Below are 70,445 nucleotides of genomic sequence, written 5' to 3' on the forward strand. Positions count from 1 at the left end.
CTGGCATAGTGGAAGTGATCAGCAACTGGCCAGAGGGTGCTGACTTGGGAATGCCACCAGAGCAGACAGTGAGCCATGCTGAGGAGGCTCCCCCATACAATGATCTCCCTAACAATGAGAAGGGCTATGCTCTATTTACAGATGGGTCCTGCCGGCTTGTAGGCAGCAAGCGGAGATGGAAGGCAGCTGTCTGGAGCCCAACAAGGCAAGTGGCAGAAGCAAGGGATGGAGAAGGCGAATCCAGTCAGTACACAGAGGGAAAAGCTGTCCAGCTGGCCCTGGATGTGGCAGAAGGAGAGAACTGGCCAGTGCTGTACCTCTACACTGACTCCTGGATAGTAGCCAATGTCTTGTGGGGTGGCTGAAGGAATGGAGGAGGAATAGGTGGCAGAGAAAAGGGAAACCTGTTTGGGCTGCTCAGCTGTGGCAAGACATCGCTGCCCGCCTGGACAGGCTGCCAATAAAGGTACGGCACATGGCTACACACATCCCCAAGAGCAGAGCCACAGAGGAGCACAAGCACAACCACCAAGCAGATCTGGCTGCTAAAATCTCCCAAACAGACTTGGCCTGGGAACACAAGGGTGAGCTGTTAGCTTGCTGGGCCCAGGACACTTCTGGCCACCAAGGGAGAGATGCCACATACTGGTGGGCTGGGGACAGATCCATGCACATCTCTCTGGAGGCCATCTCACAGGTTATCCATGAGTGTGACATCTGTGCTGCCATCAAGCAGGCCAAGCGCATGAAGCCTCTGTGGTATGGGGGAAGATGTTGGAAATAGAAGTACAGAGAGGCCTGGCAGATCGACTCCATCACCCTTCCTGGGTCTCACAGCAGCAAACAGCACCTACTGACCATGGTGGAGGCAAGTCCAGGGTGGCCGGAGACTTACCCAGCACCTCATGCCACTGCTCGCAACACCATCCTGGGCCTGGAGAGACATGTCCTGTGGAGACACAGCACCCCCGGGAGGATTGAACGGGACAATGGAACCCCCTTGAAGAACCATCTGCTAAGGGACTGGGCAAAGGAACATGGGATTGAGTGGATTTACCACATCCCATACCATGCACCAGCTGCGGGGAAGGTCAAGCGCTACACTGGCTTGCTCAAGACCACCCTAAAAGCCATGGGGGGGTGGAACCTTAAGGAACTGAGAAAGACACCTAGCTCAAGCCACTTGCTTAGTGATCAGCAGAGGAGCTGTGAACCCAGCTGGTCCTTCCCAGTCCAACCCGCTGCAAACAGTGGATAGAGATGGAGCACCTGTGATTGCTGAGAAGAACCTGCTGGGGAATTCTACCACGATTGAGAGATGGAGACAAAGCTTGATGCAAGCAAAGTGTCTACTTTATTGTACAAAGTCATTTCTTTATATAGGCTAACATGTTCAGAAGGCTACTTGTGATTGGTAATTAGATGTGTCCGTGCGACAGTTACAGATTCGTGATTGGCTGCCGAGGAAATACCAGGGAACACACATCACAGGGCAAGGCTCAGACAGGTGTTAGACAAAAGGCAAACAGTCAAGCATCTCTTATCTAAGTTCAGAGAGAAGACAAAAGACTTTCTTGCAGTGTTTACCAGCTCTCATTCTCAGGTCGCTGTGTGCCTTCCTGAGTCACAATGGTCGTTGGTAATTAGCTAAATGCTGCAGTTTGTTCCCAAGGTTTGTGACCCACAAGAGCTAAAACATTTCCTTCTATCAGCTGAGCATTGCTTCAGATTCTATTCCTTAAATTCAGTGAGTCAGAAGTCAGTGTGGCTTTCCCCTGCTGCTGGTGGGGGCAAACCAAGCCGAGGGGTGGTCTCTGCTGAGGGGCCTGGTCACACCTCCTGGGTCATGGTAGAAACAGGGAACATTCAGTGCATCCCACAGCGAAACGTGACTCTGGCTGAGAGGGGATGGACTCAGAGGGGGCAGCACACATCAATGTAATATAGTCACTGTGTGAATAGTTGTAAGTTGTTCTATGTTTTTTCTCTCTAGTTCAATACCAGCCTAGCATCCAGGACTCAACATGAACACACTGCACACCAATCCAGAGAGCTCCTGCATCACCTCACTTGCACCTGTTCCTGATGCCCCACAGCAAAAGACTGTTCCTGCTTCCCTACAGCAAGGGACTGTTCCAAATTTTTCCTTTCCCTGCCTCCTTCCCTCTCTTTTTTTCCTCTTGATCTGTAAAGAGGAGGTGGGGGAGACAGGGAGGGAGCCTTTGCCCCCATCTGAGCTCTTAAATCCCAGTTAAGGCTCAAACCACCACAGATGCCTCTGTGCACAGCCCAGGAAGGGTGATGTGAGCAGACAGCAACATTTGCAATGAACCTGTGCAGGACACCTGAGAGGAATCTCCCTGGGGCAGGGAGGTTTGTGCTGCAGTCACACACAGAAATGTCAGACCTCTGCCAGGTGTCCACACCTGAGCTGGCCTCATAAACTGCTTCTGCACCTCAGGATGTTCAGGCAGAGTCTTTCCCCATCACTCCCACAGGCTCTGCACTGCAGCAGGCAGAGTGTCCCTGGCCTCCTGCTGCCCCTGCCAGAGGCTGGGAGGCTCCTCACACCTCCAGTGCCTTGGTACTCCAGCCACAGCTGATGGTGTTTGTACTCACTCAGGTTCCTCTCACCCCACACACCATGGCCATGCCTGCATCTCATCTGTGCAATGCCAGCAGCCACTGCTGACCTCCTGATCCTGTGACCTGCAACTGGGGGACAAAGAAACTTTGCAAGTTGTGGTGAGAGGCCAGTGGTGGAAATGGTGGTGGTGAGTGGCTAGAGAAGGATGATTACCCTGGGACAGCTTCCCCAGGCTGTGCAGTGAACAGAGACACAGATCAGAGCCTGCTCTGCTACTCCTTCAGGCCTCTTGCAGGAGGCCTGTCTGTGTCAGGACACTGCTGTGTGCCCCAGCCCTGCACACTCACACTTGAGCTGTTCCCTGCTGTTTGCATCCCTGGGACACTTTCTGGTGTCTGCTCTGGAAGGAAACTTTGGATGAAACCCTAAGCCTTCAGACTCTGCCCTGAGCAGAACATCTGTCTTTGTGGAACTGCTCTTGGGGGCCAGCTCAGTCAGAGAAGTTCCCATGGCCTGTCCCTGCCTATGCTCACAGGACTGGCATGCAGCAGAACAATGACCAAGCTGCCACAACACTCAGGCCTTGTACTGACATAGGAGAGGCTGAAAGTGGAAAGACAATAGCCCTGGAAGTCCAGGTGCTCCCTGGCAGTGCTGCTGGGCTGGAACACTTTTCTACGCCAAATCGGCACAGGACCGGGCCTAAAAGCACTGGAGAAGTCCTGGAGGAAGGATCTCAGGAGGGAAAATGTTAATGAAAGATTCTTTATTTTTTTAACCAAAGAAAGAGCAGAGGTCCTACAGCACAAACTGTTGGTCAGCAAAGCAGAGAATGTGTTACAAAAGGGATGACCGTTTGATAAAGAGTAAAACACCAACACCACAAAGTGCAGAAGCCAGGCTGGGCCTGCACTGAGTGACATCAGAACTGTTCTGCAGAAGAGGTTATTGCTTCTGAAAGCATCCAGTGATCAGTTGGCTCAAGGCAGCCTTGAGCTCCTGGTTCCTCAGGCTGTAGATGAGAGGGTTCACTGTTGGAGGCACCACTGAGTACAGAACTGACACCACCAGATCCAGGGATGGGGAAGAGATGGAGGAGGGCTTCAGGTAGGCAATGGAGCCAGTGCTGAGAAAAAGGGAGACGACAGCCAGGTGAGGGAGGCAGGTGGCAAAGGCTTTGTGGCGTCCCTGCTGAGAGGGGATCCTCAGCACTGCTCTGAAGATCTGCACATAGGACACCACAATCAACACAAAACAACCAAATGAGAAAGAAACACTGATCAGAAGGAGCCAAACCTCCCTGAGGTAGGATGTGGAGCAGGAGAGCTTGAGGATCTGGGGGATTTCACAGAAGAACTGGCCCACAGCAATGCCCTGGCAAAAGGGCAGGGAAAACGTATTTGCTGTGTGCAGCAGAGCAATGAGAAAGCCACAGGCCCAGGCAGCTGCTGCCAGGTGGAGACAAACTCTGCTGCCCAGGAGGGTCTCATAGTGCAGGGGTCTGCAGATGGCAATGTAGCGATCGTAGGACATGGTGGTGAGGAGATAAAGCTCTGCTGCAAACAAACAGAACACAAAGAAGACCTGAGCAGCACATCCTGTGTAAGAGATCGCCCTAGTGTCCCACAGTGAATTTACCATGGATTTGGGGACAGTGGTGGAGATGGCACCCAGGTCAAGGAGGGCAAGGTTGAAGAGGAAGAAGTACATGGGGGTGTGGAGGTGGTGGTCCCAGGCTATGGTGGTGATGATGAGGCCATTGCCCAGCAGGGCAGCCAGGTAGATGGCCAGGAAGAGGCAGAAGTGCAGGAGCTGCAGCTGCCTTGTGCCTGGGAATGGCAGGAGGAGGAAGTGGGTGATGGAGCTGCTGTTGGACATCTGCTGCTTCTGGCCATGGAGACCTGTCCAAGGACAAAAAAGGCAGTGACAAGTTAGGGCACACTTCTCTCAGCCTCATTGTAACCCCTGTCCCTGAGCTGCATGAGGAGTGAATCAGCTCAGTCCCATCACTACCAACCCATGGCAGAGTTCATCACAGCTTCAAATGCAGCAGGGACCCAGAATTGCCATGAAGATTCCTCTGGTGTCAGAACAGAAAGTGACCAACAGCCCAATCCCAGGGAACAAGAGTCCCATTGTGGTAGATTGAAATTTCCCCCAGCATTAGCTTTGCCAGAGCAGCTCAGTTAGAAGCAAATGAAGCTGTATTGACAAGCAAGAGCTACACTCTACAATGGAATGCAATGAACAGGTACAAAACATACAGGAGTGACAACATTAGACAGGTATTTAAAATTAGCAAATGACATGAAGGAAAGCCGTTCCTCTTCCCCTATCTCCTACCTCCCTCTTCCAAGAGAGAAAGGAGAAGTGGAGAGAGAAAAAAAGCAGTTGGTTAGACTTAGCCAAGGGCAGCCAAAGCAGGTGATCTCTCCCAAGCAAATCAAAACAGCTGAGATCTTTTCCTTTGCACACCCAATAAGTAACTATTTAATTTTTTCCCTACTTTTCTGCTTAAAATCTGTAACTAAATTTTAAAGGCATTACCTAAAAGCGCCACACCAATGGACCAGGCCTGCAGTGCTGCAGAGAGAGTGAAAGGAAGAGAGAAAAGCAGAGGGAATGGGGGTAAAGACTTCTCCTTCCCCAGCTCTGTTCACTGCTGCTAACAGGATGGAACTGAAGGGCTTTGGTCCTCCTTCTGTGTGCACACTCCAGGAGTCTTCAGCTGAGCATCAGCTGCCGAGATGGAGATGCCTGCAGGAGCTACAGCTGCAGTGTTCTGAACCCACAGCCTCACTGTGTCCGTGACTGCAGTGACTTCTCCTCCAGTGAACTCTCAGTCACCCTCCCAGTCCTGGCCTTCCTCATCTCCCTGAGATCCTCTGGCAGTGTCCTCAGCCCTGCTGTGCTGTGCAGAGGAGCTGCTCCTGGCCAAAGCTGACTCCTGCAGCGCTGCCTGCTTGCCAGCAGCTCCTTCCAGCCCAGGAGCCTGGCCCAATAGGGCAGCAGAGGACCAGCCCAAGGCATTTTATTGACTCTGCTGTTGGCTTTTGGTGCCCTGTAAACCTCAGGGAATGAGAGGAAGCTGATGAAACCTCTCCAGAAGTTTAAGTCACTTTCAAACTCTGAAGTTTCTTCTACTCTTAATGGGTCCCAGTGAAGCATACTGGGAAAGGGTCCCCAGGGTCTGGTTAGAGCAGAAGGAGACAGTGGATGCATCACTGGAGGCACTGAAGCATCTCCAGGCTCTGGTGAGAGCAGAGAAATGAGGCAGTGCTGACAGGTCAGGACAAGCAGCTCAAGGTGGCTCTGCTGCTGAGGAAACCTGGAGGGGTTTCATTGATCCAAAGGGCCAAGCTCTGACCCCCAGCCCCTGGCAAGGCAGATCCTGTCCCTCACCTGTGGCTCAGGGCTCTGATTCACCCTGTGAAAACATTTTTATCAGATCTTTGTGCAATAAAAACTTCTCCAATTATTGGCAATAATGAGAGGTTCAGCAGTATTTAATGAGCCCCATGGAGTATTTGGGGCTGATTACATCATCCTTAGGTACTGCCAGGAGACTCTGCCAAGGTACTGCCAAGAAACCTCTCAACAAGTCCAAGGCAGAAGCAAACTCCAAAGTACCTTGAAGCACTGATTGGCCTCACTGAGGCTTGTTACTGACAAAGGCTCCCCAGGGACTTGTTAGAGCAGCTTGTTAGAGGCCAGGATTGCAGGGAGACAAAGGCAAAGTACAAGGGAGAAAAACTTGCCTTTGGCCTATGAAGCAGAAAGGCCAAGCCCTGACCACTGCCCTTGGAATGGAAGAACCTCAAAGCCTCAAAGCCAAGTTTCTCCTCACATGCCCTGGTGGCAGAGGCAACTGCCAGAGCCAAGGGGACAGAGACCTTGGTCCTGTTGGGCCTCTCAGCCTTGCCAGAGCCCTTTGCCATCCCTACTGCAGCCTCTCCTACACTGTCCCATCCTTGCTGCTCTTTCCCTTCAGGCTGCTGACACCAATCTTGCTTCCTCACCCAGCTCTCTCCTTGCCTTTTCCTTTCTTTCCCTGAGCTGTCTCAGCTCTCCCCCTGCCATTTCCTGACCCCTCTGGATGGCCTCATGCATAGCAGCTCTGCCCTTGGAGGGACATTTCTTTGGCCTCCTCTCCACTCTGAACCTTCCAAGCTGCACTTTGTGGAGGTTTTGGTGTCTCCCCACTCCCCAGAAGAGCTCCATCCTCTCTGAAACCACCCTTCAGCCATGTGCACACTGCTATGGCAATGCCCTGAGCCTCATTCAGCAAGCTGAATCAGCCCAGGTCCCTCAGCCTCTCCACAGAGATGTCAACCCCCATCCTGGCAGATCTCCTCTGCAGTCTCTGCACTTCCTCTCCACTCCTTGAGACTGCAGAACTCTGCACCCCGACATCAGGAATTGAGATGTGGCCACAGCAGTGCTGAGTCCTTGGGGAGGACAACTCCTGTGTCTGGGTCACCACACTCCTTCTGCCACAGCTCAGCTGCAGTTGGCCTTCTTCCCTGTGTGCAGGGTCTGCTGCATCCCAGGGCATTGGGAACGGTTCCTCCCAGACCCTATGGTGCCTTTTTGACTGGGGATGGGACACACCAGAACCTCCAGTTCCAAACCAACAGGGAACCAGTTTGCACTGGGATGGGGCCCAGTCTGTCTGGGAGTGTGTAAGGGGATTCAGGTTGTTCTGGGAGGAGTCCCAGATGAGTGGTTGGAGGGCTTCAGGTGATGTAGCCTTTCCTAGGAGTGGGCACAATCTGTACTGGGAAGGAGTCCTGTTCTCTGGTTTGTACTGGGAGGGCTGCATTTGGAACTGGGAGGGGCCAAAGCTCTGACTTGCTTCTAGGACTAAATGATTTCTGTGCTGGGAGGAGATCAGGGGATGCAGTTTGCACTGGGATAATCCCTTGCCTGTACTTGGTGATGCCATTGGAACCAAATTCTTCTGGGACAGGTCTCAAATTGTACTGGAATGGCATCAGGAGAAGCAGTTTATAGTGGGACAAAGCCAAGCTGTACTTGGAGGTGTTTAAGGCACCCTGCTTGGAGTGGAATGGGGCCCAGTCTATAGTGGGATGGGATCAGGGACCCCAGTGAGTATTTGGATGGAGCCTGGTGTGTAGTGGGAGGGACTCAGGGTATGCAGCTTGTACTGTGATGTGCCCCAGTTTGTGCTGAGATGGCATCAGAGTATCCATTTCACAGGTGGAGGGAGGCAGCAGGTACTGGGAGGGGACCAGGGAATGCACTTTGTGCTGGAAAGAGACCCAACCACTGCGGTGGAGCAAGATGGTCCAGTTTGTGTGGAATGAGGCTGTTTCTGTTCTGGGAGGGCACCAGGGGATTCTCTTTTTTGCTGGGACAATGCCCAGAATGTACTGGGATGGCTCAAAGAGATTCAGTTTGTGCAGGGAGGAGAGCCCAATGTGAACTGGGATGGCATCAGGGAGTCCTGTGTGCACTGGAATGGGGCCTAGGCTGTACCGGAATGGAATCAGGGATTCTGGGGGAGGCACTTTGCACAGGGATGAGACCCAGACTGGACTGAGAGATGCTGAGATGATGCTGCTGGTACTGGGTTGAGACCACATCTGTGCTGGGAAGTTCAGGACATCCAGGTCGTACTGACAGGTGGCTCAGGCTGTGCTGGGAGGAGTTACAAAGATCAAGTGTGTGCTGGGTGGGGTCCAGGTTGTATTGGAATGGGGCCAGGGAATCCAGCTTGTACTGGAACAGGGTCCAGTCTGTCCTGGGAGGGGCCCAGGGGATTGAGTTTATCATCAGCCAGGCCCGGTTTGACTGGGAGGGGTAAGGAGGATGCCACAATCGAATCACTCCTTAGGCACCGCTGAGCACAAGCAGCAGCATTTCTGTGTTCTCAGCACTGGGCACACTGGGGATGGCTCCAGAAGCCAGGAGCCCCAGGGAAGAGTTCTTGTGGCTGTTTGGACCTGAGCTGTGACCAACTCACCCCTGCCTCATGCAATTATTCCTCCTCCCTATTACATCTTCACGGGACATGGTTCAGTGAGAGATTTGTGTGTCTGTGCCTGAGCAAACAGTCTGGGGTCTCCCAATCCCCCTCCTCAAATTACCTTTGATGGCCACCAAGGACACCCTTGATGTTTTTCTCACCCACCTTTAGTCCCTGACAAACAAACTGTACCAGAACTTTTCTTTCTCACCTGTGCTCAGTTTTCACACTTGAACTCTCTCTGTTGATTAGAAGGTGAAGGGAAAAGTCTCAACACAGCTGGTGACCAAACCAATGTCCTGTGACAAACCCAAGAAATTCCAGAACAGGTAGTGAAAGGTGAGGAGAACATCTCTAGCCCAGCTGATGGAATGAGGAACTCAAGGTGCTCCAAAAAAACAACAGGAAGAAGTGATTCAGAGAACTGGAAACACTCAGCAGCTAAGGCTGTGCAGGAGGTATTCTTTAATACTTTCTGTACAGAGCTAGGCACAATGCTGGGCACAGGAGAGGCTTCCCCTCCTAACCTCTGCATCTGAACACAAGTTTTACACAGTTCCTGTGCAGTTAGCTACTCCACATCCATGCTAGTTCCTACTCATCTCTGCCTGGCTCCTCCCAGCCATACCTGACAGTGTCCCCTGGCAGTGGGCTTGTGAGGCTCTTCTTCTCAGTTGCCTTTTGCCTGCTCTCTTGGTTGTTTTTCCTGTTCTGCTCACACCTGCAGGAACAACCTGGGCTGTCCCTGGCCTGCTTCCTGCTTTCACTACCCAGTCTTAGAGAAGCATTCCACAGATTTCCCTTCATTTGAACAGGACATTGGTGTCTGGCAGCTTTCTTCCTGCATGGGAAGTGTGCTGGTTTTGCACCAGTGTGGTGGTTTGAGCCTTAACTGGGATTTAAGAGCTCAGATGGGGGGCAAGGTTGAGACTTGCTCCCCCGCTCCCCCCCTCCACTTTCCCAACAGAGAGAAAAAAAAGGGAAGGAGCAAATCCAGCGAGAAATAATTTGGAGTCAGCTTGATGTAGAGAGGTAAAAATTTTCTTTAAACTATATATATATAAAAAACAGTAACAGGAAGGGTTCAGAAGGGTAAGGAACAAGGATGGATGGGGAAAAACATAGATATACAGAACCAGTCCTTTGAAGTCCTTTGAAGAAACGTGGATGTGGCAGGGAGGAGGAGGACCAGGCCTGACCACACGGAACCAGGAAGCCAGCAGCAACTCTCTTTCACCCCTGTGAGGCAGAAGTAAAAGAGAGCAAATGGCTGCAGTGTCTTCCTTTTTGTATGCTTGCTGGACAGGGAGGGGGAGTAGAATAGACTAACTCAGTTTCCCGGTTGGAAAACACCTTCCACGGGAGAGCAAGGCTCTCACAAGACCTCCCCCCCTCCGCTTCCAGAATGGGTGTAACCCATCACAGTCCACCCCTCTGTTCCACTCCCACTCTCCTGTCACAGCCCCTTCATCCAATCGTGACATGTGGTATTCGAATCCTCGATGCAAGTCCCTCGTTATCCTGGCTCTCTCTCCCTTAGAGCAGTCTCTCCCTCTCTGGTGCTGGTCAGTGTAGGTGGTGCTTGAATTGGGCAGGGATGTGGAGAAGAATCAGGAATCAGTCTGTCTTTGAAAGAGAAAGGAAACTCGGGAACAGTCCGTTGCTGTAGGGAAACAGGAACAGTCTTTTGCTGTGGGGCATCAGGAACAGGTGCAGGTGAGATGATGCAGGAGCTCTCTGGACAGGTGTGCAGTGTGTTCATGTTGAGTGCTGGATGTTAGGCTGGTATTAAACTAGGAGAGAAAAAACTTAGGACAACTTATAGCTATTCTACAGTGACTATGTTACGTTGGTGTGCGCTGCCCCCTCTGAGTCCATCCCCTCTCAGCCATAGCCACGTTCTGCTGTGGGATACACTGAATGTCCCCAGTTTCTAACATGACCCAGGAGGTGTGACCAGGCCCCTCAGCAGAGACCACCCCTCGGCTTGGTTTGCCCCCACCAGCAGCAGGGGAAACCCACACTGACTTCCCCAGCAGGTTCTTCTCAGCAATCACAGAAGCTCTATGTCCATCCACTGTTGGCAGCAGGTGGGACTGGGCAGGACCAGCAGGGTTCACAGCTCCTCTGCTGGTCACTAACCAAGTGGCTTGAGCTAGGTGTCTTTCCCAGTTCCACCCCCATGGCTTTTAGGGTGGTCTTTAGCAAGCCAGTGTAGCGCTCGACCTTCCCTGCAGCTGGTGCATGGTATGGGATGTGGTAAATCCACTCAATCCCATGTTCCTTTGCCCAGTCCCTTAGGAGATGGTTCTTGAAGTGGCTTCCATTGTGTGATTCAATCCTCCCAGGGGGTGCAGTGTCTCCACAGGACATGTCTCTCTAGGCCCAGGATGGTGTTGTGAGCAGTGGCATGAGGTGCTGGGTAGTTTCCAGCCACCCTGGACTTGCCTCCACCATGGTCAGTAGGTGCTGTTTGCCACTGTGAGACCGAGGAAGGATGATGTAGTCGATCTGCCAGGCCTCTCTGTACTTCTATTCCGACCATCTCCACCCATCCCACAGAGGCTTCATGTGCTTGGCCTGCTTGATGGCAGCACAGATGTCACACTCATGGATAACCTGTGAGATGGCCTCCAGAGAGATGTCCACTGATCTGTCCCCAGCCCACCGGGATGTGACATCTCTCCCTTGGTGGCCAGAAGTGTCCTGGGCCCAGTGAGCTAAAAACAGCTCACCCTTGTGTTCCCAGGCCAAGGCTATTTGGGAGATTTTAGCAGCCAGATCTGCTTGGTGGTTGTGCTTGTGCTCCTCTGTGGCCCTGCTCTTGGGGATGTGTGCAGCCATGTGCTGTACCTTTATTGGCAGCCTGTCCAGGCAGGCAGTGATGTCTTGCCACAGGTCAGCAGCCCAAACAGGCTTCCCTTTTCTCTGCCACCCGTTCCTCCTCCATTCCTTCAGCCACCCCCACAAGGCATTGGCTACCATCCAGGAGTCAGTGTAGAGGTACAGCACTGGCCAGTTCTTTTGTTCCACTATATCCAGGGCCAGCTAGACAGCTTTTCCCTCTGTGTACTGACTGGATTCGCCTTCTCCATCCCTTGCTTCTGCCACTTGCCTTGTCGGGCTCCAGACAGCTGCCTTCCATCTCCTCTTGCTGCCTACAAGCCGGCAGGACCCATCTGTAAATAGAGCATAGCCCTTCTCATTGTCAGGGAGATCATTGTATGGGGGAGCCTCCTCAGCACGGCTCACTGTCTGCTCTGGTGGCATTCCCAAGTCAGCACCCTCTGGCCAGTTGCTGATCACTTCCACTATGCCAGGGCGTTCGAAGCTCCCCATCCGAGCTCGCTGAGTTATCAGGGCCATCCACTTCCTCCAGATGGCATCTGTGGCATGATGTGGGGTTGAGCCTCTCCCTTTGAACATCCAGGTCAGGACTGGAAGCCTTGAAGCTAGAAATAGAGGTGACTCAGTCCCAATTACCTCAGAGGCAGCCCGGACACCCTCATAGGCATCTAGGATTTCCTTCTCTGTCACGGTGTATTTGGCCTTGGAGCCTTTGTAGCCCTTCCTCCAGAAACCTAGGGGCCTGCCCCTGGCTTCACCAGGGGCCTTCTGCCACAAGCTCCACGTAGGACCGTTCTCACCGGCCGCAGTGTACAGCACATTCTTGATCTCTGGTCCAGTTGGAACAGGTCCCACAGCCATAGCCTGGACCACCTCTCGTTTGATCTGCTCGAATGCTACCTGCTGCTCAGGTCCCCACACAAAATCATTTCTCTTCCTTGTTCCATGGAAGAGAGGTTTCACGATTTGACTGTACCCAGGAATGTGCATTTGCCAGAAGCCCACAAGCCCCACAAAGGACTGTGTCTCTTTCTTGTTTGTGGGTTGCACCATTGTGGCTACCCTGTTCACCACCTCCTGAGGGATGTGGTGACAGCCATCCTGCCATCCAACACCCAGGAACTGGATCTCCCTGGCAAGCCCTTTGACCTTGCTTCTCTTGATGGCAAAGCCAGCCTCCAGCAGGATATTGATTATCCTCTTGCCTTTCTGGTAAACTTCCTCTGCTGTCTCACCCCATACAATGATGTCACCAATGAACTGCAGATGCTCAGGGCCTCCACCTTTCTCTAAGGCAGTCTGGATCACCTCATGGCAGATGGTTGAGCTATGGACCCAGCCCTGAGGCAACCCATTCCACTGGTACTCTACTCCCCTCCAGGTGAAAGCAAACTGTGGCCTGCATTCTTCTGCAATGGGAATGGAGCAAAAGGCATTAGCAATGTCACTTGTGGCATATCACTTGGCTGCCTTCGATTCCAGCTCGTACTGCAGCTCCAGCATGTCCGGCACGGCAGCACTGATCGGAGGAGTCACTTCATTCAGGCCATGGTAGTCCACGGTCAGTCTCCATTCCCCATTTACCTTCCCCACTGGCCATATCAGGCTGTTGAAGGGGGAGTGAGCCTTGCTGATCACCTTCTGGCTCTCCAGTCGTCCAATCAGTTGGTGTATGTGGTGCAGAGAGTCTCTGTTGGTCCTGGATTGCCTGTGATGTACTATGCGAGAGCAAGAGGGAACTTCAAATCCTGCCTCTTGTGGCTGCCCACTACGGAGGGCTCATCCGACAGCTCGGGCATGGTGGACAGCTGTTCTTTGCCTGCAGTCTCCACAGCTGCCACCCCAAACACCCACTTGTGCCCCCTAGGGTCCTTGAAGCATCCCTCCCGCAGAAAGTCAATGCCAAGAATGCAAGGTGCATCTGGACCAGTCCCTAGGTTGTGCTTTCCCCATTCATTCCCAGTCAGGCTTCTCTCAGCCTGCAGTACAGTCAGGTCTTGTGAACCCCCTGTGACTCCCTGAATGCTTATGGGCTCAACCCCTTTGTAGCTCGATGGTATCAGGGTGCATTGGGCCCCTGTGTCCACCAGAGCTGGGTACTTCAGGGCTTCTGAAGTGCCAGGCCATTTCACATACACATCCCAGGACACTCTGTTGTCCCTGGCCTCCACCTGGCTGGAGGTAGGGCACCTCTAATGCTGGCAGCGATGCCCACACTTGTCACAGGGTCCTGTGTTACTAGGGGAAGGGTCTCTTGAGCGAGAGGGACCCCTCCAGGAATCTGGGGCAGCACTTCTCCTGGATGAGTTATCCCCAGTGTGGCCACCTTGCAGTCCCCACACTCTGTCCCAGAGGGCAGAGGTGGGTTGGCCATGCCAGGTGTCCATGTCCTCTCCATGGTCCCAGAGGAACCTCCACAGAGACCCCCTTGACATCCCCTGATTGGCTTGGAGTGATCTCCTGGGGGAAGGTCTCCTGTTCCTGATGGCTGAAACCTGGACCCGTTCTGAAGAAGGGGAAAGGAGGCATTGCTCCCCTTTTGCAGTTCAGACATGGAGGTCTTGATCTCTTTGACAATGTCTTTAATCTTAGTTTCTATGGCTGAGATCAGGGGTTTCTGATTTACGCTGTCCTCATATTCCCTTAAATCATTGGCAAACTCACAGACAGTTTTAGCACTTCCATCCTGTTCAGTCAGGAGCATCCCTCCTAATGTGGGAGCATGTTTGTTAGGGGCACCCTGGGTGAGTTTCTTTACCAAGGGCCGTCTCATGGGCACCTCATCTGGGTCCGAGGGGAGCTGGCCATCCCCATAAATTATTTCCCGCACAGCCATCTGTCTCAGATACCCAATGCCCTGTTCCATAGCTGTCCATCTAACTGGGGCCCAGGGCAGGTCCTCTCTTGAGCAGTACAGGCTCTTGATGGCATTGAGGATTCGGGCCCAGAGAGAGCAAGTCCCTCCCCCCCACCCCCTACACAGTCCCCTGGCAGTGGTGATCCTGCACACAGCTGCTCTGTCCAGCTGGGCCTGCACCACAATATTTGTCACAGTTCTGGAACACCAGCACAGCAATCAGTTCAGTTTCTGTCTGTGTGATGTCTCTGTAATCATTGGCTGTGATTGAAAATTCTCTGTGCCAATAACTGCTCCCCAGGATGTGTCTTTGCTCACATGTTGTATGGTTAGCTACAACCTACACCCATTGGAAAGAATTTCACTGCAATCCAACAACTCCTCCAGCACCCTGATTTCATCAGCCTGCTACAACAACCAGGAGAAGCAGGACAAAAGACTCTGCCCAGAGTCCACCCTGACACTGAAGAAATCCATTGAGTGCTAAAAGGAATCAATAGGAGTGGAGAATGTTGCTGGTGGGAAGTGCTGTTTGGATGGTGTCCAGCAGCAGCTGGGACACTGCCCCTGCTGTCACAGCCACTGTGATTTTCCTGCCTGCTCTGCTCTGTGCTTGCTGTTCAACATTGGTTTGTAGTTAGAGTTAGGAGGATGGCCAAGCAAGTCACACTGCTGCAGACATTTCCCATCATCAGTGTTTCCTGTGTGCTTTGTGTCACTGAATGGCATTGAAGAAGACTTTGGAGGCTAAGGAACCACCACATTTCCTTCCCATTCTGATTGGATGAAGACATTCTCTGTTGAGAGGCACAGAGACAACAGGGAACCACACAGCCACTCTCTGGCTGAGAGAAATGCACTCAAGTCACAGAGCAGATTGTGGGGGCACAGTCCCCCTGTCACTGGAAACCTCCTCAAGACCTGATGGGATTCCCCCTCCCCCCTTTGTTAGGCCATGAACTAGCCCAGGGTAAGCCAGGTATGGATAAGGACAGACAGAAATAGAGCCCTGAGAGGTGTACTTGGTGTGCTGCACCCTCCTGCAAGTGCAGATGTCCTGGTGAGACAGCCTGGGTCAGTGTCACTTGGTGAATTATCATCTCTGCTCTGAACTGAAAGCTAACAGAATATTCTACCTTTGATAGGAAATAAATAATAAAGAAGATTTGTGAGGAGCACTTTGAAACCTTGAAGAAATCTACAGAGACACAAATAGCTCTTAGGACACTCGGGGATCATTGCCTGGGCCTCACACACTGAGAGGAGACTGAAGGAATCTGCTCAAGAAGTCAGAAGCATAACAAAAATTCCTTCAAGTATTAATTGGCCTCACTGAGGGCCATTAGCAACAAAGCCTCCCAGGGGCTGTCAGGGAAATTCAATGGAGGCCATGATTGAAGGCAGAGAAAGGCAAAGTGCAGCTGAACAAACCCTGGCCTTGGTTTAGGAAAGAGAAAGGCCAAGCTCTGAGCCTCAGGCCTTGGAAAGGCAGATCCTGAGAGCCTCCAACTAAAACTTCATCTCAGCAGCCATGGTGGCAGAAGCTGCTGCCAGAAGGAACAGGATTAAGACCTTGTCCCTGTGGAGCCTTTCAGCCCTGCCAGAGCCCTTGGCCATCCCTCCTGCAGGCTGTACTGCACTGTCCCATGTCTGCAGCTCTTTCCCTTCAGGCTGTTGACATCCATCTGGCTTCCCCAGCCAGCTCTCCCCCTGACATTTCCACACCTTCACTCAGGCCTTGCTGCCTGTTCCTTGACACACAAAGGATCTCCAGACTCCTTCTGGGTCACCTCTTGCACCACAGCTCTACACTTTGAGTGACATTGTTTCATCCTGGCCTCCAGTCTGAACCTTGAAGTTGCACTTTCTGAAGGCTTCCTTCTGTGTCCATAACCAAGAAAAGCTCCATCAGCTGACACCCCCCTTCAAGCAGGTGCACATCACCCCTGAGCCTTCACTTCACCAGGCTAAAGAAGCTCAGCAGCTTCAGGTTCCATATGGAGACTCCAAACTCCATCCAGGCAGGTCTCCTTTGGAGATTCTCCAGTGCCTCTCCATTCCTGCAGACTTAGGAACGCCACAGCCAGACACCAATATTGCAGATGTGGTCACAGCAGTGCTGAGTGCAGGGGAGGAGAACCTCTGTTTCTGGGTGGCCACACTCCTCCTACCACAGCCCAGCTGCACTTGGCCTTCTGCACTCTGCCCAGCCTCTGCTCCAGCCCAGGGCATTGGGAATGGTCCCTGCCAGAGGCCTTTCTGCCTGGGCTCAGAGCAGAACCTCCAGTTCTAAAGCAACACCCGAGGCACCTCCCTGTTGCTGCCTCTCAGCTTGGCAGGCACAAGGGATGGCACAGTCCCCAGCCCAGCCCTGGGCCTGCTGCTGTCCAATGACACAAAGGGAATGGAGTTTGCAGTGACCTCACACTCACCTCATGGCCATGTGGCTCCTCCTGCCCTAGGAGCTTCTCAGCCATCCCTCATGTCTGAATGCTGTCCCAAGGTCTCAGCCTGTTTGTGGCCTGGCAGCTGAGCAGGCACAAGAAACCTCTCCAGGGCCTTCCAAGGCAGGTCCCTGCTGCTGCCTCTCAGCTTCTCCAGCAGCCACAGCCAAGCCCTGTCCCTGCTGCTGTCCCCTCAGGCTCTCAGGTGGCAGGGAAGTGACAACCACGCTCCAAGGCTCTTCCTGCAGGGGCCACCAGGTGCTTAGGGACAGGGAGTCACACAAGTCCTTTGTCCAGCACATGCTTTCTGCTACCGGCTGGGGACTCTGGCTTCTGGAAGGCCAAAAGTACAGAGGCCAGGCAGGAGTCAGGGGCTGCCGTCTCAGCTTCTGCAGCAAGAGGTGACCTCTCAGTCCCCTTCCTGCCTTCTTCCTGCTGCTGCCCTATCAGCTGCTGAGCCAGCAGTGACCTCCCAGCCCCTGCCCAGCCTTGTGCCTGCTGCTGTGCAGGAGATCCTGAGGCACAGCTGAGCTGCCCAAGGCATTGCCACCCATCTTCTCCCTGTGTTCATGAGCTGCTCAGCCACAGTTCACAGCTCCTCTTCCAATGCCATGAGGCTGAGCTCCCAGCCCCTGCCCTGTGCCACAGGCCAAGCAGAATCCCTCAAGGGTGGGAGGGGATGCAGATGAGGAGTCAGAGCAGAGGATGGAGGACTGAGGCTGAGGTGTCCAGATTTGGGCTGAGGACTCAAAGCTGTCTTTGAAGTCTGTGGCTCAGGCCTAGGCTGAGGAGAGGCTTTGGTGTCCTGCTGAAGGTGCTGGGTAGGGCTCAGGTGAGGACCAGCTCGGAGTCACACAGCTTGGGATGGGGCTCTGTTGAGGGCTGAGTGTAATGGGTTGGGGCAGACCCCCTCCCCACCACAGGCAAAAAAAAATAACGACTCAGACAAACGGATTGCAAAAGTTTAAATAGAAAGCAGTGAATGTTACAGAAAACCCAAAGCACAGTGACAAAGAAAGATCCCATCCCCACCTGAGGGTGCATCCAAAACCCCCAGGGCTCCTTCTTCCCCCTCCCTCTGCTGGGCTAGTCTCAGCTGGCCAGGCCTGAGACTGCCCATCCCCCTGTGGCCTTGGGCCTAATCAGGCCCATGGCCGGGAGATCTCTCCCCCAGTTACCAAGTCTCGGAGAGGGAAGGAAAGAGGAAGTGCCAGACCCCACCGCAAAATTTATAGTGGTGCAAGGGATTATGGTAGAAATACCTAACTTCCTGAGTCCACCCACTGGGATGGACTTCTGGACACAGGAAACACCCCTGTAGCAGAGGGCACCCAGCCCAAACTACGACAGGAGCCACCCCTTATTTCATACCATAATCCTTGCACCCAAACACATCATCAGATCAGAAAACTTCTGATGACATGTCCGGCGGAGTCCATATCTTCATCTGGGCGTCCACTCAAACAGTCTCTCATTCAGGCTCAAGCATCAGTCCATTCCAGTTGTTCTTCCTCATGTGATGGAACCTCCCAGCGACGCAGTCCTTCTCCTGCAGCGTGAATTCCTTGTGGACTCCATGGGACGTCCTGGTCACCTGGAAATACCTCACAACTTCTCAGCTAAGCCTTTACTCTCATATTCAGCGGCAAATTCTCCACCCCTGGGGCAGGCCAGTTGGAACAATCTAGCTCCACGACTGCCTTTTTCAATCCATCCAGGGTGCCGCAGCCAACCGCTTTCACGCGGACCAAAGCTACACGGATGCATGTCAGAGGCACTCCGCACCCCCCAGCTGGGCGCTCGTGTACCGAGGCAGGACAGCATCCGGCTGCACAACCTCCACCCCCGGAAGAGGGAGGAGCTGCGCCACAGCCCACTGAAGAAGCAGGGAGGTGGAGCCAGGTGCTCGGCGCCATTTTCGGTACACGTCCGAAAACACCAGGGAAAGATTTACAGCTGCCGCTGCCGCCGCCTGAACGCAGCCCGGCTCGGGCGGTGCCGCCACCGCCGCTTGAACGCGGCCCGGCCCGGCCCCCGCCGTCTCTGTCGCCGCGATGCAGAGTCCAAGTCACCTCCAGCAGTCGCTTGCCCGCTCGCCGCGGGTGTCCGCCCCCCACAGCGGCCGCGGGCCGACCACGCTCTGCTTGCCGCTGCCCCTCCTCCGCTCCCTGCCGCTCTGCAGAGAATGAGGAGAAGGCAGGTCTCGCCTTCTTAGGCTACTCGAGCATTCTTAAGCCACCCTGGGCAGAAAGTCACAGAAAAAACCACCCCTCGCTGTTCCCAAGCAACAGGAGGGACTTCCATGCCATCAGCCACGCACCAGCTATCCTTCTGCAGTCCACAGGAGTTCACACAGTCGCCCCAGTAACACAAAACCTGAGCCCCAACTTTCCAAACCCAAGCCGACGCCCAGAACTAAATTTAAACTCTCCATTTTTTGCAATCCGAGCTGCAGTTGGCCCCACGTTGGGCGTCAAAATGTAACGGGTTGGGGCAGATCCCCTCCCCACCACAGGCAGAAATAACGACTCAGGCAAACGGATTGCAAAAGTGATGAAAGTTTAAATAGAAAGCAGTGAATGTTACAGAAAACCCAAAGCGCAGTGACAAAGAAAGATCCCATCCCCACCTGAGGGTGCATCCAAAACCCCCAGGGCTCCTTCTTCCCCCTCCCTCTGCTGGGCTAGTCTCAGCTGGCCTGGCCTGAGACTGCCCATCCCCCTGTGGCCTTGGGCCCAATCAGGCCCATGGCCGGGAGATCTCTCCCCCAGTTACCAAGTCTCGGAGAGGGAAGGAAAGAGGAAGTGCCAGGCCCCACCGCAAAATTTATAGTGGTGCAAGGGATTATGGTAGAAATACCTAACTTCCTGAGTCCACCCACTGGGATGGACTTCTGGACACAGGAAACACCCCTGTAGCAGAGGGCACCCAGCCCAAACTACGACACACTCATTGCAGTTCTAGTCTGGGTTCTCTTCTCATTTTGGCTGCTTCTGGTGGTGTTACAGTTGTGCTTCTGTAGCCTTCAGAGAGGCTGAGGCTGTGGTGCGACTGCCCAGAGGACCCTGTACTCATGGGCACTGCTGTGGGGCCAGAACAGACTGGGCTGGGCTGGGGAGGGGACAGGGCAGCAAGAAGGAAAAGGAGGGGTGAGGAAGTTTGGGGGAGCTGGTCTTGCCTGTAAAGTACCCAAGAGAGGGAAACATGACAGTGTAGCTTGGGGTGAGTCACCATGCAGGGAGAGGTCTCACACTTGGGCCAGGGCTTGTGGAAGGGATCAAAGACATGGTGGTACAGGGGAGAGTAGGTGTCCAGGAAATGGTGGTGTGGACACACTGTGGAGGTAGCTAAGGGCCTTTATCATGACCCAGCATCACTCAGTGCCAATTTCCAGCACTGGCCTTTCACCCCATGACTAAGGGTAAGCTTTGCTCTGAGGCCATCTCCATCCTCTTGCTGGCCAATGGCTGCACTGGGGGAAGGGACAGCCTTGAGCAGCCTCTCTTCTTGCCCAACTTCTGTCAGTCCTTTAAGCAGAGCTGTCTGAAAAGCCCCACATGGGCCATGGCTGGGCAGGGGGCATGGACTAGAGGAGGCTGTCAGCACAGGAAGTTGATAGGAGAGCTGTGATCTGAAGGTCATCCCTGGGATCAAAGCTTTGCCAACCCTGACTGAACCTTTCCCATGCTGTGCCTGATCTGTGGAGCTGTGAGACCCTCTGAGGGCAGTGGGGTTGGGACAGGGCCAGGGCCATGAGCAAGGACAAAGGGAAAGGAGGAATTTCTAGATGTTAACCCTTGTGGAGACCTGTTTGAAGGAAAGGCAAAGCTCAGCTGGAGATGCTGGGCCTGGTTCATGGCCATGGCAGAAGACACAAGGATAAGAGGCACTGAACTGGAGCCAGAGGGTGAGGGTCCCACGCTGGAAGCTCTTGGCCAGGGACTTTGCATTGACTCTGTCCCAGAGTGTGGACACAATGGACCCCCCCCAGTAACTAACAACCACATCCATCACAGGACAAACTGGACACCCTGATCCCCTCCCTATGCAGACTGGTCCCTCCCAGTACCAACTGATCCTCCTGCTCTCTCTTACACCAGCACCATCTGTCCCAGAACAAATGGTATCCCCTGACTCCCTCCCAGTACAGAATGACCACATTCCCAGTACAAACTGGATTCTGTGATCCCATCCCAGCATCCTCTGGGCCTCATCTCAGGCCAAATAGGTTCCTTTTAACCCCTCTTTGTACAGACTTGGCCTTGTCCCAGTAGAAACTGATTTTCCTGATCCCATCCTGGTACAGCTTGAGACCCAGCCCAGAACAAACTGGTAACCCTGTCCCTGCATGATCTGTATCCAGTTCTAAGTGGATATTCTGAACCCACTCCCAGTACAGATTGTACCTCCCCAGTAAAAGCTACATACCCTGAGCTGCTCCCAGTGCAGCTGTGGCCTCCTCCCAGAACAAACTGGATTGTCTTGCCTCTCCCAATGCTCTCTAGATCCCACCCAGTACAAAATGCATCTGCTGGCCCCCTCCTAGGACTGACTGCATCCATTCCAGTATAAACTGGATACCTGAAGCCCTCCCAGTACAGTCTGAGCCCTCTTCCAGTCAAAACAGGTTCCCTTTAACTCCTCCAAGTAGAACTTAGGCCTTGTCCCAATAAAAACTTGAAGCCCTTATCCTCTTCCAGTATAGACTGCCCAAGGCTTGCTCTAAATTTAGTCCCTTGGTCCTCTCTCAGTACAGAGCAGACCCTGATTCAGTACAATTGGCATCCCCTGAGATCCAGTCAAGTCTGGTTTCTGCCCAGTACAAACTGCATCTCTTGAACCCCTCCCAGCACAGATGTGGCCTCATCCCAGGACAAAGAGGATTGGATTCCCATCTCCCAGTACAGTCTAGGTCCTACTCCAGCACAAAGTGCATCCCCTGGAAATTCTGATTCCATCCCAGCACAGACTGGGCCTCATTATAGAGCAAACAGGACACCCTGATGCCATCCCAGTTCACACTGGGCTCTCCTCCCTGTACAAACTGAAGCTCTTTAACCCCTCCCAGCACAGACTGGACAAGTCCTAGTACAAACTGAATCCCCTGGTATCCTCCCAGTACAGGCTGGGACTGGTCAGAGTACAAACTGGACACCCTGAGCCCATTCCAGTATCATCTGGGCCTTGTCCCAAAGAAACTGGGTCCCTTTAATACCTCCAAGTACAGACCTGGCCTTGTCCCAGTATGAACTGGTTCCAATGATCCCCTCCCAGAACAGACTGGCTCTCAATTCAGAGTGGATCCCTGGCCCCACCCAGAAGTGACTGTGTCCATGGCAGTGCAAACTGGACACCTGACCCCATGTCAATACAGTCTGAGCCCTGTCCCAATCCTAACAGTGTCCCTTTAAGCCCTCTAAGGACAGACTAAGCCTTGTGCCACTAGAAAGTGGATCCCTTGATCTCCTCCCAGTGTAGACTTGGAAACATCTCAGTCAAAACTGGGCTCCTTTAATTCCTCCCAGTAAAGAAAGGGCAAGTCCCAGTATAAACTGAATCCCCTCTTCTCTTCCCAGTACAGATAGGACACTGTTGCAGCACAGACCTGAACCCCTGGTCCCAAGCCAGCACAGTTTCAACATCATCCCAGTACAAACTTGACCCCTGTTACCCAGCACATGCTGGATCCCTTTAAACCCTCCCAACACAGACTGGTCCCTGTCAGAGAACAAACTGGATTCTCTGACCCTCTCCCAGCCTGGACAATGTACCAGTGCAGAGTGAGTGCCTTTAAACTCTCCCAGTAAAGTCTGATCAATTCACATTATACATTGAACCCTCTGGTATCCTCCCAGTACAGACTGGGCCCCAAACTGGATGCCATTAAAATGTCAAAGTACACATTTGGCCTTGTCCCAGTTTAGTTTTCCCCCTAATACCTTCCCAGTACAGACCAGGCTTCAATCCAGTAAAAAAATGGATCCCCTTAACCCTCCCAATAGTGACAGGATCCCTTCAAATGGAAAATGGATACTCTGACCCCATCCCAGTACACACTTTACTTCCTCCTTATATAAACTGCACCTGTCCCTCAGAGCTGGCTCTCACCTGAGTCCTGCCCAGCCCCCTCAGCAGGACACCAAAGCCTCTCCTCAGCCTTGGCCTGAGCCAAACCCATGAAAGGCAGCTCTGAGCCCTCAGCTCTCCCCTGGATACCTAATCCCAGAATCCCCTTCCTTTCCTCTGACCACTCACTTGCAGTCCCTCCATCTGACTGACTCTGCTTGGCCCCTGCTGTGAGGGTGCTCAGTCCCAAAACTCCTTCCAGTTCTCTGACTCCTGCATCCCCTACCACATATCACTGACTTTGCTTGGCCCCTGCTCACAGAGCAGCCTCAAGGCCTTGGAAGAGGAGCAGGAGGTGACCTGTGTTTGAGCAGCTCACAACCACCAGGAGGCAATGGGTGGGAAAGCCATGGGTAGCTCAGTTGTGCCTCAGGATCTCCTGCACAGCAGCAGCCACAAGGCTGGGCAGCTGATAGGGCAGCAGCAGGAAGAAGGTAGGAAAGGGACTGGGAGGTCACTTCTTGCTGTAGCAGCTGAGAGGGCAGCCTTGACTCCTGGCTGGGCTCTGTGCTTTTGGCCTCCCAGCTGCCAGAGGCCCCAGCAGAAGGCATGTGGTGGGCAAGGGACTTGTGTGACTCCCTGTCCCTAAGCACCTGGTGGCCCCTGCAGGAAGAGCCTTGGAGCTGAGTTGTCACCTCCCTGCCACTTGAAGGCCTGAGGGGACAGCAGCAGGGACAGGGCTTGGCTGTGGCTGCTGGAGAAGCTGAGAAGCAGCAGCAGGGACCTGCATGGGAAGGCCCTGGAGAGGTCTCTTGTGCATGCTCAGTTGCCAGGCCACAAGTAGGCTGAGGCCTTGGGCCAGCACTGGGACATGAGGGATGGCTGAGAAGCTCCTAGGGCAGGAGGAGCCACATGGCCAGGAGGTGAGTGTGAGGTCACTGCAAACTCCAATCCCTTTGTGTCATTGGCCAGCAGCAGGCACAGGGCTGGGGACTGTGCCATCCCTTGTTCCTGCCAAACTGCGAGGCAGCATCAGGGAGGTGCCTTGGGTGCTGCTTTGGAGCTGGAGGATCTGCTCTGTCCCCAGGCAGAAAGGCCTCTGTCAGGGACCATTGCCAGTGTCCTGGGCTGGAGCAGAGGCTGAGCAGAGTGCAGAAGGCCAAGTGCAGTTGGGCTGTGGGAGGAGGAGTGTGGCCACCCAGACACAGAGGTTGTCCTCCCCTGCTCTCAGCACTGCTGTGGCCACATCTGCAATATTGGTGTCTGGCTGTGGAGTTCCTTAGTCTGGAGGAATGGAGAGGCACTGCAGAAGCTCTGAAGGAGATCTGCCTGGGTGGAGTTTGAGTCTCTATCTAGAACCTGAAGCCGCTGAGCTTCTTTAGCCTGGTGAAGTGAACGCTCAGGGGTGATGTGCACCTGCTTGAAGGGGGGTGTCAGGTGATGGAGCTTTTCTTGGTTGTGGGCACAGAAGGAAGCCTTCAGAAAGTGCAAATTAAAGGTTCAGACTGGAGGCCAGGACAAAACAATGTCACTCAAAGTGTAGAGCTGTGGCCCAGAAGGAGATCCTTTGTGTGTCAAGGAACAGGCAGGAAGAGTGGAGAGGCCTCAGTGCAGGTGTGGAAATGTCAGGGTGAGAGCTGGCTGGGGAAGCCAGATGGATGTCAACAGCCTGAAGGGAAAGAGCTGCAGGCATGGGACAGTGTAGCACAGCCTGCAGGAGGGATGGCCAAGGGCTCTGGCAGGGCTGAAAGGCTCAAGAGGGACAAGGTCTTGATCCTGTTCCTTCTGGCAGCAGCTTCTGCCACCATGGCTGCTGAGAAGTTTTAGTTGGAGGCTCTCAGGATCTGCCTTTCCAAGGCCTGAGGGTCAGAGCTTGGCCTTTCTCTTTCCGAAACCAAGGCCAGGGTTTGTTCAGCTGCACTTTGCCTTTGTCTGCCTTCAATCATGGCCTCCATGGAGCTTCTCTGCCAACCCCTGGGAGGCTTTGTTGCTAATGGCCCTCAGTGAGGCCAATTAATACTTGAAGGAATTTTTGTTATGCTTCTGACTTCTTGAGCAGATTCCTTCAGCCTCCTCTCAGTGTGTGAGGCTCAGGCAATGATCCCCAAGTGCCCTAAATGCTATTTGTGTCTCTGCAGTTTTCTTCAAGGTTTCAAAGTTCTCCTCACAAAGCTCCTTGATTATTTAATTTTTTCAGCCTGTGAATGACAGAGTGGATAAGGACAAGGCTGACCCTGACTGACTGCAAGGGATCCTGAAGTCAAATCTGTTTCTATGGCTGTGCCTGGATGCAACCACAAAGCACACAGACCCAGGGACAGAGCTGGCTGTGTCCAGTGCAAGATAGAAACCTTGACCCTGGTGACAGCAAAGGTGTCTGTCCAAAGACACAGAGAGGTGGAGAGGTGGCTGGCAGAGGGTGCCCTGGAGTTCAGTTTCCTTCTGCTGCAGCTCAGGGCAAACACTCACAAAGCTTTGGCATTCTTTGGGCACAAGATCTGAGCCTGGAGAAGTCTGACTTGGTGCTGGCCCTTGGTGCAGGTTGTGGCTGAAAGATGTCTGAGTAGGGGAGATGCTGGACACAGCTCCTGTGATCCAGGAGAGCTCCAAGGCTCTGGCTTTAGGCTCACTGTTGTTACAGGTGGAGATCCTTGACTTTCATAAGGTGTTTCTCTGAGCTGGAGAACCTTGGATGCTGAATCATCCTGGGATCTTTTGCCACTTGCATAGACCCTGAAGGTTTTGACCTCCAAAGTTTTCTCTCACCTCCCTGTTGGCTGTGATCCAAGCACAGATGCACTGAGCTGGCAGGAGGTGACAAACCCCCAAGCCACAGGGAGAGCAGTGCAAGGCTGGGAGAGCGAGGGTGCAGCACACCAAGGACACCTCTCAAGACTCTCTCTCTGTCCTGATCCATCCCTGGCTTACCCTGGGCTAGTTCATGGCCTAGGCAAGGGGAGCCAAGGGGCCCAGACCTGCAGAGCCTGTGGCTCCTTCTTCAGGCATAGGTGAATGTTACAACTCCCCTTTCCCACAGCCTATCCCCACTCAGCTCACTGTTGCATCTTGATTTGAACAGGAGCTCTTCTCCCCACTTGCCTTTCCCATCAGCCTCAAGGATGCAACACTTGGTTCTTTTTCACTCCCAGCCTTTCTCATATGGTTTGGTTGCACATCTCATCACCTCCAGGACCTCACACAGACATGAAGGCCATCTCAACATTTCATTACCATTCCCTTTTGGGGTTCTTATAGATTGATTCTATGGCAAACTAAGTCATTGATCAGCATGGATCTACAGGCTGCAGCCCAGGCTCTGGTTCTCTCTGGGCTGCAAGTGCTCACTGCTGGCTCCTGTTGAGCTTCTCATCCACCAGCAACCCCAGGGCCTTTTCTTTATGGTTGCTCTCAAGCCAGTCCCTGCCCAGCCTATATCAGGATCCATGTATGTGGTCTCTGTGCACAGTGTCCTGTGGGGTGCATGGGTGTTGTTTTCAGGACTGTCCGTGGAACCCCAAATACAAAACCCAGTTATGGGTTTGGTCATGGTGAAGTTACACCAACAACCTGAATTTGGTTGGGCTGTTGTGTTACAATCTTTGTGCTCTGGGTTGGTAAAATGGGAGTAGAAGATTCTCATTTCATTTGGTTCCTGGTGAGTAGATCCATTGACTCCCTGCATCCAGTCTGCATTTGCTCTTCTGCCATGGATTGCAGTTGAGCCACCTGAGGAGAGCTGCCCCAGCCCCAGGCAGGTTTGCTGTACCTTTCATTTCCATGGAAAACAAGAGAGAGCTTAGCCTGCCTTGTTCTGTGGGGTTTCAGCACTTCCAGTGGATCTCAGCAGCACCTGGTCCCCAGGAGCTTGTGCTTGGCCCATGGTGAGTGTCCTTACTGCAAGGAAGGGGAAGAGAGGAGTGGACAAGTGGTGGTGGTGGTGGTGCTGCTGGTGTCTGCCCAACTGATCCATGCAGTGAGGACAGAGTCTGCTCTCAGCACTGGCTTGGTCACAAATCCAAAGCACAGCACCAGAGGAGCTGTTGTGAAGAAAATTGACTTCATCACAACCAAACCAGGACAATCTTCTCCCCATTCCATACCCTTAACAGCATGCTCAAGTCTGACACTATCCAATACCTCCTTATTTACTACCACCCCCTTTCTACCCTGTGATTTCTCCACAGACATCATCATTCCCTTAGTCTATGACCACCCCTGTCAAATGTCCACAGAATGTCCCTAGAGCTCATCTGGTGCATGGCTTTGGTTCTGTCTGGTCACTCAGGCTCACAGGATGTTAGGAGTCGGAAGGCACCTCCAGAGATCATCAAGTCCAGGTATTTGTATTGGTCAGCCTGTGCTCCTGAGCCATGAGCTCACTTAGGGCCCATGTCCTGTCCCAGAGCAGAGATCCAGGCCTTTCCACTGCTAGCTCCATTGGTAAGGGCAAGTCCCTCTTTTTTCTTTCCAGGGCAGTCCATCCTTGGCCTTACTCCTACTGTCTGCTGTCTCACACCATCTCTGCTGTCCACAGGAGTATAATGGGTTGGGGCAAACCCCCTCCCCACCACGGGCAGAAATAACGACTCAGACAAACAGATTGTGAAAGTGATGGAGAGTTTAAATAGAAAGCAGTGAGTGTGTGCAGAGAGCCAGAAGTGCAGTGACAAGAGAAACCCCAAAGCAGACCCAGAAACATCCCATCCCCACCTGAGGGTGCACCCAAGAGCCCCAGGGCTCCTCCTTCTGCCCCCACCACTGCTAGGCTAGTCTCAGCTGGCCAGATCTGAGACTGCCCATCCCCCCCCACCCTGTGGCCTTGGGCCTAGCCAGGCCCATGGCCGGGAGACATCTCCCCCAGTTACCAGGTGGTGGAGAGGAAGGAAAAGAGGAAGTGCCAGACCCTGCCATGGATTTTATAGTGGTGCAGGAATTATGGTAGGAAATACCTAATTTCCTGTGCCCACCCACTGGGCTGGACTTCTGCACACAGGAAACACCCCCGTAGCAGAGGGCACCCAGCCCAAACTATGACAATAGTGTAAGGGATCGGGAGGTGGGAGGGATGAGGAACTGTCCTGCTGCACCAGTGGAAAGGTATTGTGAGAAATGCAGTAACAGATGGAGAATCTGTAGATTTTCCTGTACATGCATCTCCTGTGGTATTAGAAGGTTGACAAAGAATATGGCAATCTCTGGGCTGGAAAATGTTACAAGAAGCTAAACAAGCCATAGCTACCTATAGGTTAAAGTCAGGATACACAACTGCTGTAATTGATCATTTGTTTTCAGCACACTTGTTAACCCCATATGACACACACATGGTGGAAAATACTCTGTTAACACCACATCAGAGCTTGTGATTTCTAGGGCCACAAGACCCTAGTGCAGAAACAATTGCAATTAGGCCATACCTTACTAGCCACTCTCCCCTCAACCCCCCCTTTTTCTGGTTCGACTCTAGTCTACCAAAGCTCTGTTCTGATTTGAAGCAACAGTGCTGATTTCATCATTTCTGATTTTAATGTGTTTCAGAGATTTGTTATTTAGAGTTTTGCTAAGCTTTACTAGTAAGCATAATGAATAGTATTTGGTATTTACAGGTACTTAATACATAGTAGTTATAGTAAGGTGTAAGCACTTAGTAATGAGTTCACATTGTAAGATTTTCTTTTGGTTCGAACATTCTTGGTTGTGTGCCTCGGCATTGCAAAGGAGCTCCAGGTAATATAGTTAAGGTTTGTAGTAAATAGGTATTAGTTTTTAAAAGTATTCTTTAACTAATGGAACATCTTTCTATTTCCTTCTTAGACACTGACTAGGAAAAAAAAAAGGAAAAAATATGAAATAAGTAAAAAAAAGTGTATACAAAAATTGTAAGATTTAAAAAAAATTAGATGCAAAAAATACAATAAAAATAACAAAAAAATTTAGATACAAAAAATGAAGTACAAAACAACAAAATAATAACAATAATAATAAAAAAATTAAAATTTAAAATATTTTAAATAAAAAACCAATTTAACAGAATAATTTCAAAACAAACAAACAAACAAAAACCCATAACTAACAAAAAATAACTATTAACAAAAACCATAAGGATTATTAACAAAAAAAAGAAGGATTACTAAGATTTAAAATTAAAAATAAGGACAAAAAATTAAATACAAAAAAGGTTGAAAAACAGGAAAAAAGAGAAAAAAATGAATTAAATGAAAAAAAAATTAAAAAGTAGATTACAAAATAAAATGATGTAAAAATAATTAAAAATAATTATATAAAATATAAATCAAGAAAATATCAAGAAACATTAAAAATAAATTTTAAAAAGTTAGATTAAAAAAAAAAATTACACCCCCAAAAATTTTAAATTCTAGACAAAAAAATACAAAAGAAAAATATTAAAAAGGCATATTTTAAAAATTAATTAAATTAAAAATTAGATTAAAAATAAAAAATAACAAAAATAATTTAAAATAACATTTACAATTTTAAAATAAAAAGAATAAAAAATAAAAATTAAATTTGCAATTCTATTAAAAATAAAATAAAAATAATAAAAACAAAACCATTTTAAAAAAAAGATTAAATAAAAAATTAAGAAATTTTTAAGTTATTATAATTTTTAAAAAATGAAATAAAAATATTAGACATTTAAAAACATAGATGAAACATACAAAAATTAATTAAAATATTTTAAAAAATATAATATAAAAAATTAAAAAATATAAAAATTGTGTTTAAAAAAGATTAAAAATTAAGAAAAAATGTTAAAAGAAATTTTTTAAAATTAATTAAAGTAAAAATTAAAATTAAAAAATAGAATTTAAAAAATTTTAAAAATAAAACTCAAGAAGAAAAAAATAGTTTAAAAATATATCAAGAAAAAGTCAACAACAACAAAAAAGATTTTTTAAAAAGGGTTTTATAGCTAAGGGTTTTTAGTGACGACGGAGATTGGAATCAATACGGCTGACCAATATGACCGAGTATCGATCTTTTATTGTTCCAGTATTGCAGGCCTATGGCGCAGGCCTATGGTGTGAGTATAGCACAGTAAAGTAAAGCATGGAAGAAGAAGGGATAGGAAAGGCAGAAGTGTGAAGCAAGGGAATTTCTACAACTTATATAAACTCGGAGTGCCTTGTTGGCATGGCCTCATTGGTTCCCTAGGAGTGACCACACATCACACCATTATAGATTATTGGTCCAACTACTGATGACACGCAAGGTTTGTTGATGCAGGTGCATGTCCTGCTGTCCCAAGATAACTTGCTGTGTTTATGGCTACCAGCGTCTTGTTTTAGTTACATGCTGCAGGCACAGCACTGTTTGGTACACTGGTAGCTGGCTCTGCACTTATGCTGAGCATGGCCTACCACCATGTCAGGCCAGATTGCTCACACATGGTGGTAAACCATGCTCAGCATAAGTGCAGAAGAGGCTAGCAGTGTAGCAAAAGAGTGCTGTGCCTGCAGCATGTAACTAAAGCAGGGCACTGGTAGCTATAAACACAGAGAGTTATCTGGGAATAACAGGACACACACCTGCAGCAACAACCTCGCGTGGCATTAGTAGTGTGACCAATAATCTATAACAGTAGGATGTGTGGTCACTTGTGGGCACCAATGAAGCTATGCCAATGATGCTCTCTGAGTCTGTATAAGCTGCTGAGGTTCCCTTAATACACACTATGCTATGCTACACTCAACAAACAATGCTAGATCATGTTGGTCATCTGTATTGACTCTGTTCACCATCGCCAACAGCCAACTATTAAATATTAATAACAGGCATAACAGGACTCCTTCCCAGTACAGACTGTGCCCACTCCCAGGAAGGGCTACACCACCTGAAGCCTTCCAACCACTCATCTGTGTCTCTTTTCCGTACAACCTATATTCCCTTTCCCACTCCCTGACAGACAGGGTGCCACCCCAGTACAAACTGTATGCCTGTTCCTTGGAGCTCGAGGTTTTGGTGTGCCCTATCCCCAGTCAGAAAGGCACCACAGCATCTGGGAGGAACCATTCCAAATACTCTGGGATAGAGCAGACCCTGCACACAGGGAAGAAGGCCAACTGCAGCTGGGCTGTGGCAGGAGGAGTCTGCTTACCCAGACACAGGAATTGTCCTCCCCCAGACTCCTCACTGCTGTGGCCACATCTGGATGCTTGGTGTCTAGATGTGGGGTTCTGCAGTCTGACAGAGCAGGGAGGAACTTCAGAGACTGCAGAGGAGATCTGCCAGGATGGGGTTGACATCTCTGTGGATGAGGCTGAGGGCCCTGGGCTGCTTCAGCCTGCTGACGCTCAGGGCACTGCCACAGCAGTGTGCACATGGCTGAAGGGTGGTTTCAGAGAGGATGGAGCTCTTCTGGGGAGTGGAGAGAGACCAAAAGCTTCACAAAGTGCAGCTTGAAAGCTTCAGAGAGGATGGAGCTCTTCTAGGGAGAGGGAAGAGACCACAACCTCCACAAAGTGCAGCTTGGAACGCTCAGAGTGGAGAGGAGGCCAAAGAAATGTCCCTCAAAGGGCAGAGCTGCTATGCATGAGGCCATCCAGAGGTGTCAGGAAATGGCAGGGAGAGATGAGACAGCTCAGGGAAGCAATGGAAATGGCAGGGGGAGAGCTGGGTGGAGAGGCAAGATTGGTGTCAGCAGCCTGAAGGGAAAGAGGAGCAGGCATGGGACAGAGGATGCAGTAGGGATGGCCAAGGGCTCTAGCAAGGCTGAGAGGCCCAACAGGACCAGGGTCTTTGTCCCCTTGGCTCTGGCACTTGCCTCTGCCATCAAGGCCTGTGAGGAGAAACTTGGCTTTGAGGCTTTGAGGTTCTTCTATTGCAAGGGCAGTGGTCAGGGCTTGGCCTTTCTGCTTCCTAGACCAAAAGCAAGTTTTTCTGCCCTGCACTTTGCCTTTGTCTCCCTGCAATCCTGGCCTCTACCAAGCTGCTCTAAGGAGTCCCTGGGGAGCCTTTGTCAGTAACAAGCCTCAGTGAGGCCAATCAGTGCTTCAAGGTACTTTGGAGTTTGCTTCTGACTTGGACTTGTTGAGAGGCTTCTTGGCAGTACCTTGGCAGAGTCTCCTGGCAGTACCTAAGGATGATGTAATCAGCCCCAAATACTCCATGGGGCTCATTAAATACTGCTGAACCTCTAATTCTTGCCAAGGTTTCTGCAGCTAATTGGAGAGGTTTTTAGTGCACAAAGCATCTGATAAAAAGTATTTTTAAAGGTACATTTCATTCCTTTTCAGCAGGAGTTGTCTCTTTGCAAGCAAACCACAGCAAAACCTGACAAGGTCCTACCCTGGTCACTGCTCACCCTCACTCCCCACTGCCCCCAGCAGAGCCCTGAGCCACAGGTGAGGGACAGCATCTGCCTTGCCAGGGGCTGGGGTGCAGGACTTGTCCCTTTGGATCAATGAAACCCCTCCAGGTTTCCTCAGCAGCAGAGCCACCTTTAGCTGCTTGTCTTGACCTGGCAGCACTGCCTCAGTTCTCTGATCTCCCCACAGCCTGGAGTTGCTTCAGTGCCTCCAGTGGTGCTTCCCTTGCATCCACTGTCTCCTTCTGCTTTAACCAGACCCAGGGGACACTTTCCCAGTATGCTTCATTGGGACCAGTAAAGAGTAGAAGGAACTTCAGAGTTTGAATCTGACTTTGACTTCTGGAGAGGTTTCATCAGCTTCCTCTCAGTCCCTGAGGTTTACAGGGCAACAAAAGCTACCAGAGGAGTTATTAAAACACCATGGGCTGGTCCTCTGCCACCCTATTGGGCTGGACTCCTGGGCTGGTAGGAGCTGCTGGCAAGCAGGCAGCACTGCAGAGAGAGAGATCTGGCCAGGAGCAGCTGCTCTGCACAGCACAGCCGGGCTGAGGACACTGCCAGAGGATCTCAGGGAGATGAGGAAGGCAGAGAGAGCTTCAAGGTGGCCAGGACTGGGAGGATGACTGAGAGCTGCAGTCACTGCAGTCACTGACACAGTGAGGCTGCGGGTGCAGGACACTGCAGCTGTAGTTCCTGCAGGCATCTCCATCTCTGCAGCTGATGCTCAGCTGAAGGCTCCTGGAGTGTGCACACAGAAGGAGGACCAAAGCCCTTCAGTTCCATCCTGTGAGCAGCAGTGAGCAGAGCTGGGTAAGGAGAAGGCTTCACCCCCAGCCCCTCTGCCTTTCTCTCTTCCCTTCCCTGTCTCTGCAGCACTGCAGGCCTGCTCCCTGTTTCTCCACCTCTCCATGGGACTCTTGTTCTCTGGGACTGGGGTGTTGGTCACTTTCTGTTCTGACTCCAAAGGAATCGTCATGGCAATTCTGCATCCCTGCTGCACTTGAAGCTGTGATGAACTGTGCCATTTTTTGGTAGTGATGAGACTGAGCTGATCCATTCTTCCTGAAGCTCAGGGACAGGGGTTACAATGAGGCTGAGAGAAATGTGCACTAACTTGTCACTGCCTTTCCCTCCTTGGACAGGTCTCCATGGCCAGAGGCAGCAGATGGCCAACAGCAGCTCCAGCACCCACTTCCTCCTCCTGCCATTCACGGGCACAGGGCACCTGCAGCTCCTGCACTTCTGCCTCTTCCTGGCCATCTACCTGGCTGCCCTGCTGGGCAATGGCCTCATCATCACCACCATAGCCTGGGACCACCACCTCCACACCCCCATGTACTTCTTCCTCCTCAACCTCGCCCTCCTTGACCTGGGTGCCATCTCCACCACTGTGCCAAAATCCATGGCCAATTCCCTGAGGGACACCAGGGACATCTCCTACGCAGGATGTGTTGCTCAGGTCTTTCTCTTTCTCTGTTTCATTTCATCAGAGTACTCTCTCCTCACCACCATGTCCTACGATCGCTACGTTGCCATCTGCAGACCCCTGCACTATGAGACCCTCCTGGGCAGCAGAGTTTGTCTCCACCTGGCAGCTGCTGCCTGGGGCTGTGGCTTTCTCTATGCTGTGCTGCACACAGCCAATACATTTTCCCTGCCCCTCTGCCAGGGCAATGCTCTAGACCAGTTCTTCTGTGAAGTGCTCCAGATCTTTAAGCTCTCCTGCTCCACATCCTACCTCAGGGAACTTTGGCTTATTGTGGCCAGTGCCTGTTTATTCTCTGTCCTTTTTGTGTTCATTGTGTTGTCCTATGTGCAGATCTTCAGGGCAGTGCTGAGGATCCCCTCTCAACAGGGACGCCACAAAGCCTTTGCCACCTGCCTCCCTCACCTGGCTGTGGTCTCCCTGTTTCTCAGCACTGTAATCTTTGCCTACCTGAAGCCCACTTCTATCTCGTCCCCATCCCTGGATCTGGTGCTTGCAGTTCTCTACTCAGTGGTTCCTCCAGCAGTCAACCCTCTCATCTACAGCCTGAGGAACCAAGAGCTGAAGGATGCCCTGAGGAAAATGATCACTAGATGCTTTCAGGAGGAATAAACTCTTTGTCTTCTCCTGCAGAGCAGTTCTGTTGTCACTCACAGTCTGGTTTCTCTCTTTTTGGCTGCTGCTGGTGCTGTTCCCCTTGTGAGAATGTTGTTTCCCCACCAGAGTCTTTCTTCAGACCATTTCTGATTCAATGCTGGCCTGTCTGCTGTGACCCAGAGACTGCAGACAGGAGCAGCTGTGCTCCCTGGGTGTGTAACATGCAAGGAAGAATTCTTCTGATCTAGAAGTTCATAACAGAGACAGAGGCGTCTGGTAAAACTTGATTTGAATAAAGAGAGAGAATAGAAGAATAGAAGAATAGAAGAATACATAGAATAAACCAGGTTGGAAGAGACCTTCAAGATCATCGCGTCCAACCCATCAACCAATCCAACTCCGCCCAAGCAACTAACCCACAGCACCAAGTACCCCGTCAAGTCTTCTCCTAAAAACCTCCAGTGATGGTGACTCCACCACCTCCCCAGGCAGCCCATTCCAATGTGCAATCACTCTTTCTGTATAGAACTTTTTTCTAACATCCAGCCTGTATCTCCCCTGGCGCAGCCTGAGACTGTGTCCTCTTGTTCTGGTACTGCTTGCCTGGGAGAAGAGACCAACATCCGTCTGTCTACAACCTCCCTTCAGGTAGTTGTAGAGAGTAATAAGGTCACCCCTCAGTCTCCTCTTCTCCAGGCTAAGCAACCCCAGCTCCCTCAGCCTCTCCTCATAGGGCTTATGTTCCAAACCCCTCACCAACTTTGTTGCTCTTCTCTGGACTCGTTCCAGCAAGTCAACATCCTTCCTAAAATGAGGGGCCCAGAACTGGACACAGTACTCGAGGTGCGGCCTAACCAGTGCAGTGTACAGGGGCAGAATGACCTCCCTGCTCCTACTGGCCACACTGTTCCTGATGCAGGCCAGGATGCCATTGGCCCTCTTAGCTGCCTGGGCACACTGCAGGCTCATGTTCAGTCTACCGTCGACCAGCACCCCCAGGTCCCTCTCAGCCTGACTGCTCTCCAGCCACTCTGACCCCAGCCTGTAGCTCTGCATGGGGTTGCTGTGGCCAATGTGCAGAACCCGGCACTTGGATGTGTTAAATCTCATGCCATTGGACTCTGCCCAACTGCCCAGCCTGTCGAGGTCCCTCTGCAGAGCCTCTCTACCCTCCAGCAGATCAACTCCTGCGCCCAGCTTGGTGTCGTCAGCAAATTTGCTGATGATGGACTCGATGCCCTCGTCCAGATCATCAATAAAGATGTTAAAGAGCAAGGGGCCCAGTACTGATCCCTGGGGCACACCACTGGTGACTGGCTGCCAGCTGGATGTGGCACCATTCACTACCACTCTCTGGGCTCGGCCCTCCAGCCAGTTCCTAACCCATCTCAGTGTGCTCCCATCCAAGCCATGGGCTGACAGCTTGGCCAGGAGTTTGCTATGGGGAACGGTGTCAAAGGCCTTGCTGAGGTCCAGGTAGACTACATCCACAGGCCTCCCCACATCCACCAGGCGGGTCACCTGATCATAGAAGGAGATCAGGTTGGTCAGGCAGGACCTGCCCTTCCTAAACCCATGCTGGCTGGGCCTGATCCCTTGGCCATCCTCTAAGTGTTGCGTGATTGCACTCAGGATGACCTGCTCCATAATCTTTCCTGGCACTGAGGTCAGGCTGACAGGCCTGTAATTCCCTGGCTCATCCAACCGGCCCTTCTTGTGGATGGGTACCACGTTGGCCAGCTTCCAGTCAGCTGGGATCTCTCCAGTGAGCCAGGACTGATGAAAAATAATGGAGAGTGGCTTGGCCAGCTCATCTGCCAGCTCTCTCAGCACCTTAGGATGGATCCCATCTGGTCCCATGGACTTGTGGGGGTCCAAGCTGCTGAGGAGAGCTCCTATCACTTGCTCATGGAACACAGGGAAACCATGCAGCTCCCTGGCTCCCTCTGCCAGTTCTGCAGGCCAGCTGTCTGGTAGACGTTCTTTCCAGCTAGTAAAAACTGAGGTAAAGAAGGTGTTAAGTACCTCTGCCTTTTCCTCATCCTGTGTTACAACATTTCCTTCCATGTCAACCAAGGAGTGGAGGTTGTCCCTGCCCTTCCTCTTGCTATTAATATATTTATAGAAGGACTTTTTGTTGTCCTTCACATCAGAGGCCAGTTTAAGTTCCAAATATGCTTTTGCCTCCCTAATTTTCCTCCTACATGCCCTAGCAACCTCTTTAAACATTCCATGGGTTGCCTCACCTTTCTTCCAAAGATTATACACCCTCTTTTTTTCCCTTAGTTCAATTAAAAGTTCATTACACAGCCAGGCTGGCCGTCTGCCCCGGCGGCTCCTCTTCCGGCACATTGGCACAGCCTGCTCCTGAGCCTTCATCAGCTCTTTCTTGAAGCAGGTCCAGCCCTCCTGGACCCCTTTATTTTTAAGGGCTTTCTCCCAAGGAACCCTCTGAATTATTTCCTTGAGCAACCTGAAGTCCGCCCTCCGGAAGTCCAGAGTGGAGGTCTTCTTGCTGGCCCTCTTAGCTTGACTGAATACTGAAAATTCTATTATTTCATGGTCACTGGCCCCTAAACAGCCTCCGACCACCACATCACCCACCAGCCCTTCCCTGTTGGTGAAGAGGAGGTCAAGCATAGCCTTGCCCCTGGTAGGCTCACGCAGCACCTGGGATAAGAAGCTGTCCTCTATGCAGTCTAAGAACCTCCTAGACTGCCTCCTCTCTGCTGTGTTGAGATCCCAGCAGATGTCAGGCAGGTTGAAGTCGCCCATAAGGACAAGGTCAGAGTCCACAGGACAAGGTCAGAGTCCACAGGACAATTCCCTGTGGGGTCTCTCTCATTGCTGAAGGCACAGCTCCCCTTTCATCCTCCATTTCTGGATGCAGATTTCCCTCTCCCTTTCCCCACTGGCTCAGGTACTCAGGATTTAGTCTTTCCCCAAATCCCTGCTCCATATCCCCCTTCACACGAACCCTCCCTGCTTCATACATCCTATCTTCATTTAAATCAGGTTCTCCACTTCTCTGGGTGGAGAAGTTAATATTCAGTAGTCTGTTAAGCCTGTGCTCTGGCTGCCCTGAGCAAACTGATCCCTGGATGTTTCAGAAGCAATAAACTTTGTCTTCTCCTGCAGGGCAGTTCTGATGTCACTCAGTGTAGGCCCAGCCTAACTGCTTGAGTTGTGGCTGCTGCTGGGGCTGTTCCCCTTGGGAGAATGTTGTTCCCACACAAATGTCTTTCTTCAGACCATTTCTGGCTCAGTGTTGTCCTGTCTGCTGTGACTCAGAGGCTGCAGACATGAGGAGCTGTGCTCTCTGTGTTCAACGCAATAAAAGACCTTGCAGGGACTTGTTTCTCTGAGCTCCTTCCTCCAAGGCTCCTTCCTCTAAGGCCTCTCCTGCTGAGCCTCTGTGCTGGGGCAAGGCCTGAGTGCTCTGGCAGCTTGGGCATTTTGCTGCTGTGTGGTAGTGCTGGGCCTGCAGGCAGGGAGAGTCCAGGGCTGCTTCTGGGACAGAGCTGCTCCAGAGTAGCACTGCCATCAAAACAGGAGGTGTCCTCATGCCTTCATACCCCAACCCCCTCCCATTACACACTGCACCTAGTCAGAGTCCATACTGGATACCCTGACCCCCTTCCAGTATAGACTCAGTCCAAACATGGTTCCTTTGTTGCCTCCCAGTACAGATGTGGCCTCATCCCAATAATAACTGGATCCTACTGTCCTCTAGCTCTGCAGCCTGGGTTCCATCTCAGCACAGAATGTATTCCCTGACTCCCTTCCCAGCACCATCTGCATCCATTCCAGTACAAACTGCACACCCTCATGCCCTCCCAGTACAGTCTGTGACCTGTCCCAGTCCAACCAGGATCCCTTTCATCCCTCCAGGTACATATTAGTCCTTGTCCCAATAAAAAGTGGAACCCCTTATGCCCTCCCATTACAGCGTGGACCCTGTTCCAGTACAAGATGCATTCCGTGACTCCCTCTCCATATAGACTGGGCCCTGTCCAAGTACAAACTGGTGTCCTGATCCCATCCCAGTATAGTCCAAGACCTGTCCCAGAAACTAGTATAGTCCAGGACATGTTCCAGAAACAGGATCCAATGGCATCACCCAGTACAGACTGGGGACCATGCCAGTGCATACTGCATCTCCTGATCTCCTCCCAGTACAGACATGGGCAAAGTTGAAGCTCTGGCCCCCTTCCACTATCCACTCCCAGGCAGACTGGGCCCCATACCAGTACAATCTGAGTCACCTGGCCACATCGCAGTACAGTCTGGGACTCATACCAGTACATACTGGGTTCCTTTAAACCCTCTTCTATGGGTGACACCATCCTGGGGTTGGGTTGCAAGAACCCTGCCAGGTTTGTCCCAGGGGACAAAAGAAACCTGTTCCTAGTGGATCTGTTTTCTCCATCCTGGGAGGAGGGGACCCCGAGACTAAATCAGTCTGTGTCTCACCTACTTCCTGTCCAGAAAGACTAACCCTAACCCTAACCGAACTCTAACCAAACCCTAAACCTAACCCTATCCATAACCCTAACCCCAAACTTAACCCTAATCGACCCCAACCCTAACCCAAACTTAACCCTAAACCTAACCCTAAACCTGACCCTAACCCTAATGGACCCTAACCCTAACCCTAACCCTAACCCTAACCCTAACCCTAACCCTAACCCTAACCCTAATCCTAACCCCTAACCCTAACCCAATCCAGCAAGACTATAATGGCAAGACCATGGCAGCCATGAGCTCTTTTTGCTCCTGCCTTGCCTGGTTGAAAGGACCCACAGCTGCTGCTGGCTTCCTGGTTCTGCCACGTGCTCAGGCCTTATCCTCTCCCTGCCGCATCCACGCTTCTCTACAGGACTGAACTCCACATGCACCGAGGGAGATACAAGGCCATCCACATTTGGGGTTGCTTATTCTCCTATTCACCCTTATTCCTTACCCTTGTATGTCCCCCCTGTTATTGCTATAGACATATTTTGTTTAAAAATTTACTTCTACTTCCAAACTGACTCCGGGTTGTTTACTTTTTTTGGTAGATTAAACTCCAGGTAAGGCTTAAACCACCACAATATTTTGGCACTCCAACGCCAGCACTTTGGAAAGAAAGGATTGGAAGCAGTGATGTTGATCTTGAAGACTCTTGAAGATCTTGAGGAAGAAGTTCTTCACCATGAGAGTGGTGAAGCCCTGGAATGGGTTGTCCAGGGAGGTAGTTGAGGCCTCATCCCTGGAGGTGTTTAAGACCAGGCTGGATGAGGCTCTGGCCAGCCTGATCTAGCGTGAGGTGTCCCTGCCCATGGCAGGGGGGTTGGAACTAGATGATCCTTGTGGTTCCTTCCAACTCTGACTGATTCTATGAGTCTATGACTCTAATGTTCCAAGCCTTCAGACAGGTTTTTGGCTGGATTTTTTGGACCCATGTCACGTGGTTTGGTTAATGACAGAGATGCTGCTTAACGGGATGCTGCTTTCACCTGGAGGGGAGGACCGTACCAATGGAATGGGTTGCCTCAGGGCTGGGTCCATAGCTCAACCATCTGCCATGAGGTGACCCAGACTGCCTTAGAGAATGGTGGAGCCCCTGAGCACCTGCAGTTCATTGATGACATAATTGTATGGGATGAGACAGCAGAGGAAGTTTATCAGAAGGGTGAGAGGATAATCAATATCTTGTTGGAGGCTGGCTTTGCCATCAAGAGAAGCAAGGTGAAAGAGCCTGCCAGGGAGATCCAGTTCCTGGGTGTCAGAAGGCAAGATGGCTGTTGCCACATCCCTCTGGAGGTGGTGAACAGGGTAGCCACTCTGGTGCAGCCCATGAACAAGAAAGAGACACAGTCCTTTCTGGGGCTTGTGGGCTTCTGGAAAATGCACATTCCTGGGTACAGCAAATTGTGAAGCCTCTCTTCCATGTAACAAGGAAGAAAAATGATTTTGTGTGGGGACCTGAGCAGCAGGTAACATTCAAGCAGATGAAACGAGAGGTGGTTCAGGCTATGGGTCTGGGACCTGTACCAACTGGAGCAGAGATCAAGAATGTGTTGTACACTGTGGCCGGTGAGAATGGTCCTACGTGGAGCTTATGGCAGAAGGCTCCTGGTGAAGCCAGGGGCAGGCCCCTAGGTTTCTGGAGGAAGGGCTACAAAGGCTCCGAGGCCAACTACAGCGCAACAGAGAAGGAAATCCTAGCTGCCTATGAGGGTGTCCGGGCTGCCTCTGAGGTCATTGGGACTGAGTCACCACTATTTCTAGCTCCAAGGCTTCCAGTCCTCAGCTGGATGTTCAAAGGGAGGGGCTAAAGCCCACATCATGCCACAGATGCCACCTGCAGGAAGTGGATGGCCCTGATAACTCAGCGAGCTCAGATGGGGAGCTTTGAACATCCTGGCATAGTGGAAGTGATCAGCAACTGGCCAGAGGGTGCTGACTTGGGAATGCCACCAGAGCAGACAGTGAGCTGTGCTGAGGAGGCTCCCCCATACAATGATCTCCCTGACAATGAGAAGGGCTATGCTCTATTTACAGATGGGTCCTGCTGGCTTGTAAGCAGCAAGAGGAGATGGAAGGCAGCTGTCTGGAGCCCGACAAGGCAAGTGGCGGAAGCAAGGGATGGAGAAGGCGAATCCAGTCAGTACACAGAGGGAAAAGCTGTCCAGCTGGCCAAGGATATAGTGGAACAAAAGAACTCTCTACTGACTCCTGGATGGTAGCCAATGCCTTGTGGGGGTGGCTGAAGGAATGGAGGAGGAATGGGTGGCAGAGGAAAGGGAAGCCTCTTTGGGCCGCTGAGCTGTGGCAAGACATTGCTGCCCACCTGGACAGGCTGCCAATAAAGGTACGGCACATGGCTGCACACATCCCCAAGAGCAGAGCCACAGAGGAGCACAAGCACAACCACCAAGCAGATCTGGCTGCTAAAATCTCCCAAATAGCCTTGGCCTGGGAACACAAGGGTGAGCTGTTCTTAGCTCGCTGGGCCCATGACACTTCTGGCCACCAAGGGAGAGATGCCACATCCCGGTGGGCTGGGGACAGATCAGTGGACATCTCTCTGGAGGCCATCTCACAGGGTATCCATGAGTGTGACATCTGTGCTGCCATCAAGCAGGCCAAGTGCATGAAGCCTCTGTGGTATGTGGGGAGATGGTCGAAATGTAAGTACGGAGAGGCCTGGCAGATCGACTCCATCACCCTTCCTGGGTCTCACAGTGGCAAACAGCACCTACTGACCATGGTGGAGGCAAGTACAGGGTGGCTGGAGACCTACCCAGCACCTCATGCCGCTGCTCACAACACCATCCTGGGCCTAGAGAGACATGTCCTGTGGAGACATGGCACCCCTGGGAGGATTGAATGGGACAATGGAAGCCACTTCAAGAACCATCTGCTAAGGGACTGGGCAAAGGAACATGGCATTGAGTGGATTTACCACATCCCATACCATGCACCAGCTGTGGGGAAGGTTGAGCGCTCAAGGCCTGTGCCCAGTTTGGCCTCATCCCCAAAGGAGCTGCAGAGGCCCTGAGTCAGAAGGTGCAGGGAGATTATGATGACATTGCACAGTGCTGGCCCAAGGGCTTGCCCTGAGGACTCTGCCAGGAGGCTGCCAGGAGGACTCTGCCCTGGTGACTTTTGGGCTTGATCCACCACCCACCTTCCCACCCAACACTTCATCCATTCCTTCAATCTTGCTGTCAGCAGTCTGGCTCTACAGAGACCATGGGAGACCGTTGCAAAGCCCTGGATAAGGTCCAGGCACACAATATCCCCTTCTTGCCCTTACCTAGACAGGTTTGATGATCTCTCTCTTGTCCTGCAAGGGCCTGCAGATGCCTGCAGAAGTGTCTGATCTATCACTTTTGACCCAGCACCATGACTGTGCTGAGGGTGACCAGCCTGGAGTTTGCCTCAGCCTCTTTCTTGGCCTTCCTGAAGATGCCTTTTCCAAGGAGCCAGAACCTCTCTGATGGCTCTGTGCACATTTCAGGGCTCAGCCCTTGAAGGGTGATGTGAGCAGACAGCAACATTTGCAATGAGCCTCTGCAGGACACCTGAGAAGAATCTCCCTGGGGCAGGGAGGTTTGTGCTGCAGTCACCCACAGAAATGTCAGAGCTCTGTCAGGTGTCCACACCTGAGCTGGCCTCATGAACTGCTTCTGAACCTCAGGATGTTCAGAGTCTTTCCCCATCCCTCACACAGGCTCTGCACTGCAGCAGGCAGAGTGTCCCTGGCCTCCTGCTGCCCCTGCCAGTGGCTGGGAGGCTCCTCACTCCTCCAATGCCTTGGTACCCCAGCAACAGATGATAGTGTTTGTGCTCACTCAGGTTCCTCTCACCCCACACACCATGGCCATGCTTGCATCTCATCTGTGCAATGCCAGCAGCCACTGCTGACCTCCTGATCCTGTGACCTGCAACTGGGGGACAAAGAAATTTTGCAAGCTGGGATGAGAGACCAAGGGTGGAAATGGTGGTGGTGCGTACCTAGAGCAGGATGATTACCCTGGGACAGCTTCCCCAGGCTGTGCAGTGAACAGAGACACAGATCAGAGCCTGCTCTGTTGCTCCTTCAGGCCTCTGGCAGGAGGCCTCTCTGTGCCAGGACAGTGCTGTGTGCCCCAGCCCTGCTGTGGTCGTTTGAGGCTGTGCCTTTAAGAACAAACACTGCTGGAACACACTGGCTAATGTTTTTGGTACTAGAACCAAAACATTCTGATATTCTAAACGAATTTCATTGGTTGATAAACAAAAATTCAGCTTTAGATTGTGAAGCGGTTGGAAAATTTTTTCCTCAGTTCAGTTCGGTTTGGGAGTTGGGGGAGTTTGGTGTTTCAGCCTGTTCTCCCTGCCTGCTTCTTCTGCGAACTGCTGGACTTGGCCTTCAGATAAGCAAACACTAATCCTGCATGGGCTTTTGAAGCTTGCTAACAACTCTTTTCCTTAGTAACTTGCCTTTCTCTCTCTCTAACCCCTTTTTGGGGAAAAAGGGAGGTAAGGGGGGGAGAGAGAGGGGGTTCCAAAGAGGGAGGGATTTTTGTTGTGTTATTTGTCTTTGCTGTGTATTTCTGTGTATATATTGTAAATACCTGTATATATTGTGTTATATATAACCTGCTTTCCATATATGCTTGTAAATATATAGCTTTTGCTCTTCGACTGAGTTAGCTGTGGTTTCTTACTCTGTGGAGGAGGGAGAGCTAAGCCCTCTCTCAACCTACCACATTTATTGGCTGCCCAACTCGGGGCTTGCTGACAAATTAGTTTGATTTATTGCTTGCTTAAGTCGAACGAGCAAACATGAAGGTGTTTTGGCTTTTTGAGCGTCTGTTCTTCTCGGTCTTTGGTGTATTGATCTACAAGTATTGCCTGGGTATGATTATCGATAAGATAGGTAAATATATAATGCAAAAATTATATTTGTGGTTTAAGTACAAGATTCGGCTTCTGTATGATCAGTGCCTGGAATTCTTTTATGTTAAAAAGTACAGGAATGTTACATCTAGCACACTCCCTATTGAGATAAAAGAGTTTAAGATTCCGCTCGGTGAAAGGGTAATTTTAAGTGATGGCTGGGATCCAAAGCTGATTTTCTTGATGTGTGTAGTCCTGCTGCTGGTGATAAGTAATGTGTATTTGCTAGTGACACTGTACCGGGAGAGAAAAGTTTATAAGGCATGTTTTGTTATTAGACGGAGGACAAAGAGACGAAAACGCCACCCTAGCTCTGTTTCAGGAACATCCAGTGAGGATGATAATGGAGAATCTGTGTCAGTTAAAGATAAAGCTAAAAAGTCAATCGGCAAGGCAGCTCTGAATAGCAATGGTGATGATTCTGGCAAGCAGCCAGGGGCTACAGTAGCCCCAAACATGGCGGCTCCTGTGTCCCAGGCAGCCACCATTAACGAGGCAAAGTCATTTCCTCCTTCTTCCATGGCAGGAGCGGAAGCGTCCTCCAAAGCAACTAATCTGTCTCAAAGCTTATCAGCTTCTGATAATAAGGCAGCTGGAAACCCAAACACAGCTCCAGTAAAGCAAGTAGCAGTTTTAACAACAAGGAAGGGTAAGACTAAAGCTGATTCAGGAGCTGACGGGGATGCACAGCAAGGTTCTTCTGCTGGGGAGGAAGAAAAAATTTGTCTTAAAAATATAGCTGAGTTATTGAGATCATCAGAGGATCGAGATGCATCTCTTGGTAGGACAGCAGCTAGTGGTGGTGCTTCTCAGCTTAAAGGGATCCTTGAGAGGTTGTTGGGACCACAAGTTGAGGAACAGGAGGCAGAGGAGCAAGAACAAGATGACATAACCGACTGCTCTTCACCACGTGAGGAGCTTAGAAATGTGAGAAAAGACTATCTCAGAGCAGATAAGGAGCCAGTTCTCGCTTGGCTTGGTAGATGTTATGATACAGGTGCTCCAGCTCTAATGGTTGGAGACAAGTCAGCAGCCCAGCTAGGAACTCTCTCGAAGGATAATGGAATAGATAGACATCTAGGCAAGGCTCTCGGTAAGGTTAATCTGTGGATACGCCTTCTAATGGCGGTTCTCATGAGATACCCTTCCCGAGATGATCTTCCATGGAATCCTAAGCCCTGGACTACCATAGATGAGGGAATCAAGCGTCTGAGAGAATTTGCTGTTAGAGAGGTACTCTATGGTGAACATGAATCTCTGAATCCTGATGATGTTCCTGTAGGAAATGGTCTTGCTAAAAAGCTCATCAAGCTTGCTCCTTCTAATTATGCAAACATTCTGGCAAGCAGAATTGTAGCAAGAAATTATGGTGGAGCTCCTCTTACGGTTGGCCAATTCACTGATCAATTGAGACAATTGGATGATAGCATGACACGTGTTTCTTTGGTTTCAGCCATTGAAACTCTGTCTGGAAAACTGGAGAATTGCATGAAAGAGCTGAAGGATGAATTTAAAAACACCATCTCCCAATTGGCACAAAGAGATGATTCCAATTCTTCCTCCAGGTGGGTACAGGTTTCATCTGTGAGGAATAGACATCCTCCAAGGAGGTCATTCCAAAACAGATCAAACCAAAACAGACCACCAAGGCAGTCACGTAGGACTATTTGGATTACCCTGCGTGATCAGTTTGGTGAGAACATGAACAGGTGGGATGGTCAACCAACTTCTAATCTTTTCAGGAGACTGAGAGAACTGCAAAGTGGCAGAACCCGAGGTAGCAATACCAGAAGGGTAGCTGTTACTTCTACAGTTCCCCAGGACAACTCTAGTAGCTCCAACAGTGGCTCCAGTTCTAACACTGCACAGTGTGCTCGTTGCACCTGTGGACATGTTCCCCATAACTAGGGGTGCCCTGCCTCCCGCCAGGGGGAGGAGAGGGGTAATACAGATAACAGAATCTATTGGGATGTGTACATCCAGTGGCCTGGCACTTCACACTTTCAGAAGTACACGGCCTTGGTTGACACAGGAGCTCAGTGCACCATATTGCCATCAAATTATCAGGGATCAGAGTCCATAACTATTCTGGGAGTCACTGGTGGATCTCAAGAGTTAAGTAAAGTGGAGGTTAATATAAGCTTAACTGGTAAACAATGGAAAAAGCATACAGTTGTGACCGGACCTGATGCACCTTGTATTTTGGGAATTGATTTTCTGAGAGAAGGGCGTTTCAAAGACCCTAAAGGTTACAAATGGGCTTTTGGAGTAGCTTCTGTAGAAATTGATGGACAAAAACTGAAGCTGTCTGCTAGACCTGAGCTTTCTGATGAATCTGCAGTTGTGGGACAACACAAGATTCAGGACATTAAGTTGCCGGTTGCTTCTCGGACTGTGCATCACAGACAATACAGAACCAACCGTGACTCTTTGTTGCCCATTCAGAATCTGATTCATCAGTTGGAGAGTCAGAAAGTCATCAGCAAAACTCATTCACCTTTCAACAGTCCAGTGTGGCCTGTGCGAAAGCCGAATGGAGACTGGCGTCTGACAGTGGACTACCGAGCCCTGAATGAAGTAACTCCGCCTATGAGTGCAGCAGTACCAGACATGATGGAACTCCAGTATGAGCTGGAATCCAAAGAGGCCAAATGGTATGCTACCATAGACATTGCTAATGCCTTCTTCTCTATTCCCATAGCAGAGGAATGCAGACCTCAGTTTGCTTTCACCTGGAGAGGAATCCAGTACACTTTCAACAGACTGCCAATGGGCTGGATCCACAGCTCCAGCATCTGTCATGCAGTAATCCATGATGCTCTGGAGGAAGGTGGTGCTCCAGAACACATCCAGTTCATCGATGGTATCATCGTCTGGGGTAAAACTGCTGAGGAAGTCTTCGAGAAAGGTAACAAAATCATGGACATTCTCCTGAATGCAGGTTTTGCCATCAAGAGAGACAAAGTGAAAGGTCCTACCACAGAGATCCAGTTTCTGGGAGTGCAGTGGCAGGATGGACGCCGACACATTCCAGTGGATGTGGTAAATAGAGTCTCTACCATGGCAAATCCCACGAACAAGCAAGAAACTCTACGTTTCTTGGGGATAGTGGGATTTTGGAGACTACACATTCCTGGATACAGTCAGATTGTGAAACCTCTGTATGATGTGACTCGAAAGAGGAACAGTTTCCACTGGGGACCTGAACAACAAGCAGCCTTTGACCAGATAAAGCAAGAAGTAGTCCAAGCAGTGGGTCTGGGACCTGTGCGAGATGGTCCAGACATTAAGAACATTTTGTACACGGCTGCAGGTGACAATGGTCCAACCTGGTGCTTGTGGCAAAAAGCTCCAGGTGAGACACGTGGACGACCTCTTGGTTTCTGGAGTCGAGGTTACAGAGGTTCAGAGGCTAATTACACTCCAACAGAGAAAGAGATTCTAGCTGCCTATGAAGGAGTGAAAGCAGCTTCTGAAGTAATTGGAACTGAGTCACAACTTCTCTTAGCTCCCAGATTGCCAGTTTTGAATTGGATGTTCAAAGGCAAAGGTTCCACACCACATCATGCCACAGATTCCACCTGGTCTAAGTGGATGGCCCTGATAACACAGAGAGCTCGAATGGGAAATCTTGAAAGACCTGGTCTGGTGGAGGTGATCTCAAGTTGGCCTGAAGATACCAACTGTGCTAAACCTCCAGAGGAGAGAGTAACTCGTGCTGAGGAAGCTCCTCCTTACAATGACCTTTCTGATGATGAAAAGAAATATGCTTTGTTCACAGACGGTTCCTGTTGTCTCGTCGGGAACAAGCGAAGGTGGAAGCCTGCCGTGTGGAGTCCAACACGCCGAGTTGCAGAGGCGAAGGATGGAGAAGGAGAATCCAGTCAGTTTGCAGAGGTAAAAGCTGTCCAGCTAGCTCTCGACGTGGCTGAACGTGAGAGATGGCCAAAGCTTTATCTCTACACCGACTCATGGATGGTAGCCAATGCTCTATGGGGTTGGCTAAAGAACTGGAAAAAGAATGGCTGGCAGAGGAAAGGAAAACCCATCTGGGCAGCTGAACTGTGGCAAGACATTGCTGATCGAATCGAGAGAATTCCAGTGAAAGTGAGACACATTGATGCTCACATTCCCAAGAGCAAAGCTACTGAGGAACAGCAGCACAACCATCAGGCAGATTTAGCTGCAAGAGTTTCTCAAGTAGACAAGGACTCTGAACTTGATCTCGACTGGAAACACCGAGGTGAGATATTCTTAGCTCGGTGGGCTCACGATTCGTCAGGACATCAAGGCAGAGATGCAACATACCAATGGGCTCGTGACAGATCCATAGACATTTCCATGGATGCCATCACACAAGTCATCCATGACTGTGACATTTGTGCTGCTATTAAGCAGGCAAAGAGAATTAAGCCCTTGTGGTATGGTGACAGATGGTCCAAATACAGGTATGGTGAAGCTTGGCAGATTGACTACATCACTCTACCACGTTCTCGTTCTGGTAAGCAGTACGTGCTTAGTATGGTAGAGGCAAACACTGGATGGCTGGAAACTTACGCAGTCCCACATGCAACTGCACGCAACACCATTCTCGGTCTGGAGAGACAGATCCTGTGGAGACACGGAACTCCAGAGAGGATTGAGTCAGACAACGGAACTCACTTCAAGAACAACCTTGTAAAGAGCTGGGCAAAAGAGCACGGTATTGAGTGGATTTTCCATATTCCTTACTATGCACCAGCTGCAGGGAAGATTGAACGCTACAACGGTTTGTTGAAGACCACTCTCAAAGCCATGGGAGGTGGATCTTTGAAAAACTGGGAGAAACATTTAGCACAAGCAACCTGGCTGGTGAATAGTAGAGGTTCAGTGAACCGAGCTGGACCTGCACATTCTGATCTGCTACAGAAAGTAGAAGGTGATAGAGTTCCTGTTGTTAGGGAAAAGAATCTGTTAGGTAAAACTGTTTGGGTATTTTCGCCCTCAGGAGAGGCTAAACCTGTCCGAGGGGTGGTTTCAGCAGAAGGTCCGGGTCACACTTATTGGGTAATGCAAGAGAATGGTGAAATTCAGTGTATTCCACAAAGAGATTTAACTTTAGCTGAGAGAGTTTAATTTCAGAATGTTGTACAGCTACAGCGCGTCCAAAGGAAAGAGTCCCTGAGGAATCTACGGTGCACGAACCCTGAGAACCCTGAGAGCCCTGAGTCAACTGAGAGTCCCTGAGTCCCTGTTTCCCTTTTTCTTCGCTTCATCTGCGGAGAGACAAACTGTTTTCCATTTTCTTGATTTTGGATTTTCTTGGACTTCTGAATCATCTACATCTGAGTATAGCCGGAATGGACGATGAACTTAACTTACGAACTGTAAATATTGTTCTGGATTGGATGGACAGTACGAACAGCCAATGAAATTGTTTAGAAAGGGGTGGACTGTGGTCGTTTGAGGCTGTGCCTTTAAGAACAAACACTGCTGGAACACACTGGCTAATGTTTTTGGTACTAGAACCAAAACATTCTGATATTCTAAACGAATTTCATTGGTTGATAAACAAAAATTCAGCTTTAGATTGTGAAGCGGTTGGAAAATTTTTTCCTCAGTTCAGTTCGGTTTGGGAGTTGGGGGAGTTTGGTGTTTCAGCCTGTTCTCCCTGCCTGCTTCTTCTGCGAACTGCTGGACTTGGCCTTCAGATAAGCAAACACTAATCCTGCATGGGCTTTTGAAGCTTGCTAACAACTCTTTTCCTTAGTAACTTGCCTTTCTCTCTCTCTAACCCCTTTTTGGGGAAAAAGGGAGGTAAGGGGGGGAGAGAGAGGGGGGTCCAAAGAGGGAGGGATTTTTGTTGTGTTATTTGTCTTTGCTGTGTATTTCTGTGTATATATTGTAAATACCTGTATATATTGTGTTATATATAACCTGCTTTCCATATATGCTTGTAAATATATAGCTTTTGCTCTTCGACTGAGTTAGCTGTGGTTTCTTACTCTGTGGAGGAGGGAGAGCTAAGCCCTCTCTCAACCTACCACACCTGCACACTCACACTTGAGCTGTTTCCTGCTGTTTGCATCCCTGGGATGCATCCTTGGACCTGCTCTGGAGAGAAACTTTGGATGAAGCCCTAAGGCTTCAGACTCTGCCCTGAGCAGATCATCTGTCTTTGTGGAACTGCTCTTGGGGGGCAGCTCAGTCAGAGTAGTTCCCATGGCCTGTCCCTGCCTGGCTCCCAGGACTGGCATGCAGCAGAACAATGACCAAGCTGCCACAGCACTCAGGCCTTGCACTGACCCAGGAGAGGCTGGAAGTGGAAAGGGAATTGCCCTGGGAGTCCAGGTGCTGGTGCTCTCTGGCAGTGATGCTGTGCTGGGACTCTTTTCTCCCCAAAATCTGCACAGGACCTGGCCCTGAAGCACTGGAAAATTCCTGGTGGAAGGACAATGTTAATGAAAGGTTCTTTATTTTTTTAACCAAGCAAAGAGCAGAGGTCCTGCTGCACAAACTCTTGGTCAGCAAAGCAGAGAATGTGTTAGAAAAGGGATGTTTGATAAAGAGTAAACCACCACCACCACCAAATGCAGAAGCCAGGCTGGGCCTGCACTGAGTGACATCAGAACTGCTCTGCAGGAGAAAGAGTTTATTGCTTCTGTGCGGTGAAGGCACATTATGCCCAGATACTGAATCTTGTCCCAGCATGTGGGCAAGTTCCCCCTCCTTCAGGAGGAAGATAAAAGCCAAGGCATTAGCCAGGCCAGCATGCACCTAGCGCATGCTGTGCTCATGCAAACGCCAAATATGGCAGAATTCTAGCTTCACGCTTTCCCATAGGCTGAAGCCAGTTGTTTATGAGAGTGCCCATTGGTCAAACCCAGCCTCGAGGGATTCTATAAGTATTACCCCAGCTGGTAAACAAGTTGCCCCCTCTTCCACTTTGTCTCTGTGCTTGTTTGAGTGTGTAACCCTCCAAACCGCAGCCTCTGCCATCGAGTTTATTGTTGTTTAGCTTCTGTTATATACATGAACGCATACTAAAAGCTTCTGCATCGTGGGAAGCAGTTGGAGAATCATCTCCATAGAGGGAGGATGCTGCACTAAGCCGAGGAGCCCAGTGTCGCCACAGCCAGTCGTATTGACTGGGAGAGCCCACCGTGCCACCGGAGGACTGGACCAACCCCCGAGGGTAAGATCTGCCCAGCTGCCGGGGAGAAAGGACTTGACCAAGTCTGGTAGTCCGCACATACGCATAACCGCACTATCGTGAGTGAGGAGCTGCCACGCCGAGCCCTGTAAACCTCAGGGAAATCCAGAGCACCATTCGTGCCTATACTCCTCCAAGCCCAGGACCTCTCTGAGAGTCCCACTGCTCCTTTAAGCTAACTATATGGGAAGCCACTGCTCTACGCAGCCGCATTTCTTCCCCTAGGCTGTTTATATCAGCTCCGAGACCTGTTGTATCTGGGCTGACCCCTGCCGGTTCTGCCCTGCCTGCAGCCGTGCCCTATCGGAAGCCTCTGAGCCTGCCTACCAGGAACCATCGCCCCGCCCTGCCGTGCGAGCCGACTCTGAGGGCCAACCCCGTCCTGGGACCAGCCCTACCAGCCCCACGGGCCGACCCCACCAGGACCACTGCCTATCGTCTGGAGGCAACTTGTCAAGTCCTGTGAAGGGAACCTGCTTACTAGCTAAGCCCAGGTTCCATTATCCCCTCTCCACTGCTGCGGAGAGAGGAGACAGTAACCCAACACCACAGTGTACACTGCTGTGTGTGATCAGAAGCCACCCGTGTTCCGCCAAGTCGCCTTCTAGTGGCCAAGCGGAGGAACTGCACTCTTCATTATACTTAATGGAAATAATTTGTATCTAGTTCAATTAAGTTCTAATCATAATACTAAGCCATTTGTGGAATCTATTTCACGAACGTGCAATAGAACATGTGTATAAGTTGGTGATTCATCGGTTATTAATAATTTGATAATTAATAAAAATAATATTTTCATAATTCATATTTCACAATTCATAAATTAATAACCTCTTCACCGCAATGTCTAAACCATGAACTGGAAGTGAGGTGAGCACACTGCAGAGAGAGCTCAAGGAAAAGTTACCAAAGGAACTGGGAATCCCTTTTGTAGGCAAAAATTGATTTGTAGATCTAGCTGAGAAAGTGGCACAGAACTTAAATGTAACTTCTCCTGGTGGCCAGCACCAGAACAAGAGGACACAGTCTCAAGCTGTGCCAGGGGAGGCTTAGGTTGGAGGTTAGGAAGTTCTTCATAGAAAGAGTGATTTGCCATTGGGATGTGCTGCCCAGGGAGGTGGTGGAGTCAGCATCACTGGAAGTGTTTAGGAAGAGACTGGACGGGGTGCTTGGTGCCATGGTTTAGATAGTGTTAGGTGATAGGCTGGATTCCATGATCTCAAAGTTTTCTTGCAACCTGGTTTATTCTATTCCATTCTATTCTATTCTATTCTATTCTATTCTATTCTATTCTATTCTATTCTAATTGCTGGGTCTGTGCAGGTCTGCTGATGAGTGGAGAATGGCCATGGGAAGGAACTAGCTTTGATCCCTACCAAAGAATTAAATGGAATCAGTCAATGATTCCAAGTAAAAATGAAAGACCTCAGTAATGGGCACTGACATCAGACACTATAGGAGCAGAATGCCCAGAGCAAAAGGGGAGCTCTTTTGGTAAATGGGTAAGAGAAACCCCCTGTAAACAGAAATTAAGATACAATGGTACCCACTCTGCTTGGTGGCCTGAAGACCCTTTATGGTACTTGTCTAGGGAGAAGGCTAAAAATTGTATGAACAGCACTGACAGTGACATATTCAATGGTTCAGGGACAAATCCATCTTGGGGAATATCAAATACCTCAAAATTCTGTGGCATCTAAAAATTGGTGGAAAGCCCCAGATGGATTATTTTGGCTTTGTGGACAAACAGCTTATCCAGAACTACCAGCACACTGTGGGGGGAGTTGCACATGAGGGATCATCCAGCTGGGATTTTTCTTGTTACCTCTTCAGGAAAGCAATGAATTGGGGATCCCCATTTTTGAAGACGTGGAGGGAGAGTAAAGATCCTTTGAAGCTGGAGTGCTCAGGTGTGGGGTGATGATGAGTGGCTGCCCCAAAGAATGCCAGAGACCTATGGACCTGCAACCTGGGCTCAAAATGGTAGTTGGTGACATGGAACTCCAATATATGCTGAACAGAAGAATTCCATTACAGGCTGTGGTGGAACTCAACAGCAATGAGACTGCCTTGGGCCTGGTACTATTAGCCAAACACCAAACTCACATGTGAGAGGTAATGCACCCAAAAGGACTCTCCAGACTGTCTGTTAGCTGAGGAAGGAGGTGGATGTGGAAAGTTTAATACATCTGATTGGTGCCTACAGATTGAGGCCAATGGGGAGGCAGCAATAAATATAGCCACCAACAGCAGGGAAATAGCTCATGTGCCAGTCCAAACCTGGCAAGGACTGGAATGGGACACATTGTCTTGGTTGCCTGGTGGGCCATGGGCCAAACGAGTGTCATTCTTCTCTCTTTGTGCAACAGCAGCTCTAATCTTTCTACCATGTCTGACACCCTGCTTTGTATGGCTTATCCATCCTGCAGTCAGGCAGGTGCAGGTTGTAGCCATATCAAGTGAGCCAGAAAAGGCTACAAAAAAGAGCAGTATGATGTATCTGCAAATAAGACCAACATCAGAAATGAGCCAAGAGGAAAGGATTTAGTTAATGGGGAATGAATTTTGTAAAGACAATTATTAAAGCAAGAAGAGGAGGGATTGATGGGATCAAAAGGAGGTAGTGTCCTTACAGAGGAAGAATTGGCTAAGAGGGAGTTGGAAGAGAAAGGGAGGACCCAGACAGTTCACCTTCCCTGTGTGTATGTAAATCACAAAGGGGCCTCTGCTAAGTCCCTTCCCTTGAAGCTTGCTATAAATCAGTAGGGGTCTGTCTGAAGAGAGCAGACACTGAACACAGCCTGAACTGCTGAACTTTTAGGCCAGAGCACAGGCTTAACAGACTACTGAATATTAACTTCCCCACCCAGAGAAGTGGAGAACCTAATTGAAATGAGCATAGGATGTATGAAGCAGGGAGGGTTCGTGTGAAGGGGGACATGTAGCAGGGGTTTGGGGAAAGACTAAATCCTGAGTACCTGAGCCAGTGGAGAATGGAAGAGGAAGATTTGCACCTGGAAAAGGAGGATGAAAGGGGAGCTGTGCCTTCAGCAATGAGGAGACCCCACAGGGAATTGTCCTGTGGACTCTGCCTTTATTCAAATAAAGTTTTACCAGACTCCTCTGTCTCTGTTATGAACTTCTAGATGGGAAGAAGTTTTCCTTGCATGTTGCACACCCAGGGAGCACAGCTGCTCCTGTCTGCAGTCTCTGGGTCACAGCAGACAGGCCAACACTGAAACAGAAATGGTCTGAAGAAATACTCTGGTGGGGAAACAACATTCTCACAAGGGTAACAGCACCAGCAGCAGCCAAAAAGAGAGAAACCAGACTGTGAGTGACATCAGAACTGCTCTGCAGGAGAGGACAAAGAGTTTATTGCTTCTGAAGGCATCCGGTGGGCATTTTCCTCAGGGCATCCTTGAGCTCCTGGTTCCTCAGGCTGTAGATGAGAGGGTTCACTGCTGCAGGCACCACTGAGTACAGAACTGCAAGCACCAGATCCAGAGATGGGAATGAGATAGAAGAGGGCTTCAAGTAGGCAAGGATTACAGTGCTGAGAAACAGGGAGACCACAGCCAGGTGAGGGAGGCAGGTGGCAAAGGCTTTGTGGCGTCCCTGCTGAGAGGGGATCCTCAGCACTGCCCTGAAGATCTGCACATAGGACACCACAATCAACACAAAACAGACAAATAATAAACAGACACTGGCCACAAGAAGCCAAAGTTCCCTGAGGTAGGATGTGGAGCAGGAGAGCTTGAGGATCTGGGGGATTTCACAGAAGGACTGGTCCAGAGCATTGCCCTGGCAGAGGGGCAGGGAAAATGTATTGGCTGTGTGCAGCAGAGCAGTGAGAATCCCACAGCCCCAGGCAGCTGCTGCCATGTAGAGACAAACTCTGCTGCCCAGGGGGGTCTCATAGTGCAGAGGTCTGCAGATGGCAACATAGCGATCGTAGGACATGGTGGTGAGGAGAGAAAACTCTGCTGAAATGAAAAAGGCAAACAGAAAGACCTGAACAGCACATCCTGCATAGGAGATGTCCCTGGAGTCCCTCAGGGAACTGGCCATGGATTTTGGCACAGTGGTAGAGATGGCACCCAGGTCAAGGAGGGCGAGGTTGAGGAGGAAGAAGTACATGGGGGTGTGGAGGTGGTGGTCCCAGGGTATGGTGGTGATGATGAGGCCATTGCCCAGCAGGGCAGCCAGGTAGGTGGCCAGGAAGAGGCAGAAGTGCAGGAGCTGCAGCTGCCTTGTGCCTGGGAATGGCAGGAGGAGGAAGTGGGTGCTGGAGCTGCTGTTGGCCATCTGCTGCCTCTGGCCAGGAGGCACTGTCAAAAGAGAAGGACATAGTGTGAGGAGACTTCTCTCAGCACAACCAAAACCACTCCCCACAGACCCTCCCCTGTCACACAGACACCTGCTGCTGCTTCTTCTCAGGGACCTTCCTTCAGCTCCAGGGCTGGAGCACTGCTTGGTTCTGCCTTAGGGTAAAAGGCAAGAGTGGGAGAGCTCCCCATGGACTCTAAGTCACCCTGCTCTGCACCTCAGCTGCAGGGTGACCATGCTCCCATGTCACCCTGAGAAGGCAGCAGACACTGCTCAGAGCAGAGAGATCCACCACACACCACTCAGGGTCTCAGGGTCTCAGCATCCCAATTCTAGTCCAGGAGATGCTTGGCTCAGTGTCCCCTGGAAGGCAACATAGCCTGGATGGATACCTCAAGGACATAGCCAAGGCATGACCATGGCAGCTCCTGCAGTCAGTTCATTGCCAGCCTCACAGCCTGCACTGTCCAGAGCTTCCCAGGCTGGAGGACAGCTGGGACACCTCATTGCTGTGGCTCCACCTGCACAGGAGATCTCACAGTGTCTGTGCCTGACTCTGCAGCTGAGGCTTCCATGCCCAGAGAGCCATAAACAACACAAAGAGCATCTGAGACAGGCAAGGAGAGGGACAGACAGACACTCAGGAAAGCCCTCAGGTGAGGACTGTAGGCACTTGGTGAGGTTCCCAGTAAAGCTCTGTGTGATGGTTTAAGAGGCCCAGCCCCTGCTCTAAAGGCACTGCTGAGTTTTCCTCCTCACCAGACAGGCCAGAGACAATGGAAGCAAAGATTCAGGAGAGCAGAGACTGGGTTAGGAATCCCTGGCCTGAACAGAGTCATGGAAAATGCCACTGGAAATTATCTGGGCATGAGCTGGACCTGAGAGCAGCCCTGACCCACAGAGCAGCCTCTCCACAGCAGGAGGACTCTGTCCTGTCCAGCCCTGCCCTGCCTTGCCCTGCCAAGTGTGGCTCCTTCCAGCACAGTTTCTCCCCAAAGCAGCATGAAGAACTCCCTGGGCTGCTTGAGATCTGAGCCTGGCAGGCAGCAGAATCCCTGTCCCAGCACACAGCCCCAGCTTTAGGAGATGCCTCCAGGAACTGCAGCTGCACTGCCCTGCAACCACAGACTCACCCTGTTAGCAACTGCAGTGACTTTTCCTCCAGTGAGCTCTCAGCAACCTCCCAGTCCTGGCTGCCTTGAAGCTCTCTCTGCGTTCCTCATCTCCCTGAGATGCCCTGGCAGAGCCCTCAGCCCTGCTGTGTTGTGCAGAGGAGCTGCTCCTGGCCAGAGCTCCATGCAGCCCAGGAGCCAGGCCCAGCTCAGCAGCAGATGATCAGTACCGGGCATTTAAAGGAGCCTTCTGGTGGCTTTCGTGACAGGTAAACCTCAGGGACTGAGAGGAAGCTGATGAAACCTCTCCAGAAGTCAAAGTCAGAGTCAAACTCCAAAGTTTCTTGTAGTGTTAATAGGTTGCACTGGGCGACACTACAAGGAAAGTGTCTTCATGGTCTGGTGAGAGCAGAGAACTGAGGCAGTGCTGACAGGTCAGGACAAGCAGCTAAAGGTGGCTCTGCTGCTGAGGAAACCTGGAGGGGTTTCATTGATTCAAGGGGCCAAGCCCTGAACCCCAGCCCCTGTCAAGGCTGATCCTGTCCCTCACCTGTGGTGCAGGGCTCTGCTGGGGGCAGTGGGGAGTGAGGATGAGCAGTGAGCAGGGTAGGACCTTGTCAGGTTTTGCTGTGGTTTGCTTGCAAAGAGGCAACTCCTGCTGAAAAGGAATGAAATGTACCCTTAAAAATCAGATGCTTTGTGCACTAAAATCCTCTCCAATTAGCTGCAGAAACCTTGGCAATAATTAGAGGTTCAGCAGTATTTAATGAGCCCCATGGAGTATTTGGGGCTGATTACATCATCCTTAGGTACTGCCAGGAGACTCTGCCAAGGTACTGCCGGGAGACTCTGCCAAGGTACTGCCAAGAAGCCTCTCAACGAGTCCAAGTCAGAAGCAAACTCCAAAGTCCCTTGAAGCACTGATTGGCCTCACTGAGGCTTGTTACTGACAAAGGCTCCCCAGGGACTCGTTAGAGCAGCTTGTTAGAGGCCAGGATTGCAGGGAGACAAAGGCAAAGTGCAGGGGAGAAAAATTTGCCTTTGGTCTAGGAAGCAGAAAGGCCAAGCCCTGACCACTGCCCTTGGACTAGAAGAACCTCAAAGCCTCAAAGCCAAGTTTCTCCTCACAGGCCTTGGTGGCAGAGGCAACTGCCAGAGCCAAGGGCACAAAAAACTTTTGTCCTGTTGGGCCTCTCAGCCTTGTCAGAGCCCTTGGCCTTCCCTCCTGCAGCCTGTCCTATACTGTCCCATGCCTGCAGCTCTTTCCCTTCAGGCTGCTGGTACAAATCTTGCTTTGCCACCCAGCTCTCCCCCTGCCATTTCCATCATTTCCCTGAGCTGTCTCACCTCTCCCTGCCATTTCCTGACCCCTCTGGATGGTCTCATGCACATGAGCTCTGCCCTTTCAGGGACATTTCTTTGTCCTCATCTCCACTCTGAACCTTCCAAGATGCACTGTGTGGAGGTTTTGGTCTCTCCCCACTCCCAAGAAGAGTTCCATCCTCTCTGAAACCACCCTTCAGCCATGTGCACACTGCTCTGGCAGTGCCCTGAGCCTCCATTCAGCAGGCTTGAAGCAGCCCAGGTCCCTCAGCCTCTCCACAGAGATGTCAACCCCCATCCTGACAGATCTCCTCTGCAGTCTCTGCAGTTCCTCTTCATTCCTTCAGACTGGACATTCCCAAAGCCAGACACCAAGCATCCAGATGTGGCCACAGCAGTGCTGAGTCGTGGGGAGGGCAACTTCTGTGTCTGGGTGGCCACACTCCTCCTTCCACAGCCCAGCTGCAGTTGGCCTTCTCTACTGTGGTTGGCCTTTACTCCCTCCCAGGGCATTTGGAATGGTTCCTCTCAAACCCTGTGGTGCCTTTCTGACTGGGTGGTTTGAGCCTTAACTGGTACTTAAGAGCTCAGATGGGGGAAAAGCTGAGAATCCTTCCCCCGCTCCCCCCCTCCTCTTTCCCAATAGACAGGAAAAAGAAAGGGAAGTAGCAAATCCACCAAGAAATAATTTGGAGTCGGCTTGGAAGTAGAGAGGTAAAGAATTTTCTTTAAACTATATATATATATATGTAACAATAACAGGTAAAGTTTCTCAAGGGCAAGGAACAAGGATGGATGGGAGGGGAAAAAATAAACAAGAATACAAAACCAGACTCTCTGAAGAGGCAGCAGGGAGAAGGATCAGGCCCGATCACATAGCAGAGAAGCAGGGAAACACCAGCAGTCATCCAAACAAAGCCAGAGCCCAAAACCTAATGGCTGCAGTACTGCCCTTATATCATTGCAGGGCAGGGAGGGGGAGTGGAACAGACTAACTCAGTTTCCCAGGGGGAGAACACCCTCCAGGGAGGGCAAAAGCTCTCACAAGCCCTCCACCCCCTGCTTCCAGGATGGGTGTAGCCCATCACAATCCATCCCTCTGTTCCACCTCCACTCTCCTGTCACAGCCCCTTCATCCATTCGTGACATGAGGTATTAGAATCCTCGATGCAAATTCCCCTTTATCCTGGCTCACTCTCTCAGGGCAGTCTCTCCCTCTCTGGTGCTGGTCAGTATAGGTCATGCTTGATCTGGGCAGGAATTTGGAGAAGAATCAGGAATTTGCCTTCAAAAGGGAAAGAAAATTCAGGAACAGTCCATTGCTGTAGGGACATCAGGAAAAGTCCTTTGTTGTGGGGCATCAGGAACAGTTGCAGGTGAGATGATGCAGGAGCTCTCTGGATTGGTGTGCAGTGTGTTCATGTTGAGTCCTGGATACTAGGCTGGTATTAAACTAGGAGAGAAAAAACTTAGAACAACTTAATACTATTTTACAGTGACTATATTATGTTGGTGTGCACTGCCCCCTCTGAGCCCATTCCCTCTCAGCCAGAGTCACGTTCTGCTGTGGGATACACTGAATGTCCCCAGCTTCTAACATGACCCAGGAGGTGTGACCAGGCCCCTCAGCCGAGACCACCCCTCGGCTTGGTTTGCCCCCACCAGCAGCAGGGGAAACCCACACTGACTTCTGTGGCAATGCCAGCAACGAGCAGTGTGAGCAATCTGGCAGTGCAGGCCTAGAGCCTGACATGGTGGTAGGCCATCCTCAGCATAAGTGCAGAGCCACCTAGCAGTGTACCAAACAGTGCTGTGCCTGCAGCATGTAAATAAAACAAGGCACTGGTAGCTAGAAACATAGCAAGTTATCTTGGGACAACAGGACATGCACCTGCATCAACAAACCTCGCGTGTCATCAGTAGTTGGGCCAATAATCTATAATAGTGTGATGTGTGGCCACTCATAGGGAACCAATGAGTCCATGCCAACAAGGCACACCAAGTTGATATAGGTTGTGGTTTCCCTTGCTACGCACTTCTGCCTGTCCTATCCCTTCTCCTTCCATGCTTTACTTTGCTGTGCTCTACTCTCATCATAGGCCTGCACCATAGGCCTGCAATACTGGAACAATAAAGGATCAATACCCGATCATATTGGTCAGCCGTATTGATTCCAATCATCTCTGCCGCCAAAAGACTTCCCCAGCAGGTTTTCCTCAGCAATCAGAGGAACTCCATCTCCATCCACTGTTGGCAGCAGGTCACACTGGGCAGGACCAGCTTGACTCACAGCTCCTCTGATGGTCACTAACCAAGTGGCTTGAGCTAGGTGTCTTTCCCAGTTCCTAAAGGTTCCACCCCCCATGGCTTTTAGGGTGGTCTTTAGCAAGCCAGTGTAGCGCTCGACCTTCCCTGCAGCTGGTGCATGGTATGGGATGTGGTAAATCCACTCAATCCCATGTTCCTTTGCCCAGTCCCTTAGGAGATGGATCTTGAAGTGGCTTGCATTGTCTCATTCAATCCTCCGGGGGGTGCAGTGTCTCCACAGGACATGTCTCTCTAGGCCCAGGATGGTGTTGTGAGCAATGGCATGAGGTGCTGGGTAGGTTTCCAGCCACCCTGTACTTGCCTCCACCATGGTCAGTAGGTGCTGTTTGCCACTTTGAGACCCAGGAAGGGTTATGGCTGCCAGGCTTCTCCTTACTTCTATTTCGACCATCTCCCCCCATCCCACAGAGGATTCATGAGCTTGGCCTACTTGATGGCAGCACAGATGTCACACTCATGGATAACCTGTGAGATGGCCTCAGTTCACACTGGGCTCTCCTCCCTGCACAAACAGGATCAAAGCCTGAACACAGTGGAGAAGGCCAACTGCATCTGGGCTGTGGCAGGAGGAGTGTGGCCACGCAGGCACAGGAATTGTCCTCCCCACGACTCAGCACTGTTGTGGCCACATCTGGATGCTTGGTGTCAGGCTTTGGGAATGTCCAGACTGATGGAATGGAGAGGAACTGCAGAGACTGCAGAGGAGATCTGCCAGGATGGGGGTTGACATCTCTGTGGAGAGGCTGAGGGACCTGGGCTGCTTCAAGCCTGCTGAATGGAGGCTCAGGGCACTGCCAGAGCAGTGTGCACATGGCTGAAGGGTGGTTTCAGAGAGGATGGAGCTCTTCTTGGGAGTGGGGAGAGACCAAAACCTCCACAGCTTGGAAGGTCCAGAGTGGAGAGGAGGCCAAAGAAATGTCCCTGAAAGGGCAGAGCTCATGTGCATGAGGCCATGCAGAGGTGTCAGAAAATGGTAGGGAAGGGATGGAAATGGCAAGGGGAGAGCTGGGTGGGGAAGCAAGATTGGTGTCAGCAGCCTGAAGGGAAAGAGGAGCAGGCAAGGGACAGTGTAGGAGAGGCTGCAGTAGGGATGGCCAAGGGCTCTGACAAGGATGAGAGGCCCAACAGGACCAAGGGCTTTGTGCCCTTGGCTCTGGCAGTTGCCTCTGCCACCAAGGCCTGTGAGGAGAAACTTGGCTTTGAGGCTTTGAGGTTCTTCTATTCCAAGGGCAGTGGTCAGGGCTTGGCTTTTCTGCTTCTTAGACCAAAGGCAAGTTTTTCTCCCCTGTACTTTGCCTTTGTCTCCCTGCAATCCTGGCCTCTAACAAGCTGCTCTAAGGAGTCCCTGGGGAGCCTTTGTCAGTAACAAGCCTCAGTGAGGCCAATCAGTGCTTCAAGGGACTTTGGAGTTTGCTTCTGACTTGGACTTGTTGAGAGGCTTCTTGGCAGTACCTTGGCAGAGTCTCCTGGCAGTACCTAAGGATGATGTAATCAGCCCCAAATACTCCATGGGGCTCATTAAATACTGCTGAACCTCTCATTATTGCCAAGGTTTCTGCAGCTAATTGGAGAGGTTTTTATTGCACAAAGCATCTGAAAAAAAGTATTTTTAAAGGTACATTTCATTCCTTTTTCAGCAGGAGTTGTCTCTTTGCAAGCAAACCACAGCAAAACCTGACAAGGTCCCACCCTGGTCACTGCTCATCCTCACTCCCCACTGCCCCCAGCAGAGCCCAGAGCCACAGGTGAGGGACAGGATCTGCCTTGCCAGGGGCTGGGGCTCAGGGCTTGGCCCTTTGGATCAATGAAACCCCTCTAGGTTTCCTCAGCAACAGAGCCACCTTTAGCTGCTTGTCCTGACCTGTCAGCACTGCCTCAGTTCTCTGCTCTCACCAGAGCCTGGAGATGCTTCAGTGCCTCCAGTGGTGCTTCCCTTGCATCCACTGTCTCCTTCTGCTGTAACCAGACCCTAGGGACCCTTTCCCAGTATGCTTCACTGGGACCCATTAACAGTAGAACAAACTTCAGAGTTTGAATCTGACTTTAACTCCTGGAGAGGTTTCATCATCTTCCTCTCTGTCCCTGAGTTTTCAAGGGCACCAAAAGCCACCAGAGGAGGTATTAAAACACCTTGGGCTGGTCCTCTGCTGCCACATTGGCCTGGACTCTTGGGCTGAAGGAAGCTGCTGGCAAGCAGGCAGTGCTGCAGGAGACAGCTCTGGCCAGGAGCAGCTCCTCTGCACAGCACAGCAGGGCTGAGGACACTGCCAGAGGATCTTGGGGAGATGAGGAAGGCAGAGAGAGCTTCGAGGTGGCCAGGACTGGGAGGATGCTGATAACTCACTGGAGGAAAACTCACTGCTGTCACTGACACAGTGAGGCTGTGGGTGCAGAACACTGCAGCTGTAGCTCCTGGAGGCATCTCCATCTCAGCTGCTGATGCTCAGCTGAAAGCTCCTGAAGTGTGCACACAGAAGGAGGACCAAAGCCCTTCAGTTCCATCCTGTGAGCATCAGTGAGCAGAGCTGGGGAAGGAGAAGGCTTCACCCCCAGCCCCTCTGCCTTTCTCTCTTCCCTTCACTGTCTCTGCAGCACTGCAGGCCTGCTCCCTGTTTCTCCACCTCTCCATGGCTGTGGTGGTTTTAGGCTATGACTTTAAAATTTAGTTACAGATTTTGAGCAGAAAAGTAGAAACAAAATAAATAGATCACTCTTGGGTGTGAAAAGGAAAAGAAAAGATTCTTCTAAACAAATTGATTGGATAAATATCTGGAATCAGAGGAGCTGTACCATAACAATTCTCTCTCCTCTTCTGATCTCAGCTGTTTTGCTTTCCTTTGGAGAGATCAGCTGCTTTGGCTGCCCTTGGCTAAGTCTAACCCACTGCTTTTTTTCTCTCTCCTCTCCCCCTTTCTCTCTTGGATCAGGGAGGTAGGGGTTAGGGGCAGTGGAACAGCTTCCCTGGCCTCTGACCAGGGGGGTTTCATGTCATTTGGTAATTGTTAATACCTGTCAAATATTGTCACTCCTGGATGTTTTGTACCTATCCATTGCATTCCCTTGTAGAGTGTAAATCTTGCTTGTCAATACAGCTTCATTTGCTTCTAACTGAGCTGCTCTGGCAAAGCTAATGCTGGGGGGAAATTTCAACCCACCACAATGGGACTCTTGTTCTCTGGGATTGGGCTGTTGGTCACTTTCTGTTCTGACACCAGAGGAATCTTCCTGGCAATTCTGGGTCCCTGCTGCATTTCAAGCTGTGATGAACCATCAGTGATTGGTAGTGATGGGACTGAGCTGATCCATTCCTCATGCAGCTCACGGACAGGGATTACAATGAGGCTGAGAGAAGTGTGCCCTAACTTGTCACTGTGTTTCCCTCCTCGGACAAGTCTCCATGGCCAGAGGCAGCAGATGGCCAACAGCAGCTCCATCACCCACTTCCTCCTCCTGCCATTCCCAGGCACAAGGCAGCTGCAGCTCCTGCACTTCTGCCTCTTCCTGGCCATCTACCTGGCTGCCCTGCTGGGCAATGGCCTCATCATCACCACCATAGCCTGGGACCACCACCTCCACACCCCCATGTACTTCCTCCTCCTCAACCTCGCCTTCCTTGACTTGGGTGCCATCTCCACCACTGTGCCCAAATCCATGGACAATTCCCTGAGGGACACCAGGGACATCTCCTATGCAGGATGTCCTGCACAAGTATTTATGCTTTTCTTTTTGCTTGGTACAGAGTATTTTCTCCTCACCACCATGTCCTACGATCGCTATGTTGCCATCTGCAGACCCCTGCACTATGAGACCCTCCTGGGCAGCAGAGTTTGTCTCCACCTGGCAGCAGCTGCCTGGGCCTGTGGGGCTCTCAATGCTCTGCTGCACACAGCTAATACATTTTCCCTGCCCCTCTGCCAGGGCAATATTGTAGACCAGTTCTTCTGTGAAGTCCCCCAAATCCTCAAGCTCTCCTGCTCCCCATCCTACCTCAGGGAGGTTTAGCTTCTTGTGCTCAGTGCCTGCTCATTATCTGTCTGTTTTGTGTTGATTGTGGTGTCCTATGTGCAGATCTTCAGGGCAGTGCTGAGGATCCCCTCTCAGCAGGGACGCCACAAAGCCTTTGCCACCTGCCTCCCTCACCTGGCTGTTGTCTCCCTCTTTCTCAGCACTGCCATCTTTGCCTACCTGAAGCCCTCCTCCTTCTCCTCCCCATCCCTGGACCTGGTGGTGTCAGTTCTGTACTCAGTGGTGCCTCCAGCAGTGAACCCTCTCATCTACAGCCTGAGGAACCAGGAGCTGAAGGATGCCCTGAGCAAACTGATCCTTGGTTGCTTTCGGAAGCAATAAACTCTTTGTCTTCTCCTGCAGAGCAGTTCTGATGCCACTCAGTGCAGGCCCAGCCTGGCTGCTGGAGTTCTGGCTGCTGCTGGTGCTGTTCCCCTTGTGAGAATGTTGTTCCCACACAAATGTCTTTCTTCAGACCATTTCTGGTTCGGTGTTGTCCTGTCTGGTGTGACCCAGAGGCTTCAGACATGAGGAGCTGTGCTCCCTGGATGTTCAACACCATAAAGGACCCTGCAGGGAGTTGTTTCTCTGAGTTCTTTCCTTGAGTTCTTCTGTGGAGCTGCAGGGCAGTGCCTGTGTGCAGAGGTGGAGGGGCAGTGTCTCAGCACAGCAGCTGTGCCAGGCAGCCCCAGAGCTTGGGCTGTCCTCAGCTGCTCTTTCTTCCCTTCCACCCTCTCCCGTTGAGCCTCTGTGCTGGGGCAAGGCCTGAGTACTCTGACAGCTTGGGCACTGTGCTGCTGTGCGGCAGAGCAGGACTGCAGGCAGGGACACGCCAGGGCTACTTCTGGGACTGAGCTGTGCTCCAGAGCAGCACTGCCATCAGAATAGGAGGTCTCCTCATGCCTTCATACCCCAATCCCCTCCCATTACAGACTGTACCTACTCAGAGTCCAACTGGATACCCTGACCCCCTCCCAGTATAGACTGAGTCCAAACATGGTTCCTTTATCCCCTCCCAGTACAGATGTGGCCTCATTCCAGTACAAACTGGATCATACTGTCCTCTAGCACTGCAGCTTGGGTCCTGACCCATTTCCAGTCTAAGCTGTGTTATTGTCCCCACACAGTACTATGTTCCTCCTTTTAACACCCCCCTGTACATACCTGGCCACATCCCAGCACAAACTGGATCATCTTGGTCCCTTCCCAGTACTTTCTGCATCCCTTCACATGTTAACTCAGTAGTCTCATTCTAACCCAGTAGAGATTGAGCCCCCTGCCAGTATAAACTGCATCTCCTAACTGCCTCCCAGTACAGACTGGGCCCTGTCCAAGTACAAACAGGTGCCCGATCCCATCCCAGTATAGTCCACGACCTGTCCCTTAAACTGGATCAAATGGCATCACCCAGTACAGACTGGGGACCATCCCAGTGCAAACTGCATCTCCTAATCTCCTCCCAGTACAGACAGGGTCTCATCCCACAGCAAAGTTGTAGCCCTGGCCCCCTCCCAGTTCCAGCTGCTTCCTTCCCAGTGCAAACCAGAGAACAGGACTCCTTCCAGTACTGACTGTGCCTGCTCCCAGAAATAGAGGTACCACCTGAACCCCTCCCAGGACCAGACTGGGACCCCTCCCAGTACAAACTCTATCCCTTTGCCCTCTCCCTGGACCAGACTGGGCCCCATGCCAGTACAACCTGAGTCCCCTGGTCACATCCCAGTACAGTCTGGGACTCATCCCAGTACATACTGGGTTCCTTTAAACCCTCCCTCCACAGTCTGGTCCCTGTCACAGACACAACTCCATGCCCTAATCACACCAGAGTCCAGTCTGGGCCATCTCCCATTTCAGACTGGGTCCCATTAACATCTCCAAGTACAGCCCAGGCCTTGTCCCAGTACAAACTGATTCCACTCATCCCATCCTGTGCTGTTTGATATTTTTATCACTGTTATAGACAGAGGGATGGAGACACCATCAGCAAGTGTGCAGATGGCACCAAGCTGAGTGGTGCTGTTGAGATGCCAGAGGGACAGGATGGCATCCAGAGGGCCCTGCACAGGCTGGAGAGGTGGTGCCCAGGTGACCCTCATGAGGTTCACCAAGAGCAAGAGCAGGGTCCTGCAGCTGGGCTGGAACAATCCTCACTAGCAATACAGGCTGGGGGAGGAGGTGATAGAAAGCAGCCCTGAGGAGAAGGACTTTGGGGGTGCTGGTGGGGGAGAAGCTGGCCAGGAGCAGGCAGTGTGAGCTTGCAGCACAGAAGGCCAAGGGCAGCCTGGGCTGCATCCAAAGCAGCATGGCCAGAGATGGAGAGAGAGGATCCTGCCATTTTATGATGCTGTCCTTCCCTACTGCAGCCAGCTCTGGAGCCCTCAACACAGGAAGGACAGGGACCTGATGGAGCAGGTCCAGGGGAGTGACACCAAAATGATCAGGGGGTTGGAAGCAATATGGCATTCAGAAAAGGAGCTGTGCAGAGTGTGTGTGTGGAGGGGAGAAGCAGTCTCCCCCTGGAGCAGAATTTCTCTGTGAGCAGAGAGGCAGCTGCCCTCAGCTCAGGCTGCAGCAGCTTGTTGGGGCTCTGAGTGAGCAGCTTGTGGCTCATGGGCTCGCAGGGCAGCTTGCAGCCGGGCAAGCGGTTGACAGTTCTCCAGTGCTCAGGGTGGGATGAGCGGTTCTCATTCATCTCACCACAGCTCCAGCAGCTTGCACGAGCACCTCAGGTGTCACAGGTGGAGCAAAGCAGCTTTCTGGCTGCAGACTCAGGCAGCAGGCATGCAGAGGCTGCTTTCCAGTCCAGCAGTATTCACCAGCTGCAGCTACAGCACGTTCCAGTTTCATGTGGACAAAATAGGCTTTGGGGAACCCCAAGGCTTCTTGGTACAGCAAGGGAGAGTTGTTTACCATCTTGGCTTGGATTAATAAGGTGCTGGAGACAATAATGGCCAATGGCAGAAGAGAAAGAAAGAGAGGGACAAGAGAGTTCAACCTAGAGAATAAAGTTTGCCCAACCCCTGGGAAGCTGCACAGGGAGTCCATAAGCGTGGCAGATGGCCAGGCACAGCTGCAAAATGTGCCCTTTGATTCCCTCAACCACAGGCCCTGCCTAGACAACCCTGGGCCTGTCCAGCTTTGCAGACTTGCCAGCACCTTGCCCTTGGTCTAGTTTTGTGCTGAACACCCCAGCTCCATGGGGAGGGGGTGCAAGGGGGGGGTTTGTGTTTGGGCATGTTCAGACTTGTGCCTCCAAGACAAGCAGGTGTAAGCTTTGGAGTGATCCATTCCATGTCCATGCAGGTTATTAAAGGATCCTATTGAATGGCTACATGAGTTATTTTGATTGCCTCAGTTGACCTTCAAGACTCTCCCAGGACCCCTCAAGGACACCTCCCTGAACTGATCACATGGCTCCAGCCCTGGTCCTGGGGAGAAATGCCCCCAAAAGTGGCCTTTTGGGAAAGAAATGTCCAAAGAAAAGCAGCAAGAGACAATACTTTATTAGGGTTGGGGTTTCCATTCTAATTAGGCATTATCCTTGGGGTGAGGTTTTTCTTTTGCCTCTCCAGAACCCAAAGTGTCGAGGAACAAACAGTCAAATCCCAGCCCAGCTGCAGTGGTGGCAGTGGCTGTGCTGACTCAGCACTGTCATTACTCTCCTCAGCACTGGCTGGTGCTGGGAAGGGCAGGGCACATTTGCTCCTGAGGAAAGAAGGTGTAAAAGAGGAGATTGCAGTTCCATCTGCTGGAGAAGGCCCCCCGGGGGGGGGCACGTTTGGCCTGGCAGTGCCGGGGGCGGTGTATTGCTGTGTCCCCTGGGGCACGCTGGTCACCGTTGTGGGGGTGAATGTGCCAGGTGAGGGAGGAGCTGCGGCTGAAGCCCTTGCTGCAGCTGTGCAGGGGAAGGGCTGGCACCGGTGTGGGTGCAGCGGTGCTGGCTGAGGGCAGATCTCTGGGTGGAGCTCTTGCCTCAGCAGCTCAGAGGTGCAGCTGCTTCTGGCTGTGGACTCAGCAGTGCCAGATGAGGTTGCAGCTGAGGGAGTTGTTCTTGCTGTAGTCACCACAAAGAGAGGGCTGGGCCCTGGGCTGGGGGCAGTGGGGCTTTACCAGCTCCAAGCTGGGTGGGAAGCTTTGCCCACACTCAGGGCACTGATGTGGCTGCTTGGGTGGCACAGAGGGGCTGAGATGGCTTTGCCCTCTTCCTCCTCTTTCTCTTACTCCTCCTTCTCTTTATTCTTCTCCTATTCCATATCATCCTCCTCTTCATCCTTGCTGTCCTCATCCATGTCTTCATCAACCACTTCTACTATTCCTCAAGGCTGAGCTTAGACTCCTCCAAATTGTTCTTCAGGTGATTCTTCTCCTCCCAGATCTTGTCCAGGTCATTCTGGGAGGCCATGCTGCTGAGAGGAATGGTCACCCCTGTGCTCTTGAGCAAATCCTTGGGGACCAAGTGACTGAGACATAAGGACACTCTGTGTGTGACTTCTTGCAATGGAGGGATCAGAGCCCTAACTCCTGTGCTGAGTCCCCTGGCTGTAGTGCTGATGGGGCTGACACCCCCAGGACATTGTCAGGGTCTGTACAAGTGGCAAAAGATCCCAGGATGATTCAGCATCCAAGGTTCTCCAGCTCAGAGAAACACCTGATGAAAGTCAATGATCTCCTCCTCTAAAAACAGTGACCCTAAAGCCAGAGCCTTGCAGCTCTCCTGGATCACAGCAGCTGTGTCCAGCATCTTCTACCCTCAGACATCTCTCAGGCACAACCTGCACCAAGGGCCAGCACCAAGTCAGACTTCTCCAGGCTCAGTTCTCAACCTCTGAGAATGTTGAAGCTTTGTGAGTGTTTGCCCTGAGCTCCAGAAGGAGGAAACTGAACTCTAGGGCACCCTCTGCCAGCCTCCTCTCCACCTCTCTGTGCATTTGGACAGACACCTTTGTTGTCACCATGTTGGGGAGCTCTATGTTCCACTGGAGGGAGCCAGCTCTGTCCCTGTGTCTGTGTGCTTGGTGCTTCTCTCCAGGAACAGCCATAGAAACAGATTTGACTTCAGGATCCCTTGCAGGCAGTCAGGGTCAGCCTTGTCCTTATCCACTCTGTCATTCAGAGGCTCTTGGATTAGAACACATTCTGCTGAATCACCTTGGGCATTGCTGATTTATTCATAAGGTAAGGCTGCTAGGATCCAATCTTTTCATCTGCTTCTGACTCTCAAGAACTCTTGACTGGCTGAGAAATCACAGCCATGGCAGAACTTGTTGGCTTTGCCTCATCCTTGTGGACAGGCAAGCTGCTGAGAGACAGCTTGTGCTGAGCAGATGGGTCCAGAGGGCATGGACTGCTGAGGGAACTTTCTCAGTCTTGGCTTTGCTTTGCTTCCAAACAGCAACAATTCTTCTGTGGCTGTGTGCAGGCAGTTCTCTAAGGAGAGCAGGGGGCAGCTGGTGCCATGGAGCTGTGAGCTCCAGCCGCAGAGAGCAGTGGAGAAGTCTGATGCAAGAAGCAGGGATGTAAGGCCCAGGTGGGCAGTGACAGCAATGGGGAGGTCGGGGAGGGTGAGGAGCAAAGTTGTCCACTCTATGTCAGCCCTCAAAGGACAGCTTCTCCTCCCAGTCCAGACCTCCTGAGCAGACAGCCTGCATCATTCTGGCTTGGTGGATGCTGCTGTCACCTCTGCCCTCATCTGAGAAAGAATCAAATAGTTTACCATCAAAATCTGAGCTTTGTGAGGTGCACTTGGAAATCTGGAAGTGAACAACAAAGACACAAAGAGCTCCTCAGGGCACTTGGGGATCATTCCATGAACCTCAGGTACTGAGGGAAGAGTGAAGAAACTGTGCAAGAAGCAAGAAGCAAAACACGAAGTACCTTGAAGCATTGATTGGCCCCACTGAGGCTTGGTACTGCCAAAGCCTCCCCAGGGACTCATTAGAGCAGCTCAGGAGAGGCTGTGATTGCAGCAGACAAAGGCCAAGTGCAGGAGAGCAAACTCTGGCTCTGGTTTCTGGAGCACAAAGGCCAAGGCCTGAGCACAGCCCCTGGGCAGACAGATCCTGTCCCTCATGTGTGGGTCAAGGCTCTTCAGGTGCAGTGTGAGTGGGCTGTGGGATTCATAGCAGCATAGCATGGCCTAGGTTGGAAGGGACCTCAGAGCTCCTCTGCTCCAACCTCCCTACCATAGGCAGGGATGCCTCTCCTATAGACTCAGCTGCTCAAGGCCTCATCCAGCCTGGCCTTCAACACCCTCAGGAGAGGGCATCCTACCTGGGCAGCCTATTCCAGAGTCCCACAACCCTCATACTGAAGAACTTCTTCCTCAGACCCAGTCTAAACCTCCTTTTCCTCACCTTCAAACCTTTCCCTCCTGCCCTGTCACCAGACACCCTCATGAAAAGTCCCTCTCCAGCCTTCCTTTAGGATCCCTGTAGGGTTTGTGGTGCTGAGTGGAGGACAAGGGCCTGACAGTCCCCAGCCTTCCTGGGGCTGTGGAAAGAGGCAGTGAGGCCCTCCCAGTGCC

At 51.3% G+C, this 70,445-nt stretch overlaps 3 protein-coding genes across 3 annotated transcripts; 1 reads left to right on the forward strand and 2 right to left on the reverse strand.

Annotated features, from left to right (window-relative positions):
• Nucleotides 1-3,532: 3,532 nt before the first annotated feature.
• Nucleotides 3,533-4,490, reverse strand: LOC128899803 (olfactory receptor 14A16-like). The gene has a single exon (XM_054179505.1). The coding sequence runs from the start codon at nucleotides 4,463-4,465 to the stop codon at nucleotides 3,533-3,535; it is 933 nt and encodes a 310-aa protein (XP_054035480.1). The 5' UTR covers nucleotides 4,466-4,490.
• Nucleotides 4,491-33,256: 28,766 nt separating this feature from the next.
• Nucleotides 33,257-34,216, forward strand: LOC128899804 (olfactory receptor 14A16-like). Its single transcript, XM_054179506.1, has one exon. The coding sequence runs from the start codon at nucleotides 33,284-33,286 to the stop codon at nucleotides 34,214-34,216; it is 933 nt and encodes a 310-aa protein (XP_054035481.1). The 5' UTR covers nucleotides 33,257-33,283.
• Nucleotides 34,217-54,200: 19,984 nt separating this feature from the next.
• Nucleotides 54,201-54,788, reverse strand: LOC128899802 (olfactory receptor 14J1-like). Its single transcript, XM_054179504.1, has one exon. It carries the CDS (start codon nucleotides 54,786-54,788, stop codon nucleotides 54,201-54,203), a length of 588 nt encoding a protein of 195 aa, XP_054035479.1.
• Nucleotides 54,789-70,445: the final 15,657 nt, after the last annotated feature.

The sequence above is a fragment of the Dryobates pubescens genome, unplaced genomic scaffold, assembly GCF_014839835.1.
Source record: "Dryobates pubescens isolate bDryPub1 unplaced genomic scaffold, bDryPub1.pri scaffold_71_arrow_ctg1, whole genome shotgun sequence".
NCBI classification, from domain to species: domain Eukaryota; kingdom Metazoa; phylum Chordata; class Aves; order Piciformes; family Picidae; genus Dryobates; species Dryobates pubescens.

What these genes read in the sequence shown, in the direction of transcription:
- LOC128899802 (XM_054179504.1), bottom strand. Translation starts at nt 54,788, where the DNA reads ATGTCCTACGATCGCTATGTTGCCATCTGCAGACCTCTGCACTATGAG.
- LOC128899803 (XM_054179505.1), bottom strand. Translation starts at nt 4,465, where the DNA reads ATGTCCAACAGCAGCTCCATCACCCACTTCCTCCTCCTGCCATTCCCA.
- LOC128899804 (XM_054179506.1), top strand. Translation starts at nt 33,284, where the DNA reads ATGGCCAACAGCAGCTCCAGCACCCACTTCCTCCTCCTGCCATTCACG.